A 72089-nucleotide genomic window follows, 5' to 3' on the forward strand; every position below is an offset into this window, starting at 1 on the left:
TGTTGGGAAAGTCTTTTTCTGAAAATTTCCCTTATGTTGCCAAAGATTTGGGGGTTTTTGATTAGTGATTGATTTCATAGGCACGCACGTTTCAAGTTGCAAGCTTCTTTTGATAGCTTCCTGTAAGGTTGAGGGTGAGAAAGCCTTAACCAAACCCTTAACAGAATCTTCTAAACCATCAAGAAAAAGATAAACGATCCTCTTTTCACTCATATCAGGTACCATAACAGCCACTTTTTGAAATTCTTCTACATACTCATTAACTGATTTGGTTTGCTTCAACTTTGACAATTCTTTAAAGTACTCTTCATCATCCTTGAGGTCAAATCTATCTATCACCCTTTGACTGAAATCTTCAAATGTAGTTACCTGATCGTGACCTTGAGTAGTCATTCCATGATACCACCAATCATAGGCTGCATCTTCCAAGTGTAGACTTGCAAATTGAATAGCATCACTCTCTTTCATGGGGTTGAGTGTGAAGAAAGTTTGTAATTTTTGTAGCCATGCTCTAGCTGAAATTTTATTTGTTCCATCAAAAGTAGGCGCTGTAAACTTGCTTATTTTATTTTTGAGCTCTCTTCCACTTGTGTCATGCTCCCTCCTATTCTCTTTCTTGGGCATCAAAGCGTTCATCATATCCACATATTCTTTAAAAGGAACTGAACTACGAAAGTCATCATCTAAGCCATTGTAAGTAGCTCTTAATGTAATCAAATTACCTGTAACCTCTTCCACTGGATTAATGGATGGATTTGGTACTGGTGGCTCATCTGCAGGCAAGAAAATAGATTTGGATGATTTAGATGGTGTGGATCTCCCATTTCTCGGCTCCTCTGAAGTGCTCCCTTTCTCATTAATAGATGCAATTCCTTGTAATTTTTCTGTCAATATTCGCAAAGCCTCTCTAGTTTCCGCCAAACCATCCACTGTTTGCTTCTGAGTATTTTGGATGTCTTGGAAGAATTTCTTTGCCATCTCATCTGGATCAGCCATACTTTTTTCTTCCTTGGATTTTGTACTTTTGCTTTCAACTGGGGGTTTGATCAAAATTTCTTTATTCTTTTCTCGCTGCAAATATCTTTTTTCTCTTTCACTTAGTTGCATGCAATCATAAAATATGACATGCAAGATCTGGGTAGTTATCAAAACTTGACATGCAAGATCTGGGTAGTTGTTAAAACTGACATGCAACTTCTACAAACCCTCAGGCTGGCAAGATCACGGCTCTGATACCACTGAAATGTCCCTTTACTAATTTTTTATGATATTTCCAGCCTCAAATCAGAACTTTAAAATCAAACAACCAATATTACAAAGATCTGTCAATTCTCCAATAAAACCCAAATCGGGTATGTCCAAATTAGTGCCAAAAAAAAACTTCACAACTTCACAAATTGTTAATAAATCTGAAAATGGACATTTTTACAGAACTTTCAGCAGCATAACAGCCTACAAAATGACATTTCCAGATTTGTACAACCCTTACACAACAGATCACAAATGTAGAGCAAAACTATGCTCAATCGGGCTCCCGAAATTAACACCAAAATGCCCGAAAACACCAAAAAACACTCATAAATTATCTCAGAAGTTTGATCACGACCCAATACATATATTCGGCTCTATTTTAACATCATAAAGTCTGAAATACAACAGCAAACCAAACTGATATGAAACACTCAACTGAAAACCCAAATTCAAACCAAAAACAATCCCCGAAAACACCCAAATCGGCACTATTCAGCACAAGGGCAAACTCTGTATGAGCATGCACATGGAATGGCTTCAAACTCCCATCCTTAGCCTTCCTGGAAACCTGCAAACTCCCGTTCTTGGGTCTCCTTCTCCACAGGTTTGGCAGCCTCTGAAGAACAACAAGAAAATTAGCAAGAATCAAGATGTAGAATGAGCCCAAAATGCCTCCAAACCCCTTTTAAAGAGGGCATAACCCTAACTCACGTCCAAGAGGGGTTAATAAAATATAATTTAATAATAATTTTTATTTATTAGTCCATTGGTTTCCAAAGATTAACCCCTTTTTCCGAAATTTCACCTTTTTGGAGCCTGCCTGCCTTAACAAAGTTTATTTTTTTTTAATTATTTGAATAGGGGACATGACAGATAATACCAAATAATCATAACTGAGCAAGATAAAAACCATGTAAAACTGAACTAGATATTTTAAAAAAGGGAGAAACAAGAGAAAATCTACTTTAGAGAATCAATGAAAAACTAAAACAGAGTTGACTAAACATCTTAGTGAATAATACAATCAATACTAAAGAAAAATAAGCAAGGAAAGGATTAAAGGACAGAAGCAAAAAAAGGAATAGAGGAGATCCTCACAGATGGGCTAGGATAAGGGTTTACGTCATGAAACCAAACCAAGCCCCCGATACCTGATAATTAACAGAGCCATGCCGATAATAGCCATTCTTGGTTTGAGTGACACATAATGCATCATTAACTTGCAGATGCAAATAACTTTCAACTAACATGGTACTAGGCAACATTCAATTGTATTGAAAGGAGCCCATTGAAAAGATAGAGCAGACATTTGAATATTACTGAATGAGTAGGGATCTCTTTTCGACAGGAAGAAAATATAATTAACAACCTTCATGCTTAAGGGTAGCTAGATAGGCTAAGATAAACCATACTAGCTAGATAAACCAAAGAGATACCTTCTAGGACATAATCGAAAACCAGAAAGCATTCTAAAGGGCAACCCTTAAGAAATTGATAAATATAAGTCAATACTCGAGAACTAAACATTAAATTGAACTCTAGAAGATAATGAATCCTTCACAATGTTATGATATCTCCTAAGCCTACTCCAAGTTAGTATCCAGGTCTTTAACCAAAGGATATTGACCTAATCAATATATGAACCAAAACAATAAAATTTATTGACATGAATCTTATAAGCTAAGGGTTTCAGACATGTAAGAGTAATCACAAATAGAAATCATGTGTACTGGCCTTACCAAGATGGATTCAATGGAACAAGTTAAATAACACCCATATTAAGAATAAATCCAGACCTAGAGTATTAAAAGCCAGTCTATTCACAACTCGAAAGGAACTATTATCAAGAGCAACCAAATTTAGGAACATCAAGGTACCAAATCCTAAACTAAAACATTAACCCTCAGAAGCCATAAATAGAATAGATCCATGATAATTGCCATATATTATATATAGAGTTGAAATGTTCACATATTCAAAAATAGGTGAGTCTTGGAGCTTAAAATAGAGTTATACGAAGACTATACTTATATATCACACTGGGTGCTAGAAATAGAGTGTTGAGAGTGTACTAACAAAACTGCTTTATTGGTATAAACTATAGAGCTCGAAGACAATAGAGTTAAACCTAAGCGACTATCATATTCCAGCTAGACCTCTGCTTTCCTTCCACAGGACCATGATCACATCTGTGATGTTGTTGAACTGCTCCACCTAGTAATTTGGAGGGAACTCAAACTCAAATTTCCTTTTGCTAGTTTTTTCTACATTTGGAGTGTAGAAGTCCAAATCATCCAAGTTTTTAAATGTCACCCTTGGCTAGATGTAAGCATTGAAGAGACTAAGATAATTGTTGAGCCAAATTACATTATCTTCAGCTATGATACCCCTCCAGTGAAGAAGAAAATATAGACTGGCCTCCATTTTAGGCCGTTCACGATAGAATGCTAAGTTCTCTTGAATGACCAGAGATTGGTGACAGGGGGTTGTGAATAAGTTCGGGTGACCTAGAGGAAGATTCATGTGTTTTTCAGGAAAGGGAATCCAGAATTTGTTGTCTATACTATATAATGCTTGTTCTAACCCCTTTCTCCAAGTGGGGACAAACAAATCACAACAAAGCCTTACTATGTTGTCCACTTGCACTTTGGCTCTAATCAAGCAGCCAATAAATGACCCAATGATATCACTATTTGTTCTCCATGTGTATTGATAGTCAAATACCCCCTCACCCAGAGCTTTGTTGATTGCAAACCGAGTCATATCATCTATCGGGTGAAGAATCTAGTTCCATCTTTCTAGCTTCATTGCCCCACAGAAGGCCATAGTTCGACTCTCTAAAGCATGAAAGAGTACAATATTGGACTCCATACTCAGCGATGATAGAAAGACACAAGAACCAGCTAATAACTCTTAGAAATAACACAAGGACACTTCTGGAGATAAGCAGATAAACTACAAACTCTAGTTCGTAAAAGTAGGTAAAGAAGTGATAATTAAATGCGGAGTACCAGCACTCATGATTTACCATGATGGGGGTATAATTACTCAAAACTCTGGGTGATTGCACATATGGAGCTGACGCAAAAATGATGAGAGAGATACCAAAGCCAAGCCACTTGAATAAGCAATCCTTATTTGATAAGCTGAAGATAGGCTAATATAAAAAGATGAAATAAAGGGCTAAGAAGGACGTGCGTGAAAAGCCCCAAAATAAATCACCACTCTAAAATTATTAATTAATTAGAAAAGGTATAAATAAATGAAAATTTGGAATTTTAAGGTGTAAGGGAGTAACCACTATTTAAAACCAAGGAGTTAATACCATCTGCTCCTGAATTTGCTAATTGATTACCTTCCCTATAGATATGACCAATCCTATATTCATCTAGCATGTCTATCAGGAATAATACCACTTCTAATTGGGAATTGAGGACCCAATTAGGAGTTGATCTTTTCCTAATTGCATTTACAATAATTTGAGAATCGCCTTCGATAAAGACTTTAGAAAGGTTGAGCTTATGACATAGCTTAATCCCTTGAGGGAGGGCCTCAAGTTCTGCTAAATTGTTAGAGGTAGGCTGAATCGACATTACTTTTTTAGCAATCCAAAGTCCATCCTCAATGTGAATAATGCATCCGATACTAGCTATACTCGAGTTACCCCGAGTGCTCCATCAAAATTCAGTTTGACCCAACTAGGAGGGGGTGGCTCCCATTGACAATTTTTCCTAGCCTCTCTATTGTCCTTAGAGTAGAAAAGAGGAGGGTTAATCAAGTTGGGCCAAAGTTTTTTCATGAGGCCATCCCAATTGGTGAATGAGCCTTCCTCTAAGCTAGACTTCCTTAAAAAAGAATTGATAGTTTCTACAATACAAGATTCAATTTTGGATATAAGGTTAGCAGGTTTGAGTTCTAGGTTGTGAAAAATACAACGATTTCTTTCCTTCCAGATTTCCTAGATTAGGATAGAAGGAGAAATGTTCCATAATTTACTATAGACACCATTGACCATATTAGAGGGCCAACCCAAAAGCAAATTAGTAAAGGATTTTGGGAAGGGGGAGGACCAATCCAACTTTTGCCCGAGCCACTCCCAACATCTTTGGGACTAAGGACAAAGATACAACAAATGATCCACGTTTTCTGTACTTTGTTGACAAAGAACACATCTATAGGGTCCTTGAATGCCAAGACTGTTTAATCTGTCCATAGACAGAATCCTATTTTGTATAGCAAGCCATAGAAAGAAACCCGCCTTCGGGAGGCAGGAGGGATCCCAACAGAGTTTAAGAGGGATATCCACAGATAGCATTCTATTAGCTTCTAAAATGGCCTTGTATCTATTTTTGACACTGTATTTCCCATCATTGGATGCAACCCATATTAAAATGTCTCTTTTGGTAGACTGCTTAGGTTCTCTATCTTCCAAAATCTTCTCAAAATAGTTAATTGACTCTTCATCAAAATCCAAGCCTCTAAGAGATTTCCATTTCCAAATAGGAGAGCCTTCTGAACCCGACATAATTTTATAATCCCTAACTTTTTTGCCCCGAAGTTTAGCTAGTCTATTTTTAATAGTCAGAGGAACTTTGTAGGAGGAAAGTGGAGGTTTACCATCCCAGGAATCTTCCCAGAATAGGGCCTCTTCCCCTAACCCAACATCCCAAGTTAGGAATTTATTGATCAAATTGCGACACTTAATCATAAAGTTCCAACATTCAGAACCTTTGGGAGGAGAGGTAATTTTGAAGATTGAAAGTGGGTCCTTTGCAATAAGGTATTTATTATAGAGGAGCTTAGCCCATTTACGGTTACTTTCATGGTATAGATGCCATATGAGTTTTGCTCCTAAGGCTTCATTTTGCCATTGTAAGTTTTTAATCCCTAAACCTCCTAATGCCTTGGGTTTACAAATGTTTTCCCACTTGATGAGAGCCAATTTATTGTCATTGTCTTGATCGTTCCAGAGAAAATTCCTCATTTTGGAATCAATTTTTTTTTAATTCTGCTTGGAAAGGGGAAGGCACGAGAGAGGGTAGATTGGGATGGCTGAAAGGATTGCATGAATCTTAGCACATTTCCCAGCCTTGGTGAGCCAACTATCCTTCCAAGAGCATAGCTTAGAATCCAATTTTTCTAGGGTGTTATCCCACACCTTCCCTGATCTTGAACCTTTCTCTGAGGTTATGGCCAAATATTTACATGGAAAGGTTCCTTTCTTGAAGCCCATAATCCTACAGATTTGTTGTTCCATGTCTGACATGGTGTTAATGAAAAAGATTTCAAACTTCAGAGCGTTAACCTTCTGTCCTAAGGCTTCCATATATGTATTAATAATGCTTTTCAGGGAACGAGCTTTAGAGATCGTACTCTTCCCTAGAAGAATAGTGTCATCAACAAACTGTTGATGGGTTATATTAGGCAAGTTTTTGGTAACCGTAATGCCCAATATTCTTTGATTGTTGTATGCATCTGTCACAGCTCTCCCAAATGCTTCTACCATGATGATGAAAAGAGAAGGGGAAAGAGGGTCCCCCTGCTGGATGCCTCTCGAAATCTCAAAAAATCCTTCTGGCATGCCGTTGACGAGAACTAAGATTTTAGGTGTCGATATAAATTTGTAAATTAGATTAATCCATTGGTGAGAGAATCCAAACGCTTCTAATGTCTTGCACAAAAACCTCCACTCCACCAATATCATACGCTTTTTGAATATCCAATTTCATGAGCATATAGGCTTCCTTATTGCAACATGTAGAGTGGATAGTCTCTTGAATGGTGATGATGCCATCAAGGCTGGATCTACCTAGCATGAAGCCTTCAGCCTATTTTCTATAACTTTGGAGAATATTTTATAGACTGTATTACATAAGGCTATCGGTCTATAATCACTTGGTGATGCAGGATCATACTTCTTTGGAATCAAAGTGAGAAAGGTGCACAAAAACCTCCAATCCACCATATCATATGCTTTTTGAATATCCAATTTCATGAGCATACAAGCTTCCTTATTGCAACATGTAGAGTGGATAGTCTCTTGAATGGTGATGATGCCTTCAAGGATGGATCTACCTGGCATGAAGCCTTCAACCTATTTGCTATAACTTTGGAGAATATTTTATAGATTGTATTACATAAGGCTATCGATCTATAATCACCTGGTGATTCAGGATCATACTTCTTTGGAATCAAAGTGAGAAGGAGTAATTGATTTCGGCAAGGATAGAACCTCCATTTTGGAGGCTTCGATGTCTTTCCAAAGGTCAAAACCTATAATATCCTAGCACTTTTGGAAGAAGAAAGCCTCAAATCTGTTTGTTTTGGAGATTTATCCGGGTTCATGTCGAAAACCACTTTCTTAACTTTATCTAAAGTGATAGGTCTATTTAGGTTTTTGTTATCTTCTTGAGTAACTACTTTAGGAATAACTTTCAACAAACTGGATTGTATAGTATAATTAAAACTATGCTGATTATTCAAGATATCCTGGAAAAAATTAACAAAGGTGTCTACTATTTCTCATGATTTTTTAGTAAAGTTACCTTGTTGATTTTTAATGCGCGTGATTTTGTTCTTAGCTCTATTATATAGGGTAGAGTTATGAATTTTTTTTGTGTTGCGATCTCCTTTAGCCAACCATCTTTCTCTCAATTTCTGCCTCCAGAAAATTTCTTCTTTGGAGAGAATAAATTCTTGCTTTGCTAACAGTTCCTTTTCGAGGTAATAGCTTCTATTATCCATACCCTTGCTGATAACTTCAGAGTTTAAATCTTTAAGTTGATTTTCTATATCCAGCTTTTCTTTGAATATGTTGTTAAATTGCTCCCTATTCCATGTAAGAATACGTTCCTTTAGCATCTTTAATTTATTAACGAAGACAAACATTTTCAAACCTACGCAGCTATCTTGGGCCCACCAAAGTTTAACATTGTTGAGAAAGTTTGGGTCAAGAAACCAAATCTTCTCACAATTGAAAGGGTTTCTAGCTGGTTTGAGGGGTTCAATGAATTCGAATCTTACAGGGAAATGATCAGATCTAGCAATGGGTATTATTGAAGATTGGACATTTAAATTGATAGTGTCTAATTCACCTTTTATCATGAATCTATCCAGTTTTTCTACGATGTAGGCAAAGTCCTTTCTCCTATTGTTCCACGTAAAGGTACCATAATTGGTAGGAATATCAATTATATTATGCAAAGTGCACCATTCTTTAAAGTCTCTGGATGCTTGTGTAAGCACTTGAGAGCCTCCTATCTTCTCATTAATATCTAAGATCGTGTTAAAGTCACCCCCTATTATAAAGAGTTCATTTTCTAGGCTATCCAAAAATTGACCAATTTCATACCAGACTAATTGTTTATCAGTGTTGTTAACTGGACCGTACATATTTGCAATAGTAAAATTAAGATATGATTTTAAACTTTGAACCTTACCACTAATCCAATTTTTTGAACAATTAAGATTTTAATATTGACCTTCCTTGGGTCCTAGAGGATACCCAAATCCCCAGAAGCCCCTAGGGATTCCTGAAAAGCAGAGCACCATACCCTAAACATCCTACTAAATTTAATTTAGTTTCTTGAATAAGAATGACATTAGAATTAAAATATTTGAGGTTATGTTTTAATAATCTCTTTTTGCTGGGGGCATTGAGGCCCCTAGCATTCCAAGTGGTGAGTTTCATACCTGAGCAGGAAGGCACTTCCCCTTCCCATTGTAAAAAAAATGATCTATCTTCTGCTGATCCTTACTGAGGCCCTCTGATTCTCTAAGTTCCTTTAGCGACTTCCTTCCTCTTTTACCTTTTGTCTTGCCACAACATGGGGACTTAGGCCCTTCTTGTGACATGTAAATACCAAGCTGTTCAATATTGACTTCTGCTGTCTGAACTATGTCAATTTTTCTTGCTAAACATTGCTTCTGATTTTTTGAGTTGCTCTTTGCAATAATCTGATTAGCTAGATTTGATTGTTTGGCGAATGTTGATGCCAAGTCTTCCATTTGAATGTTAAGTATATCTCTTCTAAGATCTTCACATGAGAAGTTCTCGCCTCCCAATTGAATAATCCTCTGAACAAGTTCCTCCTTCTAAGATACTGACGATTTATCAATATTGTCTAGACAAAAAACTTGGATGAAATCATCAGTAAGCTGATCATACTTTGCACTTTTAGCCTCTGTCATATCTATTTTAGCATTTGAGGGATCTGAAGGACATTCCTTGTTTAGAAACTCTTGAAGCTCAAGAATTGGTAGATCATCTTCTTGGGCTTTTCCTTTATTTACCTACTAGATCCTGTTGCTACAAGTGAAAGGTGAGCTACTGTTGACAACAGGAGTCTGCCAGAATTTGCTGAGCATTCCGGGTGGCTTCACCATATTGTCTATCATTGGAGGCAGAATCAGATGTGAATAATTGAGCTCCTTTTGACTTTCTTTTACATTGCTTGCCCTGCATGGGGTGAATAACATAAGGTTTTCCATCTCCTCTAGATGTCTTACTTGGTTATCCTCTGAGCATCCTGCTTGGTGAAGAGTAGGGACTTCTTCTAAGTAAGTCTCTTCATTTATTGGATTTTCATTGATTTTTGGTCTTTTTTCATAAGAAGTTTCTATAGCTCCCATACTTAATGTCTCCAAATCTTGAGTCATGTCTCCTTTATGGGTTATGTTAGAGGAAGCACCTATTATATCTCCCTTGGCATAACTTGTTATCTCATTCTGTTTCCTCTGTGCTAAGGGCCCCTCAATGGTATCAGATTCAGGGTCAATTCGTGAATGGATCTCCATAACTTCATTACCCTTTTCTTTATTATCCATCTCAAGTTCAGAATGAATAACTTCTAAAATTTTCTCTTGAACTGTATCTTTGTTTGCTTGATATGGTGTTGGACTGGATATCATCTCCATTCCTTCGAGTGCTCTATCTTGGTTGATCTATAGTTGCAGTATATTATTTTTGAGTTTCTTCCAACTAGTATCCTTACTATCCTTATTTGTTTCCTTATTCTTTTTCCCTTTATGTCTTTTATGGGTCTTGCCTCTTTCATCTGCTTTTGATTTGTCTTTGGAATCCATTACAATTACTGATTTAAGCCTTCCTTTTAAGCAATCTTTCGCTCCTTTATTATTCGTATCTTCAATACAAAGAGATTCTACTTGAGCTTGATTATCTTTATTCATAGAAGGGGATCTCTGCCCTCTGTGGTCCCAGATCCTTTGTTCTTCATTATTCTTAGCCAAGGAATTTACTTCTGAGATCTGAAGTGAAAGGAAGGATCTTGGGTCTAATTTTATGAACGTCATCGAATTTTAAGATATCAACAACTTTCCCTTTATAAGTATGGAAGTTAATATCATATGATGCCTTGTTAGTAATAACTTTCTTTTGAAATTTCACAGGATGATTAAAGCTAGTATTAATGAGAACTTTAACATTATTACAACAATAAAAAGATGCATCCATGCCTCTAATTTCACCTATAGTTGATCCTATGGAATTGATAATATCTACTTGAAATAACTCTGGACGGAAAGAAGGCATGATGAACCATGAGGGAATCATACATTCTACTTTACCTATATGAAAGTCATGCGTCCATTCTATGAATTTGACATAGCGACCCTTTAAAAAGCATTCAGAGATTGAAATGAACTCTCTTTTGACAGATTCTTCTTCACATTTTAGAAATAAAAATCCTATCCGAATAATGAGAAATACTTACTTGGTCCTCACAATAATCCTCCAACCATTTAGATAGAAGAGAGACATCATTCGAGGGGCCATTCTAGATTGCAAAAACTCCTCCCTTAAGGCATTCCTCCCATGTGTCCTCAACTGCTGAATCTGAAATTTTGATAGGCTTGTCAGTGATTTTAAGTGGAGACAAGCCCGAGGATATTTTAGGGATCGTTGGTGGAGAGTTTTTCCTGCAGTGTGGAGGGATATAAGAAAATGGGAATACTGGTTTAGATGAAGGCTTATCTATTTGGGGTGTTGCCGGGGGTGATTTACTTGAGGATCTGAGAAAATTAGGGTTAGTGTATTTGGTGAGATTGAAGATTCGAATTTGATTATCTAGGTGCTCGATGGTGAAAAAAGGGTTTAGTGAAGGGATTTTTGATGAGCTTGTGGGTACGGGAGGAGCGTCCGAAAAACCTTCCCTGCCAATGATACCATTTTGATAACGCTGATGCCCTTCCATTCGAAGTTGGTTGAAAGATTCGTTTGCGAGTTCATCAAATACCGCAAATCTATTAGCCGTTGCCACTGCAAATCTAGCATTGCTATTTTCTGGAGGGACCCTGTGGAATTGCCATTGATAAGTAGAAGCATATCTCTGTCTTCCATTATCAGCTACATTCTTGGGAAGCCTCTTCTTTTTCCTTTGCAGAAGTTTCTAGCTTGGATTTTTTGCGAGGTTGAAGTCGTTCGTCATGTTCGCATTGTAAGCAGAGCTCTAATTTGTTTAAATGTATATTTTTATGTTTAATATGTATTAAAAATTATTTATCTAAGTTATCTATTTTTTATTTTTTGTTATCTTATTTATAACTTTATATTTTTTTTGAAAGCAAAAATATTTTTCTCATTACTTAGACCAATCCAAAAAATAAAATAAAATACTTTTTAATAATGAAAAAGAAATATTAAAAATTATTTATTATATTACACTACAACAAATTTAATAGTCAATTTCTTCTAGTCTATTGACTTGGTCAAATTAAAAAAATGGAATTATACAGATCCAATCCAATATCTACCCTACCTAGAACAAGAACTCATAAAAAACAAATTAGTTGTTTGACTAGATCAAACAAATTAAAAATAATTAAATATTTGAGCCAAACACTTTGAGTCCATTTAACGTAAAAGAAGAAACGTGTATGCAGCCAATCAGAAGTGCAGGGACACAAGGCAGCCAATTGATCTAAAATACGTGTCACCCACGAACGGAGTTTATATAGCCTCCATCTTCAACCCAAAATTTGGCAGAAAATTCTGTCAAATCTGTTCGATAACAAAATTTCTTCAATTGTTTTGGCTATCAATCGTGACTCGGAACACCAAACTTCGTTCCATAGACAAAACTTCAAGAAAAATGGAGAAGGAAATGGGCGGATTGCAGCGCGTGTTATGGTTGCTGTTGTGTGTCGGTGGAATTTTCAGCGCTTACATCTACCAAGGCTTTTTACAGGAGACATTGTAAGTCAAACCCATTTCTTAAAAAGCTTGAGATAACACAACGTTCGATCTTTTAAATCTGTTCATATATCCACATTCTTACCTTTTTTACAACTTACAACTTACATTCTTACCTTTTAGAATGAGAGAGGTCTACGAAAGGGAAGTCTACCAGTCTAATACAACTTACTGGGTGTTTCAGGCCCATTCAAATTAATATGTAATACTGGATTGTTTGAGGGTTTCCGTAGTCAAGATGATAGTTTTATGCCTGAAGCGTTTCATCTCAAATGCACCTAGCTGATGTAGCATTTCCACAGACACTGAAATGCAAGTTCAGTATTTTTAAAAAAAAGTCCCTTCTTTTCTGCCTTATGCTCATTTTTATAGACCTAGGTCCCACTAATCCTCAATTGTGGCAAGCCATTCCACAGATGGCGGCAATTAACTAACAGTTAACATCCTCAAATATTGACACTTAACGATACTCCCTCAAAGTTGATGAAGGAGCATCCACACGAGATCCCGGTAACCCAAAGGATTGACGATTTGATTTCGGTTTTTGTTCTAGTTTTGTGTGTTTTCAGATTGTTACCTGTCTTTTCAAGAATTGCTTCACTTCTCATGTCTCGAGTCTCAATGATGTCAGGGCCTCTATCAGCTATTATGTCAAGCTGGACTCTTCAACAAATATGACACTGTATTAGTTTCATTTAGGCAAGAATAACTCACCCACTGTTCTTCAGAATCACCAAAATGAAATTTGTATGCAATTTACCTATATAGTGCATCTCCATTCATCAATTTGAAGGTTGCTTCATTGTTTAAAATATTCACACCATAATAAGAGCAATACTTCTTTCACTTTTTAATCTGACAAGTTACGCATACACAATGATTGAGGTGTTTTTATTGTGGTCAACGTCAAACTGATTGTCTGGGAAATTTGATGAAGGATTTGGCTCTTTCATGGTACCCTTCTTGTTTATTGGAGACTCATCAACACTGATAAGAGAGAATATGATGTGGCAGAAAGGTGTGTTCAGAATTTAATTGAATTGTTTAAACTTCTTTGCCATTTTTCTCCAAAGAATGTTGGTACAGACATCAACATTATTTACTTTCGCAAATGGGAAAGGTATTGCAGAGTCATAACTGATAAGTATCTTATTGCGAGGAGCAGTTTCCTGACAGGCTGTTGTTTCAATCTTGCATGCCCCTGACAATGCCTTAGCTGGGTGTCAATATTATTAATACCAACTGATTGGACATGGGAATTGAAGAGCACCGTTCCTTTTATGAGGCCATGGATTTTATTTGTTTGCAATGATAGTTGCTTAGATTAGTTGGCAGTCATTAAACCTGAAAAGCTAATCAGTGCTTCCTGCTATAACAGTTTTTTGCTGATGGCAGTCATTTTGACTCCAGACATGTGTTCATCCTTTTGCTGGGCCAGTCTTTCTCACAGGCTGTAACACTTCATTATGTAGCCGTACTGCATGCATTAGAAACTGAATGCTTCATTTAAAGACCTTAATATTCTTGCCGATGGTGGCCTAGAGGAGATCATCAATAAGAATTTTCCTGCAATCTTGTTAATCTTATCTATTTTAGGCTGTGAAACATAATTAGTTGATAGCACCCTGTTCTGGGCTAAGGCTGTTTTTAGGTCGGCTGGGACCTGCCCATATTTGAAAATGATATTCCTGGAAAAACAAACACATAAGTATGGGTATAGAGAAGCTTGGAGTGATTGGAAAAACAACAAATTTTTTAATTCCTTTGTGGAAGACTGAGAGATTAGAGGAAATAAAAGGATATAGTATTTGTAAGGCTATTGTACATGCGTACTGCCATCTACTGTCAGATTGAGAAGATTAGAAAAACTCTCTTTCAAGCCATCTGGAGAGGCTCGGATCTTGTCGACATTTTCCAGCCCCCGAGAAGGTGAGGGAGCAACCAGGGGTTTTGACAATATTAGAATGAGAGTGCTTATTAACCAAAATGGATTGAGAGGGTGAATTTTCTCTTTAGCAGAGGGCAGTCATGCCTTTTATGACCCTCATTCCTTTACAAATAACACGCATTGAGTCCTCCCATATATGCGATAGGGCAGTTAACAGGAGAGTTCTCAAATTTAAAGCATATAATTCTGGGGGCACTAAGTGGAGGATTAATAGAGATTAAAACCCTAACGTCTGAGTTGGGTATTAAAACATCAGACTGGTTGACTTTAAGGGCCTGACCAACTGCTCCAAGCATCTAAGGGATGAAATTCCATAGGTAAGGGGAGAGATTCTTGATGGCGATTCATCTTGGGCTGGACTGAGCGAGGATTTTACAGTTGGAGGCATCAAGTGACCAAGGGAGGGCTCAAAATATATAGTTCTGCACTTTTCAGAAGTGTCTTTCTACAACAGCTTTCTGAGAGTTAGGGTCATGATTAAAGAGAAGGAAGATGCCTTTTTGGATCATTCGACAATAAGAAAAGTGATAACACATTTTCTGCTCCCATACTTTTTGCAACCATTCATTAAAATAGAAGATCCTGGAGGAGGGTAACTAAGCAATATCTAAAGCAGCAAAAAAGATTGCACATCCTTGAAGCCTAGTCTTTGCATTGTCTAATGCTAGAGACATTTGCTTGTTAAGCTTAATTATGAATCTAGGGGAAGGCAGGCCTTTATGTCTATCTCTGCCATTTTTTGGTTTGGCTCCCTCTGCAACCTCCCGCTGGTTGAACTTGACATTTGTGGGAAGAACTTTGGTGCCTTGGACGGCTTGCTTGAAGGATTTAAGGGACTCTTCGTCCTTTTTTTCCTTCGCCAAGTCGATCTTTTCTCCATCCTTGACCCCTTTCGAGCAATTGAGCGCAAAGCACCACACAGAGGAAGAGGTGATTAGGGTTTGAGCAGAGATAGGCAATGGAACTTTAAGTTTTTGTTTCCATTATGTCGTGGAATCATAAGTTTTAATCCTAGAGAGCCTTGGCAAAGCCGATGCCCTTAATGGGGCTGGCAGAATTTAAATGCAACAGGTAGACTTTGTGTACAAAGTTGCAGAGCCTACCACTTGCACCCACAATACCTCAAAAGTTTTCACTTCTATTTGATGGATTAAATTCTCCCATAAAATTGTACCTTATCACTACATGGTAGAAAGCTAATTGTTATAGTTCTTTATTTCCCTTTTTAAACAATGAAAATACAATTTAATCCAAGGGAAAATGAAATGTATGTTCAAGTTCAAAATATTCTTTTTCTTCTAGTAAATCAATCTCACTTTACTTTAACCAAGAAGCTTAGTAATAAGGGAGCCACATGGTAGAAAGCTAATTTCGATACTTTTTTAATTCTCTTTTTAAACAATGAAAATACAATTTAATCCAAGGGAAATGAAATGCATGTTCAGTTTTAAAATATTCTTTTTGTTCTAGTAAATCAATTTCACCTCACTTTAACCTAGAAGCTTAGTACTAGGAGAGTAGAACTTATTTTTAAGGACATCAAATTTTCTCTAATTAGGAATTTGGATAGTTCTTGAGATGAAGTAAGGGATAGTAGAGGCAACACAATCGGTTTAGACTCTGAGTATGAATCTGAAGAGAATGATGGGGAGGAGGATGAACTTGGTTTTTTTTGAGAATCTGGGCATTTAGGTGAATAGAATGGTTGAACGAACGCTATCATCTTTAGCCAAACCAAAAATAAGGGAGAAAAAAAGAACGAGTGTGAGAACAACAAGGATGAAGTTGGAAATGCTAGATAATGTTGCAGACGAAACTAAACATCTGAGATTGGCAAAAGGCTATGCCTTTTCTCAACAACAATGAAGCTTCTATCATGGAATGTCAAGGGTTGCGATGATCGTGACAAGATTTGCTTGATCAAGTGGGGTTTGAATCATGTTAGACTAGATATGGTGTTTTTGTAGGAAAGTGAAATCAAGAATGAAGATGTAGAATCCTTTAAGTGAGCATTTTCAATATGGAAAGGAATGCTTGTCGAAGTAGAAGGTGCTTTGGGAGGGTTGGAGATTCTTTAGAATTAGGCCACTCTAGATGTGCAACTTATGGATCATGGAGGCAACTAGCAATTGATTGAGGTTAATTCTAAGCAGCTTTTTGCGAATTTCTTTGTTGTTAATGTGCATGACCCAAAGAGTCCAACCTTGAAGAAGGAAGTGTGGGAGAGTTTATCTACAATCCTTGCTTGAAGTGAGGGTAATTTTGTTCTATTGAGATGTGATTTAAAGCCATCTTTAATACCACCGAGAAGAAAGAAGGGCGGGGTTGGCAGGGGCAAAATCAGAGAGTCTTTGCAGATTTTATTGTTAATAATGGCTTGGCTGATTTGGAGATTCGTAATGGGGCTTTCTCTTGGACCAATCAGAGGTGCGGATGCCTTAATATTGGTGAGAAGTTCGATTGGTTTCTAGTTGTTGGGGATTGGGGAAAGATGGATTAGTTGTGTTATGCTGAGATTTTATTTTGATCAGGTTCAAATCATTTTGATATTTGCTTCAGGATTTAAAAGGATGCTTCTCTGGGTTGCACCCCCTTTAGGTTTGAAATGATGTGGTCACAAGTTGAGAATTTTATAGAAAGGATTGCTCGATGGTGGGAAGATCCTCATAGATTAGGTAATAAGGCCTTCATCTTATTTAAAAAACTTCAATTTCTTAAATAACAACTAAAAATTTGGAATAGGGAAAAGTTTAGGAACTTTTTTACTGAGAAACTCAAATTGGAGCACAGTAAAGTAATGGCTGATGGAATGGGGGAATAGCAATGTTTTAAGGAGAACTATCAAATAGATATCTTGAAGTATTAGCAAGGGAAGAGGCCTTTTGGAGGTAGAAATCTAGGGAGAGATGGTTAAAGGAGTGTGATAGGAATACAAAGTTCTTCCATAATTTGGTGAAGGTAAGAAGATCTCAAAATATGATCTTCTCAAGGAATGATATAGATGGTAACAACCTACAGGATGAGGAAGCCATTAATAGGTAGATAGTGAAATATTTCTCAAATATCTTTGCAGCTGATCTATTTGAGTATTTTGGATGTGATTCCCTTCATTATTTTTGATGTACAAAATGCTAGCTTAATAAGATTGTTAACTTCAGAGAGAGTTAGATGTGCTCTCTTCAATTTGGGTGGTGATAAGGCTCTAGGGCTAGACGGACTTGTGACCATTTTCTTTCGAAAACCCTGAAATATAGTAGGTAAGGTGATGTGGGAAGTGGTGGAGACACAAGGACTGGTGGGTTAATCTTGAAGGATCTTAATAATACTTTCCTAACCCTTATCCCCAAAAATGTTGAAAGACTATCCTTTGATGATTATAGACCAATTGCTTTATGCAATACTATTTACTAGGTGATCGCAAAAGTGATGACAAACAAACTCAAAGAAGTATTGAATTATGTGATTTCTTCAGAATAGAGTAGGTATGTGTTATATCCCAATTTTTGAACTAATTTAAAATATAGCCATTGAGGTTCACATGAAGTTAGTTGACAGTTAATGTGGTTATAATCCTGTGAAATGGTAAGATGGTTGGTCGTTATAATTTCAAAATGAAGATAACAAGCTAGTTGATCATTTGTCACAAATTCATGGAATTGAGAAGATGGTTAACCATTATGATTAAATAACTTTTTATGATAATATAATTTAACAACAGGGAAGTTCCTTGCAGGAAACATTCGAAGGGGTGGAAGCATTGTCAGAAAAGAATTAGGCACAAGAGCATCACCATCACTGGGCAGATGGGTTGAGGACCTAGTGACTTGGAATAGGATACATTTGTGGGACCCACATGAGCTATTTAAATAAATAAATTGAGAAACATAAATAATTGAGTTAAAATATAAAACATACCTCTAAGGATTTAATACGATCTTTCACCTTATTATTATATTAGATATATCTATATACTTACATATAGAAATGAGATGGCACCATTATATTATAATAATTTAATAAAGTGATGTCACCCCATTAATATTTATATGTACATATATAAATATAAGATTATAATAATAACATTTGAATTATTATAATATTCGAATTATAATCTTCTAACTTTTTTCTTTTCTTTTTCATATTCTTTGCTTTTAACCGATTAAAACACTTGGCATGATAAATTGGCAATAATCAAACTTTAATCTTTCCAACTTCTCTTCCAACCTTTTTATTTTATTTCCTTCTCTTTTTCCAATTGATTAAATGCTTGGAATTCGAATGGGCAAATAATCTTTTTGAAACTGATAGTAGCTGAGGAGTCATGGCTAGCTTTTAAAGGAAGTTGTGAACCAACCCATTCGGCGTCTCTCCTTTTTATTATTTGTTGCATCTCCATTTGCAAGCCGAGTTTGAATCTTTCTCAACCAAAAACATTCTTCCAAATTACCTTGTTCCTCCTTACTCTGTCGGCGATTGAAAACTGCATCAAGTTTCAACTAGTGGGTGAGCAATCAGCCAACAAGAGTTCTGGCCTAGGGACAAGAGGAGCCACGTCCAAGCCCAATCGCAGGTCATGAATAATATATACTTTCACATTTCATAATTCCTTCATTCTTTAAGAATATGTCCGATTGCAGTCGGCTATACCTGTTAGGGCTGAAAGAAATATAATATATGCTTCCGTATTCATTAGTTTCTTCTTTCTTTGTTTGCTGTCGGCTACATATTGTTAGAGTTGACAATAATGCAAAATATGTTTTCATATTCATAACTTCTTCCTTTCCTGATTTGAATGTCCAACTATAGCCGACTATGCATTATAGACTGAGATTATTTCACAACCATGGTATTGGTCTCTTACATTTATATAGAGTTTTTTGAAGATCTATATGATTAAATACCGTTTATGAATTCTAATGATAACTGTTGATACTTAAATGATTGTATGAATTGACAACAATAGCCATGCTATTATAATTTTCCAAACAAGACCAGAATACTTATAGATTCTCTAACACCTAGGATTCATTGGCAAAGATGCCATGAAATGGTGAAGAGGTGTAAATAATAACAGAATGCTCATAATCTTATAGACATTGAGGAATTCACTGGCAAAGAAACCATGAAATGGTGAAGAGATGAAATGAATCTGCAAGAACATAGAAAAGAAATCAGATATGATTAAGTTAATTGATTAAACAATAAATTCTGCAATCCTTAAGAATATCCTTTTCAAATCATAAATTGTGATAAGCTATAACATATATATTATTCATGAATTTGTTGAAAATCAGTAGACAAAGCCGATTGCTTTGGGATCCAAACAGCTAGGATTCACCGGCTATATAGCCATGGAAAGGGTGAAGAGGTGAGATGGAGTCTACAATGACTTATAAAATAAAAGTCAAGTATGATACATAAATTTAGAATAATATCATTTAATAGCTCATGCATGATCCTGCTAATGTAACTCCTGCTGTCGAGTCTAGTGGTGTGGTTAGATACCAGGATGCTTAGTAGATAACAGATGATCCAAGCCCAATTCTGGGTAGGGAGGGCCTTTCTCGTTGGAGATTGTGTGGGGAATAAGTTAAAGTCCGAGGTTGGGTGGTAAAGCCCCTGACAATGTTTCACCTTTCCCCAAGTTGTCGGACGTACAACAGACAAACACAAGCTATACATTCAATTGTTCTCGGAAACATGTATTGTTACTTTTATGATGTACATGCAAGATGAACGTAAGAATAATTGAGTTATATCGTTGTTATGGTTATTTTACATTTAGATGTGAGAGATAGATTTATTTGATGAATTGATATATCAAACTTTAATTTATATGAATCATAAATATGAGCATATCTTCTAATCTTGAGTTATTGCCACAGTTAAGCTATCGGAAGAAAAGGAATGATGTAGCGGTATCTGGAGTGCTAAATGATACAATGGTATCTGAAACCCTAATTGATATAGTGGTATCTGATGCCCCTAATTGATACAGTGGTAATCGATGCCCTAATTGATATGTTGGTTTGTGATGCCCTAATTTTTTATAGTGGTTTTTAATAGTAATTGTTCTATAATTTTGTTATAGTGGTATTTGTGGACTAATCTGGGTGATTGTAGAAGCCTTCTTACAATGATTTATTAGTTCAAATTTCATGGTATGTGGATTTTAATTTCTATGGTAAATTCATTGAGGGTGTTTTAAGTTCTTAGTTAAAATTTTTTGTCTAACTGATTTTAACAATAAATTTCATTCACATGAACATGACTGAAATAATTGTCTTCCTATGAAATTGAAGTAATAACTGTATTCTATGAGTATGTTCGTTGTTAATTAAGACCTGGGAAAATTGGATGTTATAGTATGCACCAAATAGATCTATTTATGAAGGGGTGATTGTGGCCCATGAGGCAATAAACTTAATAAGGACAACTAGAGCAAAGAGAATTATGATCAAGTTGGATATTAAAAAGGCTTATGATAATGTGAATAGGGATTTTTCAATAAAAGTGTTGGAAAGATTTGGATTTTGTGCTTATTGGGTAAAGTGGATAGATGGATTTATCAAGACCCCTAGACTCTTGGTGTTGATCAATGGCAACGCTCAAGGTTTTTTTGAAAGAACTAAAGGGAACAAGCAAGGAGACTTGATCTCACCTTTTCTTTTTTTTATCTTGGCAAAAGTGCTAGGGAGGATAATCACAAGTATGAGAATTAGCAAACAATAGAAAGGCTTCAAGGTGGCTGAAGGCAATGACCCTCTATCCTACTTGCAGTATGTTGATGGTCATCTAATGGTGGAAGCTAATGCATGGGAAGCAAGGATAGTCAGAGCAACAATTGATAGATACAATATTGCTTCAGGCCAACATGTTAATGGGGCAACTCAAAGGTTTTCTTCAATACAAATATTCAAATATGGAGGCAAGTATGCACGATCTTAGGGATGAGGATGGGCAAGTTGCCTAGTAAATATTTGGGCTTATAGAACTAATATATAGAAGTTCGATTTGAGTCGTGTGAAAAAGTTGGAGGGATGGAAAAGTAAGCGGTTGACTTCTATAGGTAGGATTCTAATCTTGTAGTTTGTAATCTTAGCTACTCCTATCTATTCTATGAGCTGTCTTAAAATTCCAAAAAAGTTAGTAAGATATCTTGAACAAAGGATGAGGAAATTCTTTTGGAATGGTGCAATTGAGGATGACAAGGTCTCTTTATTGGCATGATTAAAAATCCGTAAAACTAAAGCATGTGGAGGTGTAGGAATAAGGAATTGGTGGGTTATGAATTTAGCTCTGGAGCTAAATTGGTTTGGGATGTTTGGGGGCGTGAATCAAGATCTATTAAACTTTTATCCTTCAAAACAACTTTACTGTATTCACCATTGCTATCAGGATTTAACTGTGTGATTTTTGAGTCAAACTCATTGACCCATATTTCATGAGTAGTGATTCAACATGAATCCATCTCTCATGAGAATAAATCGAACACTTAGCACTCATTGGATCTAGGTGATGCTCAAAGGGGTGAAGTATCGGGACTTCCCAGGAGGTCACTCATCCCAGTACTACTCCAGCCTAAGCGCGCTTAACTATGGAGTTTCCTCCGTGGTTAAACCCAAAGCTTGCAACCCCATTTGCAAAACCTTCACCAAGTGTTGTGCCTTATGAACCATTTATTAGAAAGCCCCTTAAGCTCATGGATTGATAAGTAGGAGATAATTTCCACAGCTAGTCAAATTGTGATATTGCTATCAGGATTTATCTGTGTGATTTTTGAGTCAAACTCATTGACCCATATTTCATGAGTAGTGATTCAACATGAATCCATCTCTCATGAGAATAAATGGAACACTTAGCACTCATTGGATCTAGGTGATGCTCACAGGGGTGAAGCACCAAGACTTCCTGGGAGGTCACCCATCCCAGTACTACTCCAGCCTGAGCGCGCTTAACTACGGAGTTTCCTCCATGGTTAAACCCAAAGCTTGCAACCCCATTTGCAAAACCTTCACCAAGTGTTGTGCCTTATGAACCATTTATTAGAAAGCCCCTTAAGCTCATCAATTGATAAGTAGGAGATAATTAAATCCTGATAGCAATATCACAATTTGAGTAGCTGTGGAAATTATCTCCTACTTATATATTCACCATGTTAACCATCTCATATCTAGCTTATGTGTAACATAATTTGAAATATCAAATACTGAAATAATTCTAACTATCAATCACATCCATGAAATGTAAAAACATAACACAAAAGATTTTGGTAACCCAAAAACCCTCCAAGGTGAAGGTAAAACTGGGGTGGGGATGACACCCACAAATCTTCACTACTGCAATAACAAAATTAGCCCATTAGGACTACAAATTTGATCACTTCTGATGATCTACCCTGTGAAGGGTCTGCCTTGTTAAGAGCTATATAAGATTGTTAGGTTTACCTTGATTAAAGGATTTGACACTTACAATGAAGTAAGGACTTTGTTAGGAGATCTACAAAGGTCAGTTAAAACAACTATGTTAAGAGATTTACCCTGATTCAATCTGTCAAAACTGATTTAGTATCTGATCCTTCGGTCTGCACTTACAATTGTTGATTATAGATCTCCTCCTTCCAATCTCTGATCTGATATGTCTTTACTCTATCCTTATGTCTTTACTCTGTCCTTCACTACTTCATTATGTCGTTAACTTTGCTACTTTACAACATTCACATGTAGCCTCCAAAACCTAATTCCTTCGCACAATACTTTGCTTCTTTCACACACTTAGCATTATCATCCACTATATCGAACTAAGGTTTGGATTTGTCTATTTATTGAGCATTATCATCCACTATATCGAACTAAGGTTTGGATTTGTCTATTTATTGACATTTGTAGAGTCTTCTAGACGTTTCCCTTTTTGCCTCTCTATTTGATTGGTTGTCCTCCCTTCATAGGGATCGATGATCCACGTCAAAACATGTAACAACCATTACAACAACCTCTACGATCATTAAATGTCATGTACATGTTGGCTTGAAACAGTTTACCTCAAAGTTTGTACCATCTTAGACATTTTTGTTCACTCTGTGTTACTCGACACACTATCTCTGATGCTCGGTCGTAACTGTCCTTCCTACCATTGCTCGACCTTAACTTACTCGACTCCTGTATAACTTTATGTGCACTATTTGTTCGACATTCATTGAACTCGACTTGTATGGAAGTACTCAGTGACCAAAGACTTGCTTGTCTCTTATAGAGCTCGACTTATACATGATTATTTACAAGTCTTTACATGACTCGACCTATATAGATTAACTTGGTCGCAGTGATGACTGACTGACTCTGCCTTACATATGATTAAGTGTTTGACACTAATAGACAACAAAACTTAGAGAGACCAACAATATGATCATATCCTCAAAGGAAAAAAAAAGATTTTAATAAAATGCAAACTTGTGGCAGGGTAGAAAATTCTAGAATTTAAAATTCTCGTAGCTGATAGGGTAGAAAGTTCCAGAAATAAGAATTCTCGTAGTCGGGAGGGTAGAAACTTTTAGAATCCTCGTCAGTCGAGAATAAAATGATCTCTAGAAGGATAGAAAATAAGACAAGCACAAATACATTATTATTAATTTTTGTTATATTATTTATAACTTTATATTTTTTTGAAAGCAAAAATATTTTTCTCATTACTTATGCCAATCCAAAAAAAAAAAAATACTTTTTTAATAATGGAAAATAAATATTAAAAATTATTTATTATAGTAGACTACAACAAATTTAATAGTCAATTTCTACTAGATTGTTCACTTGGTCAATTTAAAAAAATGGAATTAAACAGATCCAATCCAATATCTACCCTACCTACAACAAGAACTCATAAAAAACAAATTAGTTGTTTGACTAGATCAAACAAATTTAAAATAATTAAATATTTTAGCCAAACACATTGAGTCCATTTAACGCATAGTTACACCGCCTTGGGAGACAGGGGGATGGGGGGACAAGTTTTCGAGACGGGGGGACAGAGGGGCCTTGATTTGGGGATGGTGAGGGGACAGCAGGGGGATGGCGGCGGGGGACGGGGGGGTGGCGGAGGGAGCAGGGGTGTATATACTATACATATGATACTTAAAATGCTAGTTATGAAAAGATGCACTACAATTATACAATATAAGATACACAGATGTAAAAAACTTAAACATTGAACATTGCACTAAAGTTTTCAACTAGAACGTCATGATTCATGATCAAATAAGTTATAACAAACAAACAATGAACATTGAACATTGAACATCAGAAAATAATAAATATTAGTCTATATATTAGTGTTCAGATCAATAGTATGAGTATCTAGATTCTACTATCTAATAGTAATCAATGATCATATGAATCATGACTCATGACATAAAGATGATTACAATAAGTATCATGTACCATGAATCATGATATCAAAATAAGTATATAATGCAAACAAAAACTACAAGTCTTCAAGAGTCCAAATCAAAATGCCAAATCAATGATCAATGATCATCCCCTGGAGTTTGAAACTCATCGCCACTGGAACTATCAGTCTCTCCAAAATCAAGAGCTGAAAAGTGAACACCAACTAGCCCTGTGGCTAGATCTAAAGCATCCTCCTCATCAATCTGCGATGGCTCCTTAGGCTCTACATCCCATCGTGATGCTGGGCTTTCCTTGTACACAGTTGTGGTGCGGTCATTGATACGCAACACACTGTGTATAGCCACTAACTTGATACGCAACACACTGTGTACAGCCACTAGCTTCTCTGCTCTTTGAGAGGTAAGTCTATTCCTCTTAAGAGAGTGGATGAAGCTATATGTAGACCAATTCCTCTCAGAAGCTGAGGAACTAGAAACCTGAGATGAAAAATAATTGGCCAATGTAAGACTCGGGAATTAGAAGTTGAACAATGATCATTAAACAATGAATAATGAAAAGTTAAAAGTTGAGGAACTAAGTACTTGGGACAGCAAATGAATAGCTAGTGTGGTGGTTGTAGATTTTGGTCCATAAGTTGACCACCACAAAATGAGATCCTCTTGTGCCATAGTCTTGATATCTGCCTTTGCCGCTTGTTTGTAACCCCTAAGAGTAGCAAATTTGGTCCACTCAATGTGAACCTTAGCTGCTGTCTCAGGGTCATACATCCTATCTATGCACTTGAAGAACCCTTCCTTCACCTAAAAAAATTTAAAAAGTACAAATTATTAGCAAATAGAAGAATCAAGATACTAGTAATGTAAATGATTTTAATTTATTAAATGATAAGAATCTAAGTCTTAAAGTGTTATATAATATAAATCACCTCATCATCGTGAAGTGGTGTAACTCTACCAAGCCTAGTCATGTACCACCTCGGATTCAATGCATATGCAGCCATGTGTAAGGGTGTGTTAAGTTTGTCCCATCCACGCTGAATAATAGGCCGAATGTGATCATTGTAGAAGGCTAATGTCGGGTCCTTCTCTCGCACAACTGCCCTCATCTACCCAAGCATAGAATCAAGGCACTCATACACCTCTCCAAGTGTGGGTGCATCCCCATCTCCATACCTGATCACCTCAAAGACTAGCCTAATAATAGAGACCATGTATTTTGCATCGCTCCAAAATACATCACTCTTAACTATATCCTTCACCCTCATCCCCTGCTCTAACCTGGAACCATCCCACCTATTCCATTCATTCATCATAACCATTAGTTGCAGTGGCTCCTACAACTCAAACATTTTCTCCAAGAGAATGAAATAGGATGCATATTGTGTCTCAACTGGCTTCAGGAGTCCTTGTTGGCGAAGCTCCTAAATAGTGCATGTGAGGTGTGGTGGTTGCAGATATACATTTGCACATCTCTAGCATCACTCACCACTCCCTTTATCCAACTAATCTTCCCCATGTCCTTTAGAGCATTGTTCATAGCATGCACACAACAAGGAGTCCACCAAATATGTCGATATGTGGCCTCAATAAGCCTCCCTGCGGCTCTGGACGCATGAGCTGCATTTGTCACTACTTGGACCACATTTTGTGGCCCAATCTCCTCAATGGCTTCCCGAAGAATCTGAAACTGAAAATCAGCATCTTTTCGATGACCTGAGTAATCAACCGCCCTAAGAAAGAATGGGCCCTCTATACATGTGACTATGACATTGATGAGTGGACGGTGTCTAATGTCCGTCCACCCATCCATGACAATGCTGCACCCCGATTCCTCCCAAACAACCCTCATGGTCTCCATGGACTCACTAATCTTGGCATACTCATCATCCAAGATTTTAGTCCTCAATTTGTGCTCACCTGGTGGCACATATGATGGTAATCCTGCCTTCGCTACTTTCTGAAATGCCTCCTTAAAATAAGGAGACCGAGCAATGTGAAGTGGAATGCCATTGGCAAATAACATTCTCCCAATGCATGCATCTAACTTCTCTTTCGTCTGGGCTGCAAACAATTTTGCTAAGGGTTGTTGTCACTAGATTGTGCCTTGCATTTCCCCTTGCTCGTCTCAGTTGCTGCTACACCTATAGAGCTATAAGTAGAGGAAGGTGCGGAGGCTGCCCCTAGCAATGAAGTAGATGAAGCTCTATGCTGTGGTCTAGAAGAAGACATGCGTTGGTGTTGTTGCCCCTGTATTTGTTGCTCATGCACCTCTTGTATAGTCTGAATCTGTTGCCTACCAACCAAAGTAGTAGGCATTGGAAGGCCCAAGTCCTCTGGAACTCCTTAAAGCTTGTTGAATTCAATTCTAATCTTCAAGTTTTTGGATTAAGCCAAAAACTTACATGGTTGGACACCTTTACCTGTCCAAAAGAGGAAGTGTACATTCACTCTAGTGATGCTACCATACCAATCTTCACCACAAATATTGCATCTCCACTTTCTTGTGCCACCTATTCCTTGTCCGCTTGTTATTCTAGTGGCAAATTGTTTGAAAGGAGATTTTGGATCAAACTTACCCCTAGCCCACTGTGCTGAAGCTAGGGAGGGGCAATCAGTAGATGGAGTACCAGATAGTATAAAACCAGTACCCATGGAAGTGGAACTAGTTTGGGCCCCTAACCGGAATCGCAATGTCACTCTCATGGTCACCCCTCTCAACAGTGTCATCATCATCCTCAGCCCCAACCTCAGGCTCAGGCTCATATTCTGATTCACTGCCACTATCTGAATGAAATTCCATCTCATCATCACTATGAGTATTCATTGTGACACTGCATTTCACAAAATGAAAAAACAAAAATTAATAAAGCTCAATTAAAAAACTGTAAAACTAAAACATCAAGAATCTTAATCTATTATTGAAATTTATAATTTATAAACGATAATCATAACCATAACAAAATGAAACAAGTTAGAAACAAAGAACAAAAAATTGAAATAGGCAAGGCTTATTGTTTATTAATAATAATATAAATAAATAAATTTTAATTTAAAAAAGAAGAAGTATAAAACGAAAATTGACTTCCAATGGTTCCGTAGGATTTGGGCCTTTCTGAGCTGATTTCAGTATGTAAGAAATTTTAACTTTTTTTGTTATTTCTTACATACTGAAATCAGCTTAGAAAAGCCCAAATCCTACGGAACCATTGGAAGTCAATTTTCGTTTTATACTTTTATATTTTTATTTTAAAATATATTATTGATTTCCCCCAAATATAGTTCAAAGAGAGTAGAAGTCGTCGATTTAAACAATCGAAAATAGATATTTCAAAGAGTCCAGAGATAATAGAGGCTGTTTAAACAAACAAAAACATGCATTTCAAAATCATACAAATACGTTAGAAACCCTACCTTTTGCTTTAAAAACTCCAACAAGATTTGGTAAACCCGGAACCACCCTCCTCTTCTTCTTCTTGCTCCTAGGCTCTCCGTTTTCACTTGCAAACACTTTCTTCACTCTTGCACAAACCCTTATCTCAGCTCTTCACTATTCTTCTTCTTGCTGTTGCAAACAATGAGAAATGCAAATGTGAATCAAAATGAAGAATAGAAGGGTTTTAAACAAAGGAGGAGGAATGGATGGGCCCCACAATCCAATACAATAAATAAGAAACATTAAAACATTTTAAAAATGAGTTCAACTATTTTTATTTTTTATATCTTTTTTGCTTGCCGCAAGAGACGTCCAGGCGTCCCCCCACAATGAAGGAGACTCCTTGGCATCCCCCCGCGCCCGTCTCGGAGACGTCTCGCCATCTTCGGTGGTGGTGGCGCTTTGAGTGGCGCCGTCCGAAACGCCGAGACGCCGTCCCCCCGTCCCGAGGATGTCCTCGTCTTCGAGACGGCCCAAATTTTGGCGGGCGACACATCCCCGTGTTACACTGATTTAACGTCAAAAAGCCTCGAAGAAATGTGTATGCAGCCAATCAGAAGTACAGGGACACAAAGTAGCCAATGGATCTAAAACACGTGTCACCCACGAACGGAGTTTATATAAAAATGCGAACCTCCATCTTGAAGCCAAAATTTGGCCAAAAATTCTGCCAAATCAGTTTGATAACAAAATTTCTTCAATTGTTTTGGCTAGCAATCGTGACTCGGAACACCAAACTTCGTTCCATAGACAAAACTTGAAGAAAAATGAAGAAGGAAATGGGCGGATTGCAGCGCGTGTTATGGTTGCTGTTGTGTGTCAGTGGAATTTTTAGCGCTTACATCTACCAAGGCTTTTTACAGGAGACATTGTAAGTCAAACACATTTCTTAAAAAGCTTGAGATAACACAACGTTCGATCTTTTAAATCTGTTCATAAATCCACATTCTTACCTTTTATACATACACCATACTTAATGTTTCTGAAATGCACGTGATTTTATGAGTTTGTTTGAATTTTGTTTTTGGAGTGTTTAATGGGATGCATTATATTTTTTAGACTCATCTGTCAAATTCACCCTAGATTAGGCTGTGGTATCTCGCCGATTTTATTTTATCAAGAAGCAATTCATCCCACTGTTTGTAATTCAAAGAATCTATTAATTCTGTTGGAATTTGAAGAATCTATTAATTCTTTGTGGAACTTATATGCAATCAAATATTGGAGTTGTTCAGTTTCCGGACTTGAAGCATGTGATGTTGTATGTACATGTGGCACATTGTTTATTGACTTGTTAGGAGTTTTGGGGCCTGACATTGTCCACCTGGTTTAATTAAAAGTCTCTTGATTTTCCTGGATTCCTTTCAGCAGCTTCAGCAAAGAAAAAATTTGTTCATATACACTCTTTTCCCATGTTATTATTTTTAGCTAGCTTATTGTAAACCATCTTGCTAATTATACGGCTGTGAGATTTTTGGGGTTTAACTACATCTGGAATTGGGGTGATTCGGCCTCTCGGTTTAGGTATTATCTTGGACCATTGTCATCACAAGTGGTGTGTTCCTCTGCTCGATAGTCAGTACACAACCGAGCTTGGAACTCATTTGTGCGAATAAATGGGGGTTAGACAGTAAGTGTTTGTGTCCTGAGTCTGACCATGTCTATAAATATCAACATTGTTTGTCAAGTTATTGCCATATCCTAAGGGGATTCGTCATGGAATAGTAAATATGTTTTCCGTTGCATTTTACATATCTTATCGATATCGTATTGCTTACTGATTTATTTTGGCCAAGTATCTGTCAATTGTAAGCAGTACTTTTGCTTTCCATTTTCTTTTAATTTTTGCTACGAGTCACGTGATTTTGATCTTAGAGAATGAGAGAGGTCTACGAAAGGGAAGTCTACCAGTCTAATACAACTTACTGGGTGTTTCAGGCCCATTCAAATTAAATTATTAATATGTAATACTGGATTGTTTGAGGGTTTCCATAGTCAAGATGATAGTTTTATGCCTGAAGCGTTTCATCTCAAATGCACCTAGCTGATGTAGCATTTCCACAGACACTGAAATGCAAGTTCAGTATTTTTAAAAAAAAGTCCCTTCTTTTCTGCCTTATGCTCATTTTTATAGACCTAGGTCCCACTAATCCTCAATTGTGGCAAGTCATTCCACAGATGGTGGCAATTAACTAACAGTTAACATCCTCAAACATTGACACTTAACGATACTCCCTCAAAATTGATGGAGGAGCATCCACACGAGATCCCAGTAACCCAAAGGATTGACGATTTGATTTCGGTTTTTGTTCTAGTTTTGTGTGTTTTCAGATTGTTACCTGTCTTTTCAAGAATTGCTTCACTTCTCATGTCTTGAGTCTCAATGATGTCAGGGCCTCTATCAGCTATTATGTCAAGCTGGACTCTTCAATAAATATCACACTGTATTAGTTTCATTTAGGCAAGAATAACTCACCCACTGTTCTTTAGAATCACCAAAATGAAATTCGTATGCTATTTACCTATATAGTGCATCTCCATTCATCAATTTGAAGGTTGCTTCATTGTTTAAAATATTCACACCATAATAAGAGCAATACTTCTTTCACTTTTTAATCTGACAAGTTATGCATACACAATGATTGAGGTGTTTTTATTGTGGTCAACGTCAAACTGATTGTCTGGGAAATTTGATGAGGGATTTGGCTCTTTCATGGTACCCTTCTTGTTTATTGGAGACTCATCAACATTGATAAGAGAGAATATGATGTGGCAGAAAGGTGTGTTCAGAAATTAATTGAATTGTTCAAACTTCTTTGCCATTTTTCTCCAAAGAATGTTGGTACAGACATCAACATTATTTACTTTCGCAAATGGGAAAGGTATTGCAGAGTCATAACTGATAAGTATCTTATTGCGAGGAGCAGTTTCCTGACAGGCTGTTGTTTCAATCTTGCATGCCCCTGACAATGCCTTAGCTGGGTGTCAATATTATTAATACCAACTGATTGGACATGGGAATTGAAGAGCACCGTTCCTTTTATGAGGTCATGGATTTTATTTGTTTGCAATGATAGTTTCTTAGATTAGTTGGCAGTCATCAAACCAGAAGAGCTAATCAGTGCTTCCTGCTATAACAGTTTTTTGCTGATGGCAGTCATGTTTTGACTACAGACATGTGTTCATCCTTTTGCTGGGCCAGTCTTTCTCACAGGCTGTAACACTTCATTATCTAGCCATCACATAACGCTCTGAAGGAAAATTTTTGGTGGATGGCCAAGTGATCAAGGAAGGATTATTTTATCTAAAGTGTGGCATATTAGTCTTTATACTATGGGAAATTTGGAAGGAGCACGTTTGGAGGATCTTTCAATATAGGGCATAAGCTTTGGCAAGGACTAAAGATCGAATTAATCTATTAGTTGAAGAAGTGACAAGTGCTACAATTGCACACCTGAACTTGGTTATTCCCTATACTATGATGGATAAAGTAATTCAGCCTGAATGGCTAAACCTTCAAATAAAGTTTGGGAATCGACCAACTCCAAATGGTTCAAAAGATGGAAATAGGAAAATGGTTGAATAAAAGGTTCCTGAGAATGGGTAGCTTAAACTTAATTTTGATGGGGCTGCTTGAAGTAATCTAAGCCCATTGGGACCTGGGGTCAATGCAAGAGATTCACTTGGAAACATGACTGCCTTCGCCGTGCAAAAACTCAAAGAAGGGACAAACAACACAGAGGAAAAAACTGTGTTAATGACTCCTAAACTAGGAAGCTAAATGCACAGAAATTGCAGATGAAGGTGATTCACAGATAATTGTGTAGGCCATGCAGAAAGGTGAAACTCAAGCTTGGCACTTGTAAGGGATAATCACTTTTATTTTGTAGGAGCTTAATTTATTTAGGGATTTTAAAATAAGCCATGTGAGAAGAATATGTAATATGAAAGCTGATTTTTTGTCAAATTGGGCTTTATCCTTTGAGAATGAGGAGGAAATAATAATAGGGGACTTATAGTCACTAAATTTGGAAGTGTAAATTAGTATCCTCTTTAACCTATGGCTTATGTGCCCATTTATTATCCCCAAAATTGGTCACAACAAAAGATGGTGTTAGGTGATTTTTTTGTGCAGTTTGATTAGGATGGCTAAGGATAGCCTTTACTTTTCTTACCCTTCTTGCGGTGGCCAAGTATTGAAAGCTAAGCATGCGGAAAGACAAACTGAGTAATGATGACATGCAACATAGGATGGATTGATGATAAAAGAAAATCTTTCATGGGCGTTACTTTTAAAGGTGGTTAACATAATCAAGACATTATGCACAATTCAGGCCTCATGTGATCCATCGATTATGTGTGTGAAGGCAAGTTTGTAGGAGGTAGTGCCTTTTATACGGGATGAGTTGAATGTGATAATCATTTAGTGTGATCATCTTCTTTGATAAGAGATAAACAACTCTACGAATGCTTAAAAGCATAATATCGACATTGGAGTTAATGTGTAGAAAGAGTGCAATTTAGGAGAGATTTGGTGAGAGTATGGTGTAGAAGGGTTTGTAAATGGAGGCAACATTCTCAATAGATACTAGTAGGCAACGAAAGCACTGCAAGGGCCTAGTTAGTACCGAAAGAATGATGGGTTTGTTAGATATAGAGGAAAGGTTGTTATTCATATGATGCTTGCAGTTTTAGGAAGCCAATCCCAGGAAAGGAAGAAAAATGGTGGGTGGTGAATTTAGATGTTATTTTGATGATTATTGCATGTTGTTTGGAGATCGGTAAGAAAATTGTAATGGTAAAAAGGATTATGAGATGTCTATTTGATGATGATTTGTTGTTGGAGTTGGACTTTATTTTGTAATGAGCTATTACTAGTGTAGAGTCAAACTTTTTAGAATGCCTTGAAGATGAGGGGACTTGAGTATTCAACTTGGTGCCTTTTGTTCACTAGTGGGATAAGGTGGACAAAGGCACTTATAGGGTAGAAATTGCAAAAGCACTGGAAAGGATCATGCATACAATAATGGAAAATGAAGTGGTCACAATGCAAGTGGAGAGGTTTTCTAGTGTTCCAATTCCTAGGAAGGAGTGAACAAGAAAGGGTAAAAAGTACAATCATAATCTCTAGACTGAATAAGCGGTGTGTTCTTAGGAGTTTTTGCGATTTTGCATAGATATTTTTGAATTTTTTAGAGTGTTTCTGGTTTCTGAGGATGTGTTTGAAGCCAAGGTGAATCCCCTCTGTATGTCAGAATCGGGCTGTTGATGGTTCATTTTGGTTTGTGACTAGAGAGCATGGAGTGGAAAAGAGTTTTTTATTGGTTCGCGGAAAGGTCAAGACATGTTTTGGTAAGCATGAAATGAATGAATGACCAAAAGACTTCAGTTAGGGATGACAATTTGGTAACTTGAATGTGGTTGAAATGCCTTGGCAGGTTTGCATGTTGAAGATTACAAAAGGCATTATGAATCCTTTTAGTGAATATGTATGCACTTAATACATTATAGGTGTCTTTATTATTATATGCATAAATAGGTTGTTAGAAATGAATGATAGAGCTATAGTTAGGGGGATCTGGGTATGCTTGGTGTAATTGCCCTTTGGAGAAGTCTTTGAAATGATTGCAAATATGATGTAGATATGATGTAAAGTTCTTTTTATATTACTAAAATTATAATATTATTGATCAAATTTTTTTAATTTATTTTTTGATTATGTCCATTGTCAAATGCCATATGCAATAGGAAAAGCAATACAGTTAAAATACAAACTTTTTGAAGGCATGAGGGAATTTATGAGTAATTTATTATATTTTTTAATTCCATATTTATACATAGAGCAGTTAGAGATAGTAAAAATTTCTAATCCAACATTAAAACATAGTACTTCTAAGTGGTGTGTGCAAACCACTAGATCATCCAAGCCACCATTGCCAAGGAGCTAAACTCCTCTACTTCAACAACACTCCTGCCTTTATCCCGCAAAACCTCAGATACACTTGAGGCGACATCAGTAGGATAGTAACTATCAAATGCATCATATTTCAACATGTATGCATGTAAGATTAGGTGATAATCATGAAAATGCTATATCCTAACATGTTACATCATCATTATCAGTGGCGACATCATCATATAGCATGTTCATACCATCATCATAACATGTGTTCGACATAAGATAATCAAAAGTTGAAAGTATCATCTAGCAAAATATCATTTAATATATCTATATCTAATAAGCATAATGACTAAAAACATAGTGGCACAAGTCTAAACTCATCCAACAAGGTCAAATGTCTCATGGGAGTCCTATGTAGCAAGAGTCGACTAGGTCAAGTTGTGACACGTTGACATTATATTTGATAAATAGACATCGATTGGAAAACTGGAAATGATGAATTCTTCCTGAATTTGGTTTTCCATTAGAAAACAAAGCTACATGATCTATGATTTCAATTGGTTACCACGAAGCATCCTATAACACTGCTATGTGTACTGGTGTTACCCTCATCTTTAGCCCAACAATTTTTTTCTATGTTGCAGTGGGGATTCCATCTAGTGAATTAAATAAATTCAACAGGGTTTCTCAAGACACTCACAGTTCATCAAGTGGATAAGTTAATGTTCAGGTTTTCAGTTCATCTCGCATAGATGCCTATTCAATGAGTGATGCAAATTTCATGTTTGGGTTTCGAATTCATCTTGCATAGGCGCCCATTCAATTAGAGATGCAAATTTCCAATTTTGAGCTAGCTTTTCTTTCTTGGCTGCTACTGCTGCTCTTTCTTCTACCAAGCACCTGCCAGTAGAAAATGGTTGGCCCCAATTTATTCCACCATTATCATTCGTGACTTCAATATGAGGCTAAGGCCTTTGTTGAAAAGCTGAAGATTGTTTATCTTCAGACTCAAAGGAAGCAACATGTGTAACCTGCCATGGTGCTGTGGCACAAAATGTATCATATTGATTCCAAATTGGGTTTTTGGAATGGTGTCTACCACCATCACATTTTGCTCTGCAACTCCACCATTACGATTATGTCTTTGTTTTTGTTGAGTGTTTCATTGATCATCTTCACGAACATCATCTGCCGGTTCAGCAATATGAAGAGTTCCATTCCCTACATAGTATTTTGCATTTAAAGGAATTTCTTTATTGCTACAATATTTATCTAAATGATTTCTCGTTTCTTCATTGTTGTAAGGCTTACCCTTGACATTCATCATATCCTTCTTATCAGATTCATCATTTGAAGAAATTTTTATTTTAATTTTCCTAAACTCTTCCTTCCTCAAAGCACTTGCAAAATTTCTACAAGAAAGTGACTTGCAGTAATCCAGTACTTCTGACTGATTGTAGTGAGGTGTTCAATTTTCCTGGTGAATATGAGGATTGTCTTTGTGCACAGAGCAATGGATTGGTCCAGGCATCTGGATACTCTGAATGAGGAGATTGATGAGCTGTAGATCCCCATCCTTCAAGGATGTCGTCAAGTTGAAGAATTCCAATTCTCTATCCTTGTGTCACAAGCCACTTCTCCTGTTTCTCCCGGTGATGGATTACTGATACCTGACCTTATTTCTTTTTAACCTTTTTTGCAGGTTGACAAATTGACAGCTTGATACCATTGTAATAAGCGCTACTAGATGCACAAATAACAAATATAAAATGTTCCAATAATACTAATTATATATCTTTTTATATTTTTTTTGCTAACAATATACATCCAAAGGGACTCCTACTCTTATACAACTTATTGGGTCCTCTAGAGGTTTTCTGTTGCCAAGATGATAAACTCGCCTGATTTGTCTCTAATGTGCCCAACTTCTGTAGTAATTCCATAAACACTGAAAGTAGAGCGGGATGTTCATTAACAAGTGACTTCTCTTTTGCCTTAGCTCATTTCTATAGATGCAACTCCTAATGATCTTCAGTCATGGCTAATTGGCAACCAGTTTCCTCAAACATGTCCAGATAACTGAACAGCACTTCCTCAAACATGCAGTCCATAGTCATGGGCAATCAATCAGAAATTGTTGGCAGTCAACTGGTCAATCCACCTTTTAATAAATGGAATTCACTGGTAGGCACTCGATTTTCAGCCATTGCACAATTTGAAAACAAAAAAAAATTTGGTTGCTCTTCAATTGGAGGACACTAGACTCAGCCACCTTATTTTTAAAATGCAGCATACGTTTCTAACTAAAAACTGAATGTCTACCAGCTAATCTAATTGCTAATCCTACACTGACAGCTCATTGAATATCAATAAATAACCTTGAATTGAGAAGGGGACATGACAGTGATCAAGTGACCTTTTACCCAGACACAGGAAGTATGAATTTTGAACCTGTTCCATGATTACTTGTATGGGTTTTTGTGGCTTTTTATTGCCTTGAAAATAAAGACTTTTAAATGTAAAATTGTATGTCGGAACTTCCATTCCTTGATGAATCTAATCAAGCACTAATTTTTTTGGTTCTGGTCTTGAGAAAGTAAATCTTAGTTTTTCTGTCTCAACAGGTCAACTAAGCGTTTTGGTCCTGATGGGAAAAGATTTGAGCACCTAGCATTTCTGAACTTTGCGCAGAATGTTATCTGTTTAATTTGGTCATATATAAGTAAGTTTTGCATTCTGCATGAATTATGCAGTCTTTCCTTTTAAACTCAGCTTGTAAGTTATGTACGTGGGCTTGCTTTACATCAAAGATAGGGATCTTAAAGATATTGATTAAGGCACTAATAAGGATTTTTAATTTTTTGAACCTGTTTCCCTTGACAACAGTGATAAAACTTTGGTCCACAAAAAATAGTGGGACAGCTCCATTGTTGAAATATTGGAGCCCCTGTATCTCTAACACCATTGGACCTGCATTGGGTCTTCAAGCTTTGAAGTACATCAGCTACCCTGCTCAGGTATGTGAGAGCGCTCAAGATCCTTAAATAGATCATCTATTGTTGTCATGCTAGAAATAAGGTCTTATGCATTTTCCGTGCAAACCAGTTTTAATTTTGAGATTTCATTTTTCTGTGCTGGATGCATTATAAGAGAGTAGCTTGAAGCTACACAGGAAGATCTAGAAGGCTTACTATCATAAACCATGAACAATCTAACCTCCGAACCAAAATCAGAGAAAAACAGATTTACTAGAGCAACTTATTGACTTATTTTGTTCATGATTTAGATATCAAATATCTGTTCTTTGGGACCACTTACAGAAGTCACAAGTTTTATGTTCAACTTGTCACATTTAAAATGATAAAAAGGAGAATTCTCCCACTTGATTTTAAGTTTCCTACTGAAGCTCCATTTCTGTTCAATGTTTCATTCTTGTGTTTCTCTATGAATTGAAGACTTAGTAGTGTCTCTTTTGTGTTGCACAGATTAGCACTTGCCATTATATTTTCTGGACAAGCATGGAAAAGTTGATAAATCCTATTGTCACAATCCTGTTGTATGTTGATTGCTTGGCCACTGATTGGCACCGTTTTCTGTGGCTAACCATTTATTGAAGTGGCCGATAGTGATCACTAGCTTAGAAATCTAAACCCGAGTTTGTAATCTTTCCTTTATAGTAGGCATAATTTGTGCTTTGGATGATCCATACAGGAATGGAAAATATGCACAAAAACTGGCATTTGAGGAATCAGGTTAAGCATACTACATAAAACAGGTTTTGGACAATGGTTATCCATGGATCTTCTGAGGTAACCATGTAATATATTTAATCAGCCACTTTCTAAAACTCAGCTCTAGGCTTAGAAAAGTTGTTTAAGTATACACAAATTTGCCATAGATTATGCCAAAGTTTCAATATATACAGAAGTTGCTTTGGATGATCCATACAGGAATGGAAAATATGCACAAAAACTGGCATTTGAGAAATCAGGTTAAGCATACTGCATAAAACAGGTTTTGGACAATGGTTATCCGTGGATCTTCTGAGGTAACCGTGTAATATATTTTATCAGCCACTTTCTAAAACTCAGCTCTAGGCTTAGAAAAGTTGTTTAAGTATACGCAAATTTGCCATAGATTATGCCAAAGTTTCAATATATACAGAAGTTGCTTTGTTTAAGTGAGGAATGTGATTTAGGGTCCAAAGGTACATCCCACTCTTATTACTACCAATTTCATATGTGCTAATCATTTAACAGCCTAAGTAAAATACAGATTATAATCATATAAAATGAAGATAGAAATTCTTGTAGGTAAAAGCCTCACAGAAAAGTATGAAGCCCAAGAGTCATACAGTTAATGAAATGTTTGAAATGATCAAACAGAACTAATGTTTGAAAATATTAAAATTTTTAACAAAGAGAGATATTACTGACAAGATAATTACCTAAGTAGGGAGGTTTGTGTCTAAAGCATTGTATTATAATGTCTGTTTAGGTGAAAAATGGAAGAGGGTAAGATAAGACCCAGGCCTCCAATTTTCACTCTAAAGCATCAAAATATGTGGGGGAGGAAGGAGAATTTCTAAGCACAATCCCTTTTTGAATTTGAATTAGATTAGCAAGACCCAAATAGAGGAAGGGATGTCAATTCTGAACCAAATTGTGAAAAGGAATACAATGCAAGGAAAGGCTCTTTGTCCCGTGTGTGATATGTGAATGTGATTATGCAATCGAACTAATTGACAAAGTAAGATATATAATGTAAATCTAAGTGCTAAATAAATGCAATTAGCCCAATTAAGATGTGCAATTATGTTAAAACTGAAAATTGAAATGAATGATAGAGTAGCCACCTTGAATGTGTAAGGTAAGTGACTTTTTGCTTCAAAAAATGCAGATCTGGGCCTGATTTTGATGCATAAAATTGAAAACCCAGAAAAACCTTGTAGTGGTTTTTCCTGCTGAGGCTCTGGGAATAGGTAGACCTGGAGGAAAAGTGTTCAGACGCCGTTCCACGAAGTCATTGTGTTCCTGGGACTCTGTAACCAGGTTGACCTAACTTTTTCCAAAAGGTCTTGGGGCGTTGTTTCCAGATCTGCAACCACAATTTCGTTAACATATTCTTGTGCACAGTAGATTCAAATTTTTGTTTTATGTTTGATGAGGACTTGCCTTGGTCAAGCCCTAGATTGAGGAATCCAATTTGAAATTGAAATGTAAATGTAATGGAAATTCTAACACGTAGTAGGATCAAATATATCAAATGAAAGATACAATTACCTTTGTAGATGGAATTGTATTTGATATGCAGTCAAGTATATAAATGTAATAGCCTTGACTCAAAGAACTCAAAAGGAAATCAAAGAAGATAAAAACCTCATGAATAAGAATGTATTTGACATGCCATGATGAATGATAGAAGAACTTGAGTGATTTGAAATGATAGATCTCCTCTTTAGAAGCCAAAGTCCACTACCACTTTAAAGAAAGAAGCTTGATGCAAAGAGGAAATGCTTGAAAATGCTTGATACCTTGCATGTGCTTGGTTGCTTATGGATTCATGGATTGTAAAAATGGAGATCCTGAGCCTCCTTTTATATTAGTTTTTGGTTGGGAGAACAAAGCAGGCTGACCTGGGAGAAAAATGAATTAATTGGGGACCCTGAGGCACTTCGGGCCTGTGACCCCAAATCATTGAGGAAGAGGTTCAACCTCTTCTTGGAACAGGACGACCTCTTCCTGGAATAGGATGGCCAGGTTGACTATTTCTTGCTTTTATCTGTAAGGACGACATCTTCTTGGAAATAGTCAAGATGGAAGTACACTGATGGGAAAATATTCAACAATATGTTTTTCACTGCCACCACTTTACCAGCTGTTTTGTGCAATCTTTTTTGATTGCCGGTATCAGAGATTGAATTGTGGCCCGTGGCTAAATAGCAGAAGATTTGCACCAGAAGTGACAGTTTACTGAATTAATTAATTAATTTATAAATCACATGACAGTTGTTATGTGATTTATAAATTAATTAATTAATTCAGGAAACTGTCACGTCTGGTGCAAATCCTCTGCTAGATAGACATCTCCTTGAATTGTGTGTTTGTACATTGAAAAATCTGAAGATTACAAAAGGAAAACAAAATCCGAGAAATAAATAGCATTGAAATTACAACAACAAAAAAAATTGGTTATTAAGTGAGAATAAAATGGGAATATATAGGTATTCAAGAAAGGTATAGTACTAGAAAGAATGACATAATTTTATAGTTATTTTGCGTACATCGTGAGTTTTGTAATAATCATATGTTTGTACATTGAAAAATCTGAATATTACAAAAGGAAAACAAAATCCGATGAATAAAGAGCATTGGGAATACAACAAAGACGTGAAAGAAATTGGTTATTAAGTGAAATACAAAATGGCTATATACAGGTATTGAAGAAAGGTATAGTACCAGAAAGAATGCCATAATTTATAATTATATTGCGTACATGGTGAGGTTTGTAATATTTTTTATATTTATATTCAATTTTGTTTCTTTATATTAAAATGTGATACTTATTATTTATTTTTTGATTGGTAAACAGCCGAAGCCTAGATTAATTATTATTTGTTTGAATTAATTATTATTATATGTTAAGCGAAGGTAGATTCGAACCCAAGACCCCCCACAAGAGGCTCGCAAGTTACCGTTGCATTGTAGGCTTTTGCCTATTAAAATGTGATATTTATAAAGAAACTAATGATGAAAATAAGAACACACATACCTATTCAAAGTTTTATTGATTAATATAAAAATTTGATAATAATAACACTTCATAAATTAAGCAATTCTATTAATTTCAACTAAATAATACTTTTATATTTTTCAGCTGTTAAAATTGAGGTTCTTCACAAATAGCTGCCATCCTTTGAGTGGTGAAACAACCTAAAACATAAGACCAAAGAATGTAGTCTGCTCTTCAATTTACACATGGCTTTAATCATTTATCTAGGTTTATTCCATCTGGTTGTCCATAACTTTGCTCAACAATAAAATATCGTTCAAATACATATAAGAAAAATATTAAAGTGTAGAAAAATAAAGGAAAAAAATCTATCACAATATCATATAATACAACTCATTGTAATTGTATATTGCTTAACAAATAGTAATTATAGTGAAAGGTGCAAAATAAACTATAGATTTTTTAAATTACTATTTTTAATCTTAATTTTAAGTTAACAATTAAACTTTCACTTAACTTTTAATTTAATTCATATAATATTACTATTATTATGGATGTGTTAGCATTTATTAATTTAACAATTTTGTTTCATTTTTTTAGATTATAGGTATTGTCTTTTTGACTCTATATTAGATAATATTTCGATTAGCATATTAACATCTTGACCCTACTTTTTGAATTATAAAACCTATTGATTTTCAAAGATAAGTTGATGTCATTGTAAATTTATTGTCATGATCTCCAAATGTTTTCATTAAAAAATCTGAAGGCACCTAAAATCAGTTTTTCAATTTTTGTATCCATTCATGCATATGAGATCTTGATAGGGGATGGTCTATGATAATATAGTTTTTGTTTGCACTACTCTCATAGATTATTCCACCTAAAGCTTTCTTCATCCTATTATATTATGTCTTTGACTGTATAGTCATTGGTCTTTTGATGCTAGGAATATCCATAGATAAGTCACAAGGTTTGAATTCGAATTTGAGTTCATTGATCATAAATTCAAATCAAATTTGGTAAGGGTACAAATTTGAGAAAAATAACAGACATTAAATTTAAGTTAAATATATTTATGTATTTTTAAATATTAGTATTATATCCATAAAATTGTCAATAGTTTAACATTGCTAAATAATTTAAACTAAATAACTTGATATCATTGTAAAATAAAATAATATTATATTAAATATCATAAAATTCAGATGAAGTTCGAAAAGGGTAAAAATTCACTGAAAGTTGAATCTCATAGATGAAATTTAACATATCCCGTGGCTAAGATCTATAGTATCTTTTTGTTTGATTCTGAATATTCCCAAATGTCACCTCTCTTCTATTGCTCTTTCTACTTTGCCTCCATAAATATTATCTATTTATTCTCCAATCTCTATTGCTTGCTTACCTTCTCATTCTTTTGCAAGTCTAAAACTTGTCAAGAACTTGCAAGTCAGATTGGATTGACAAACTGCTTGAAATCAGGTAGGCGAGTTTCTATTTAGTACTTGTTTAGCTGAGTTTTTTTGTTGATTCTTTGGTGAGTTATCATAACCTGTGCTAGAAACTGGGCAACCAACAATTTTTTTCCAAATTTGTTTTTTTTTTTTTTGCCACGATTTGAACAATTTTTAAACAGTTCTTGTAGCTATATGCATTCTCAACATTCTTTTATTATTGCATGTTGTTTTATTTTATGGGTTCAACTTTAAATATATTTTAATATGGTGAGTTTTACCAAGTCCTGAGACTAGTTTTATGTTTTGGGTTGTTGCCATCTTCTATTCTAGCTTCTTCCTGACCTTTATTTTCCGAATTGTTCTTTTCCGAAAGGTTAATATTAATTATATTCTTCCTTGTGCCCTTGTCTATACCTTTTCTTCATTTTCTCCCAGTTTATGACAAGTGATATCAATGCTAATTTTTTTAAAGCTTGTACTGATTTTTAATGAATCCTTTTGCACACTGATCCAATAGCTCCTAATTCTCTGACTAAGCATTACCAAGTGCTGTATCAAAGTATCCATACAAATGGCATATGAGTGTTTGCGAAAAATATATTTGTCCATGGTGAGCTTTGAATGGAAAACAATGTTCTCACTTTATAAATGCCTTTCCTTGATAATTTTTATAATGTACATGCACCTCCTTGATAATTTTTGCAGTGTTTTGGCCATGCCAATGTTGATGAAGTCTTATTTGGTGCTTGGTTTAATACATCCTTGACCCTGCATTGTTGAATCTTCCTTAGAAGAAAACAACAATTTGAAGATTAGAAACTTTTCATTATATTTTTTGCCCTAGGGTTTGTCCTCTTTTGTCTTCCACATCTCCTCCTACTTGTGCTTCTCTCTAGTTTGTTATAGCTCAACCCTTTTTTGAATTTATTAGCTGTGTTTGTTCTAATTTCCACTAGCTCATTGTACGTTTGTTTACCAACTCACTTTTTTAGATCACTTGATATCCCTCTTTGTTCTACTTTTCACTAGCTCATTGTATGTTTGTTCATCAACTCAAGTTTCTGCGAATCTGCGAAGTACATATAAGTTTTCTCAATTTTTACATTGCCTGCAAAGTCCTCTTTAGCTACTTATCAACTCAATTTGCTTTTATTCATGATGAACTTTATTGCTAAGCTTCAATCACCGATTAATAGCTTCTCTCATAAGGCAATATATTAAAATGTATTTAATCAAGAAATATGTTGATAGTTGTTATGTGGGCAAGTACATTGAAAAGTTCCTTAATAATGCAAAGAATGAAGTTTAGGTGGCTTTCTGGGATTGCAAGATACAAATAATTTCTTTAGGAATGACACTACAAATAAAATTGCACTTATGCTATCCACATCATTAATATTGCTACGTCTTTGGCTTCTCAATACCTCCAAGAGTTTTGAGTCCTAGTATTTGGAAAATATATAAAAACATAAATTTCTATTTGCTATGTGTTCCTTGAGAGTGTTCCTTTGCAAACTTAGCGGTTTATTTGGAAATTCAAGAAAACAACCCTTTTGAAGTCCACCTAAATTTTGATTGTGATCAATTGTTAAAGTAACTTAATGTATTTTTCCTAATGCTACAATAGTTAACTTCATTTTGATACTTGTGCTATAGGAACAACCTTTTGTTAAGTTACATTTTTTTTTTGAGATTTTGTTAAAATATATTATATTTCATATACAACAAACATACCTTCTTCCACTCTTCTTAGACCACCACTTGTAAAACAACATTTTAGAAACCAAGTATTCATTATATGTCAGTTTTACTAGGTATTATCATAAATCACATTCACACAAGTGTATGATAGGACAATGTGCCTCATCTCTAGGCAGGTGATTCACAAAAACATTACTAGAAAGATAAAACCCAAAAACCCAAACTTGCTACTTTATGCTACTACCTTCATCAATTACTCAAACTTATCCAAAACTTGTTGTCCATTATATGTGTTGCATGCAACCCAAGTCAGCTACTCGGTAACCGTCATAATAATATAATGTTCTAGTTGTTGTTTAACATTTTAACCCCTATATCTCAATTCACAATGTAGCATCTTTTTAAACTAGAACTTAATTGTAGTTGGATTTACTTTTGAGCGCCATTTGCCTCTTTTAGTCATTTCTATATCTCTCCCCTCCTCCCTCCCTCTCCCCTCTCATCCCTCTCTCTCTACTTTTATGCTACCTGCTTCTCCCTTTTCTGTTTGATCTCTCCCCTCTCCTCCCTCCCTCTCTGCTTTTATGCCACGTGCTTCTCTCTCTTTTGATTGATCTTTTGAGTGGTCCATTTCATTTTAGCTGTCACAGACAATTTATTACCTTGAAATTATCTATTAAATGCCCAAAAAAAAATCTTAGAAGAATCTAGCAGTACTCTCATTGTTTGACATTACTTTCAAAACCAATCTTCAGTCTGGAGAGATTTCAAACTTGCTACCCTGATGCTTTTCTCCATGTTTTGAATGTTGTTATGATGTTGCAGGTTTTGGCCAAATCCTCAAAAATGATTCCAGGTATGCTTTTTATCTTTTGATCTTGTTGTAATTTTGCAAATTTGAAGAGATTGTGTAAAGAATGATAATAGGTTATTACGTTTATTTTCATCTGGAAGAATTCTTTGCATTGAAAAAATAAATGATCTGCCAACCTATTTTTACTCAAACAAGAAGTATGTGAGCAGTCACATTCTAAAAAAAAATAGCAAATGACTAACCAAAGGACTGCTTTGCATTTCAGTGATGCTGGTGGGAGCACTATTTTATGGCATCAAGTATACTGTACCAGAATACATTTGCACCTTTCTTGTTGCTAGTGGTGTATCTCTTTTTGCTCTATCCAAGGTATCATATATTTTGAATATTTTATAAGGTTGCATGTTGTTTGCCTGCACCCACTCAAACATTTCTTGAGAGGCCTCTTTTGTTGTAGACTAGTTCAAAGGTTGTAAATAAACTTGCCCACCCAAATGCACCATTGGGTTATGGGCTATGTCTCGTCAATCTCTTCTTGGATGGATATACAAATTCTACTCAGGATAACATTAAGAAAAGGTGATTCTCTCCCCATGTTCATTACAATGTAGGAGTGGAATCTCTCTGAGAAAATCCATTGAAATTCTCAATATTATGTTTATTTACAGGTATCCCAAAACTAGTGGATGGGACATCATGCTAGGGATGAATTTTTGGGGCTCTATCTACTCCTTCATATACATGTTTTTACTACCAGGTGGCGGTGGGTTCGAAGCAGTCCAGTTTTGCCAACAGCATCCTGAAGCTGCATGGGATATACTATGGTTTTGTGTTTGTGGGGCAATCGGGCAAAATTTCATTTTTACAACTATAAGTCTCTTTGGGTCTTTGGCAAATACTACCATAACCACTGTGCGCAAGTTTTTTAGCATTCTCGTCTCATCATTATTTAGTGGCAACCCACTATCAAATACACAATGGGTCAGTGTATTTATGGTATTTGGCGGTTTGACATATCAAATCTACTTGAAATGGAAACGAACATATTCAAAAGCCAAATCAATCTAAGGATGAAATTGAGGTTTACTAACTGAATAGTGCAGACATAATATCTTCTTTCCATGTCTAACTACCAAATACCATAAACACAGGCAAAATACCTAAATAGTGTAGGCGAAATATCTTCTTTTGCTATGGGATTATGTGAGGCCTCGCCTCGACCCATCGTAGCATAGTTGATGCTTATTATTTTGATACTTATGACTCGATATGTCGAGACACTATCGGATACATTGAACATATTATGTTATGTTATTTCATGTTGTGTGATGTATTACTTTCAGATATTTGGTTTAGTTATTTAACGCTTTATGAACATGTGTACTAAAGTAAGTAAATGCAAAATTAACACTTTGATTATGAAATTGTAATGATTGAGAATATGAGTAGAACATGATAACACAATTGAATTACCTGAAAGATGAATGTTTTAATTTATGAGTTTTTCCTTTATATGCTATATACATATATGCATGTGATTTTCTGGAGCTATTGATGTGTGCAATGAGTGTGTAGGGTATTTTAGCCGAGAAACCTAATGGAGAAATGAAACTAAACCCTATGTGCCATTTGTGGAAACTTCTTGTTCGTATTTTATTCGTATCATGAGATGTATGAATGTATTGTTCTGTATTCAGTAAATGTTAATGTTTGTAACAGTATTTTTATAGTGTCGCTTGACACTCATGAATTGTATGTGCATTCCAACATGCTAGTTAGGGTGAGCTGAGTAACCCTTGGATCTAAGTCGGACTAAGTTAGTGACCTTTTTCGCTAATCTATTTTTAATTGAGTTTAGTTACCCTAATCCGGATTAGCGTTTAATCTGCATTTTGAAGTTGTTAGATAGTCCTAAATTTTTCCTAGCATTTGTTTGGTCCCAAATCAATTCCTAAGGCCTTAAATCATGAAATCTTAATATCCAAGGGGTATGGGTATGGGTTGGGGGCATTTTCCACCCCCCTAGCCCCTTTTGTTGACTTTTGAGGTCACTCAAAAAGTCCATTTTTGCTTTAGTGCGAAAATAGAATGTTTTCACCATGGGTTGAATGACCCTAACCCCACCTTGAGGTTAGCCTTAGGTTTAGTTGAGTCAGAAACCTCTAGATCTTTAGGCAAGTGGGGGGGAGTTATTGGATTTTGGGAGAGGTAAGTTTTGATCTTATTTAGAGGCATTTTTGAGGAGGTTTGGGTTGTTCACCCAACCTCTAGTTTTAGAGGGATTTTTCAAAATTGAAGAAGGAGAGGAAAGCTAGCTCTTCTCAAACTTGATCTTTGCCATAACCTATTTTTTTGAAGGTAGGAATACTTTACCTCATTTTGGTTGTATGTAGTGCTTCATGTTTCAGTTTTATTACTTATGTATGTTTGTATGTGTGATGACTATTTTGGGAGGGTTTGGAAACAATTTTTCTTCAATGTTTTTCCTTTGTGTTTGTTTTGAATTTCGAAGTTTTCTTTCATGGGTGTTTGGCATTACTCACCCTCGGATAGGGCAGAAGTGGCCATTTTTGGGGAAAGGTCTTCAATTAGACTCCAACAGTTTAGAGTCTCTTCTCAGGACCAGAAGAGGGAGAGAGGGTAGGGTCTTATGGGCCCCTACCTGTCAGCACAAACCACGTATGAGTTTTGGCATGTAAGAATGGAAGAATGAGAGTTCTTGAGTTATAGACCTGATTGGGCACTTGTTTTGGTATTGTGTCTGACATCTCCTATTGGAAAAATCCACCTTCCCCTTAGTTTGATTCAATGTTGAATCCTATTGTGAAAACCTAGTATGGAAATGAATGTCTGATTTTGTTCCTTGTTATGTTTGTTTGTCACTTGGCTAGTTTTCGTTTCCTCCACAATCTTAGCGATGCATTGCAGAAAATGAAAGGGATCCCTTGTTAAGGGCCATGATGGAAATGTTTATTGATTGTTGAAATTCAATTATGTTCGGGATTAGAATCCTGTGTAGAAATGTATTTTTAAACTTTTGTTGTAGGGCAATGATGTCGAATTTTTTTACTGGTTCTTTCCCGACGGAGCTTTGAATCAGGTGGTCAATAAAATAATGATTGAATAATATTCTTGCATTGGAGTCATTTAGTATTTCAGTTTTCCTTTGCATATGCTTACTTCAAATTTGATGTGATGATGATTCACCTTATTGTGACAATTATACAGTTTGAAATTTCATCCACCAGATTTATGTTATTTGGATAAAATAATGGTGTATAAGTAAGCAATTTAGATTCAAATCTTGTCAAGAAAATTCCAAGTTACATGAATATAGATCTAATCTCGCTCATTCATATTTGTTCAAATGGAAATTAATCCTACACTATTGTACCCACAATGCATTATAATCCTATGTTTCAAATCTAATGGGAAAATAAAATTTATTCATGATAATGTTCCCCTTGGTCTAATAGAGATGATGTTATTAATTCAATACTTCAAAAAAAAGATAATATAGGTCTCAAAAATATCCCCCTTGGCAAATTCTATTATTAGCAATTCTAACACTTAGAAAAAAAAAATTGCCCCCAAAGAGTAAAAAGTCTCTGGATTTTGTATGGCAAATGTTTTTTTCTCTTGTAGCAACAGAGAATATTCTCTGTGGATCCTTTTTATTTTTAAAATTTAAATAAAAAAAGAAAATACTTTTAATATCCTAAATATCCTAAATTTTCTAACTACTTTACTTTATAACATAACTCCTATCCTACCTTATCCCTAAGCTAACCACTTAACTTTTCAATATTACTACCCTCCATCTTACCTAGGCATGGTCAAGACTCTATTTAAATCTGCAAATAGTCTATTCTCCCACGTGACCATTATTCACTTGTGTCAGTAGTACTTGCATATTAGGGGGGGGCGGAAGGTTCTAGGTCGGCATTAATGCCAAGTTGATAACAAAGTTTAAAAAAAATAATAATAAAGACTTCCTCCATGCTTTTGGAGCGCCCACTTAGAGGGCCTATCTTGCGCAGGAAAGGGGGGGGGCACACCTGCCTTATGGTATGCTTGTCAACGCTTAGGGCAATGTGCAGGAGGTGGGGAAGATTTGACTAGAGTCATGTGGTTAGAAGATTTGTCAAGGGGTAAGTTCGTTTAGGTTTTTTTTTAGTTAGCAAATTAGTGTATTGAAGATGGATTTAAATTATGTTAGTACTTTTTAGATTGTGCTATTAAGTTTGTTAAAAATATATAGTTTAATATATGTTATTTAGGATTAGTTTTAGTTAGTATTTTAAATTTATATTTAAATATAGTTTAGTTTAGTTTTGTAAATGTTAGTTTAGTATTAAAGTTAGCTTAGTTTAAAAGATAGTGTAGTTTTAATTAGAAGTGTTTAGATTTTAGATTAATCTAGAAATTAGTTTATAATTAAGTAGCAATTTTAATTAGTATATTCAAAGTTTCAAGTATACTTAGTGTTAGCTATTATCTTGTTTTATTAAGTTAGCACTAATCGAGTAGTTTGTTTGCAAATTGTTAAATTTAGATTTAAATTAAATAAAGTTTTAGCCAATAAGTTTGTTATGTTTAAAACAAGTTTATTAGTATATGTTAGACTAATAAGAATATGTTAATTTGTTTGTTTGATCATTTAATCAAATATAAAGTATATTTATGTGTATGTTAGATGTGGCATTTATATAATAGCTTTATTTATTTTTATATTTCAAAATCATTAGACCCGCATTCATTTGAATTGTTATTCAAATAATTTTAATATATTGTTGTAATATTAATGTAATAACGAATCAAATGTCAATATCAATTTAATAACGAGAATATAAATTTAACGATTTATTCCTTCTCATGATTATAAACTTAAGATGAATGTAGTGAACCTATACTATAACTGTGAAACAAACCTATCAAACTTATTGAATTTAATTATTACACCTTTAAAAAAAAATTTGGTGTGTTTTTGCCCTTGTATTTTTGGGCACGACCGATTATTTGGAATCATCTCCTAAAAAGAAGAATGCCAGCTTAGGAATGTCTTTTGCCACTTGTTAAATCTTTGAATTTTAGATTTTAAGATGAAAAAGAGTTTTGAGAAAAAATAATTTTATAACTTATTTATAATGTCACCATCCTTAAATGTTGGAGCTAAAATTTTCAGCTTGAATATATGACATAATTTATGGAACCACTAGCTTAAAAAAATTTCCTAAAAAATAGGAAGCAGCTTCCACTAGATTTTATAGGAAGCCCCCTTCGATGAGACCCCAACCTAATTGCATCGGAGGAGTTTTCTATTGAATCTTGAGATGAACAACTTGATGGAGAAGATCGATGGTTTAAAATGCTTCTTATGTCTTTCAAGACTATTGAAATCATCTCCAAGTTCATTATTAAGTTTACCGTTTAGGGTTCATGTATCAATTTGGTTTGATATTTTGTTACTGACAAAGTTGCAAACCCATAATATTTTATACTAGTGGTTGCACTGGATGAGGTGCAATGGTGTAGCCCATAGTGATGTATATGGACCTGTTTATGAGGAATATAAGATTGTGAAATGCTATTTGTACTTAATAGTAATTGTCTTTAAGAGTTAAATACTTTTTACCTCCAACAAATTTATAAATACAAAATGGAATGATATACAATATAGGACCAATATTTACCATATCATTATTTCTAAAAGTGACATTTACATTTTCAAGCAAGCAACAACATTGGGGTGAAGTATTTTAAAATTTGAGCAATTATAAGGCATTTTAGTTTTAAATAAGCAATCTAGATACTTTATATGACGTGTCACTATTTTATGCTTCTTGTGATTAGTATCCATTAGGTCATGTCCAAACCAATATGACAAACATCTTTTAGGCCTAACCAATTCACAACTTTTATTTTGGACTGTTTTCCATATGTTTTGCATAGATGTGCATGGATGTCATGTGGTCGTGGAAGCAAGCCAAGCTTTAAACATCCCACAATTTAAAAAAATTAATGGCATTTTCATAGATATTATAAAATGCAAATTATTTAAACTATTTTAATGAATTGAAATAACAAAATAACACTTCTTTTGAGAGTCACAAGGACATTTATAACAACCATGGTATCATCTAAACATGAATATTATTTCATCTCAATTTATATTTATTCAAGAAAAGGAATAACAAATTTAACTACTTCTTAATCTAATGAAAGAGAAAATCACCATCTATAATACATAATTTAAATGTGGAATATATAAAAGTAAAATATCTGAAATGTAAATATTTTGAATGTAGATCTTATCCTTGAGTTGTGCAAGCCTTGGCTTCTGAAAGAGAGAAGCAACAATGTCAAGGGCTTAACCTCCCAACTATGGACCCTTAAGCATCCCCACCCAATCTCTATTGAGAAAGACCCTCCTTACCCTGGGATTAGACTTGAGACACCATTGTCCAACTGCTGAGCATCATGGTGTTAGTGTCCCCTGATAGTCAACTAGGCTTAGGATACCTTTCATACACCTATCTGTCAATTGCTAGCAACCCCGACTTATAGTGATCACAACAAGCAACATGCCACTAACCTACCTTGACCAAGGATTTGTGCGGACACTATTTACCCAATCACCCACCTCGTATTTTGACAACAAGATTTATACAATGGACTACCATGAGCTAACTCGGTTTTAAAACATCTTTTATTACCTGCTTATTTGTTATTGATTAATCCTTCTCTTATCTTGTAAAGATAACTTGTGTTTCAATGGTTATCAATTCACACCCTTCATCTCAACCATGGCGGTCTTCCTTCATAAATTTATGGGGTGATTGCATAAGTATTGTATAATCACAACAATTACATTTTGCCCAATGTGGGCCTATGACATTACTAAAGATTCATAATTCTTGCAATTTATTCTCAACTTATAATGGTGATGTCTATTATCTCAAGAGTATATAGAAGATACCTCTGTATAAGCTCACAATTTTGGTTATTACTTCACTGAAGCATAGTTATAAAAAGAAATTGAACAAATGTAGTATCATAGTTTTGCTTGATTTAGAGCATTTTATAGTCCTTATACAAATGAATTACATTTTAGATCATTTCAATTCAATGCTCTATCAATATTGGCATTGCCTTCTAATTCTAGAATAAAACTATGAGCCTCATTATATTAAATTTAAAAGCATAAATTAAGCAAAAATATTTCCATGACCTAGTTGTATTGTCGCTACTTGAAATGCTTGGTTAGTCTTAAACAATGTTTGTGAAACAAGACCAAGCTACTAATTGTAGAGCAAATAGTGTTGCAACTAACTCCAGAAGTCTGGTGTAGAAGGTTCGACACCATATATCAAAATGGATAAGAGACACTTGATTAAGGTGAAAGAACTATCCAGACAATAAGTGTAGTGAGCCTTACCAATAGGCCACTAAAAAACCCTAAATTTAATACACTGCTGAAAGTATATTGCTGAATTAAGAAATTGTTCTACTTAAATAACTGATGTAAAATAGTGCCAATGTATTCATCCAATGATCACCAAAATGTTTTTACATATGATATGCAATTTTCAGCACTGAAACATTACAATAGGGCACATTACAGACAAATCCTAACTGTTTGAATCCAACTAAGAACTTGTTACAACTACAAACTGAAATGAAGAACCTGGATTGATCAAGTGCTAGAGACTGAATGCTGAAGATGATATGATGAAAGTGCAACTCCAGTTGAAACTCCAAACCAACAATTAAGCACAAGTGAAAGGACTAAAATATCCTTCCCACAGCTGCAATAATTCAGGTGATCTTTCACACCCTCAAGATTGCGTACCAATTGAGAGTTTTCATTCTCAATGGCCAATTGTGACTACTTGCAAAAACCTTAGGCTCCACAATGCACATCAACAAATATCAATAATAAATCTCGATGATAGGCAATGAGCCCTCAATGCCTATTTATTCTTTTTTTCTCGATAGGTCGGCCTCCTTTTTAATTTTTTCGCCGCTTCTTCCAGCAACCTCTAGAAGATTGTTTTATTTAATGACTTTATAAAATATATCACTTTATTAAGTTAATTAAATATAAAGTTATCTTGTAATATATATTTTTTATTGATAACTTTATAAATAATTAACTCCTCCAAAAGTAGGGACATTACAGGTCCGCCCCTCCTAAAATTGCTTGGCCTCAAGCAATCTTAATGCTAGATGCTACAAAATCACTTCTCCCTCCCAAGTAACATCTTCAACAGGTAAATCTTTCCACTTAACCAGATACTCTCTGATTACTCTTTTGCGAAGTTGCTTCTCTCTACTACCCAGAATGGATTTTGGCACTAAGATCAGTTTCCCCTCATCATCCAAGGGAGGTAATATTGCAGAAGGCATCACATTTTGACCCAATTCCTTTTTGAGGCGTGATACATGAAACACATTGTGCACTATACTATCTGTGGGAAGCTCCAACTCATAAGCCACCTCACCAACTTGCCTGATGATCCTAAATGGTCCATAATAGCGTGGCTTGAGTTTCTCTGCACCACTCTTCTTGAGAGTGGACTGCTTATATGGCTGCAACATGAGGTAAACCATATCATTTACCTCAAAACTACGCTCAGTCCTCTTCTTGTTTGCATACTGCTTTTGTTGGTTCTGAGCTCTAGCAATGTTGTCTCTGAGAGTAGCAACTATATCCTTACTTTCTTGTAATAGTTCACTTGCACGAGGTACTCAATTGTCTCCCAACAACAAATCTAAGAAACTAGGTGCCTCATAACCGTAAAGTGTCATGAAGGTGTCATTTGTATAGTCATATGATATGTAGTATTGTAACAATACTCACAGAGATATATCCATCTGACCCAAGCTTGCTGTTGATCTGCCACATAATTCCTCAAATACCCTTCCACCCATTTGTTTACAATCTCCATTTGACCATCGTTCTCTGGGTGATAACTGGTGCTAGGTGTAAGCTCAGAGCCACACAACCGAAATATCTCCTGCCAAAAGTGACTCATGAAGCGGCTGTCCTTGTCACTCACAATGCTCTGAGGCAAACTATGTAATCTAAAAACCTCCCTAAAGAAGACCTCTACCACCTGAGTTGCTGAGTATGTAGTAGCGATAGGGAAGAAGTGAGCATATTTTGTTAGCCTATCCACCACCATATAAATACAATCATGCCCCTGGGCCCTAGGAAAGCCTGTGATAAAATCCATAGAGATGCACTCCCACTTCTTGTTAGGAATAGGAAGTGGTTGTAGGAGTCCTGCTAGATAAGTGTGCTCTTGTTTGTTTTGCTGGAAAACTTGACATTCACGCACATACTGCAAAACATCAGCCTTAAGTCCCTTCCAAGTGAACCGCTCTCGTACTAACCTATAAGTCTTGAAATACCCAAGATGGCCTACTGTAGGTGAATTATGGAATGCTCTCAAAATCAACTGCTTCACTTTTGATCCCGGGACTAAGTAAATCTTGTTCTTGTAAATGATCAAATCATCTACGAGAGTGTACCTAGTGTCGATCACTTTTCCCTCCACTATATCAGAGGTCCATGTGTCTCTGGCATATTCTACTACAATCAAGTATCACTAGTCCTTTAATATTTGAATCATAGAAGTGAGGTGTGGCCTACGGGATAAAGCATTTGCAAAAATATTCTGTGTCCCCTTAACATAGGTGATATCAAAATCATTGGCCTATAAGTTAGTCACCCACTTCTGCTGATGATCATTCAGGTTTCGTTGTTCCAAAAAGTGCCTTAAACTATTATGATTAGTTTTATACAAAATTTGCTGCCCACAAGATACTATTTGAATTTGGCCAAGGCATGCATGATGGACAACATCTCCTTATCATATATGCTGAATGATCTCTCAGGCCCTCTTGGTTTCCTACTCTCATAAGCTATAGGATGCTTGTCTTGCATGAGTACAACACCAACTCCCTCTCCAGAAGCATCACATTGAAGCTCAAATGGCTTCGTGAAATCATGCAATGCTAATATTGGGCATGTAGTCATTATTTCCTTGAACCACATAAAATAGTCTTATGCCTCCTGAGTCCACACAAATTCCCCTTTCTTCAGCAAATCTGTCATGGGTGCTGCATGTCGTGAGTAGCCATTGACAAACCTGCGATAGAATCCACATAGACCAAGGAACCCCCTTAACTATGTAAGGTTCTCTGGTGGTGGCCAATCAACAATAGCGCAAATCTTTTCAGGATCCATTCACACTCCTGCACTAATGATGTGTCCAAGATACAATAGTTCTGTCATCCCCAAATCACATTTGGACTCCTTGGCATACAAGGACTCCCTTTGTAAAATGCTCAATACTGTCTCCAAGTGCTCTAAATGTTCCTGCCATGTCCTGCTATAGATCAAAATATCATCGAAGAATACCAACACAAATTTCCTCAACTGATGGTGGAAGACCTTGTTCATAGTGGACTGAAAAGTGGCAGGTGCATTAGTCAAACCAAAAGGCATGACTACAAACTCGAAATGCCCACAATGACATATAAAAATAGTTTTTTCAATATCCTAATCTTGAACTCTGATATGGTAATAGCTTGATCTCAAATCAATTTTTGTGAAAAAACAAGCCCCATGCAATTCGTCTATCAGCTCATCGATGTGTGGGATGGGATACCTGTTCTTTATAGTTCTCTTATTCAACACCCTATAATCAATACACATCCGTAGAGTACCATCCTTTTTTACCAAAACAATAGAAGATGCAAAAGGTGGCTTACTTGGTTGGATGTGTCCCATAGCTAGCAACTCCTTGATGGTCCTCTCAATCTCATCCTTGAGTCATTTTGGGTGCCGGTATGGTGTGATCATGACAGGCTTAGCACCTTCCTCTAGCTCGATAATGTGCTCAATACCTCTGTCTGGTGGCTTGCTTGGTGGAATCTCATTGAATACCTTCTCATACTTGATTCTCAATTTCTAAATATCTGGATGATAGTCAGTCTTATGTTGCTCCTCCTAGGTAGGCATCAAGGTGCATATTGTAGCCCACTCTAAATTATTATTCTTGGCTAATCTCTCCAACTGCCTAAATGAGATAGTCCTGACATCACCATTACGGATAGCCTTCAACACATGAGTCTTTCCATCCACCACAAATCCTATCTCCATATCCTCCAATCTCAAGGTAACCTCCTTCAAAGAATGTAGCCACTGCATCCCAAGTACTATGTCCATGTCACCCATGTTGACCACATGATAGTCTACCTTAAACTCATAGTTGTTCAGGCGCAAAGGTGGATCTCGCACCATCCTATCACAATGAAGAGTATATCCATCAGCTACCTTGACTCTCTATCCCTCAAACTCCTCAGTAATGAGTCCATGCCTCTCCACAAATCGTGCATCAATGAAATTATGCGTGGCACCTATATCCAACAGAGTAATAACCTTCTATCTTGCCAAGACTCCCCGAAATCTAAAAGATCCCTCTCTTTGAATACTAGATAGACGTGCCTCCTATAAATGTAGCTCTGGAGCCTCTTTTTTCTTAGCACTATCTACCTCTTGTTCACCCTCTGCCTCATCAGGATACTCATCATGGTACTCTGAGATGTTTGAATCTAAACCTTCGTAATAAGTCGACATCACCCGGTTAGCCTTCCCCTTAGGCCTCATAGGACAATCATGACCAAACTCATAGGGACCTTTGCAAAAGAAGCATAGCTTCTTCCTACATAGGTCATTAAGTGTTTCCTTATCCCAAGGTGCAGCTGGCTTGCCTTTTGAGTCACTAACCTTCTCTTTACCCTTGCTGAATTCCCCTTTGTTATCTCTAAATGATGAAGAACCCTTTGAACTAAATCGTTTTGCTGGAGCTTCAAGTTCCATATTGTGGGCTTTCTTCATGGCTTCCTGTAATGTAGGAGGATCAAAGGCCTTTACCCACCCCTTGAGTGGTTCAGTTAATCCCTCTGTGAATAAAATGACTAGCCTCCTTTCTGAAATGTCAGGCACCATCACTGCAAGCTTTTGGAAGTCATTGATAAATTGTTCTAAGCCTCCTGACTGTCTCAACTGGGCTAACTCCCAGAAATAAATTCCAAGATTTTTTTTATCAAACCTTTCTATCAATCTATCCACAAACTCATGATAAGTGGTTACCTAATTGTGTTGCAATGTGATCATGCCATGTGTCCACCAATCATGTGCTGCCCCATCTAAGTGTAAAGTGGCATACTTGAGTGCTTTAAATTCGGTCATAGTCTTCAGAGATAGGAAAGTGTCCACCTTATGAATCCAAGCACGAGTAGTCATTTTTCCACTGCCATCAAATGTGGGTAATACCAACTTGTTGGTGACCTGTTACAACTCACTGTGTTTATCTACCTGCTTCTGCCTGGCAGCTCTGTAGTTCAAGTACCTGTCAAATGTCCATCCATCCTGTACATATCCTGGTAATGAATCCCACTCATTCCTCGCTTGTCGGAGGTCATCTACAATATCTGTTACCATAGCATCAGGTGTGTGTGCTGGAGTTTCTTCCTTGAATGTAGGACGTGTGGGTTTGTCAGCTATTCCAGATCGTGTCCTATGTTGTGATCTTGCTATGCTCCTATCATCCTGGTCATTATTATGATTATTTCTCCTATTTTCCCCAATCAAATGTTGCATCATAACCATCATTGCCTATGTACTTGCCTCTATTGACTGTAGAAGCCTCTCCTGATGCTGTAAAGTCTCATCATCATGCATAGTTCTGGGTGGGCTTTGAGAATGTCTCTCAGCCATATTCTCAGTTATGTTGGTTCTTTTGTAAACTAAATTGGCTGCATAAACCCTATCAAGCTGGTAGGAAACTGCTCTGATACCACTATAGTGACCCTTACCAACAGGCCACTAAAAAACCCTAAATTTAATACACTGCTGAAAGTATATTGCTGAATTAAGAAATTGTTCTACTTAAATAACTGATGTAAAATAGTGCCAATGTATTCATCCAATGATCACCAAAATGTTTTTACATATGATATGCAATTTTCAGCATTGAAACGTTACAACATGGCACATTACAGACAAACCCTAACTGTCTGAATCAAACTAAGAACTTGTTACAACTACAGACTGAAATGAAGAACCTGGATTGATCAAGTACTAGAGGCTGAATGCTGGAGATGATATGATGAAAGTGCAATTCCAGTTGAAACTCCAAACCAGCAATTAAGCACAAGTGAAAGGACTGAAATATCCTTCCCACAACTGCAATAATTCAGGTGATCTTTCACACCCTCAAAATTGCTTACCAATTGGGAGTTTTCGTTCTCAATGGCCAATTGTGACTACTTGCAGAAACCCTAGGCTCCACAACGCACATCAACAAATATCAATAATAAATCTCGATGATAGGCAATGAGCCCTCAATGCCTATTTATTCTTTTTTTCTCGATAGGTTGACCTCCTTTTAAATTTTTTCTTTGCTTCTTCCAGCAACCTCTAGAAGATTGTTTTATTTAATGACTTTATAAAATATATCACTTTATTAAGTTAATTAAATATAAAATTATCTTGTAATTTTTAAAATTTATTGATAACTTTATAAATAATTAACTCCTCCAAAAACAGGGACATTACAAGAAGGTAACAACTAGTATGTGACTACAAGAAAATGTATATGATTTATAGAGAATATGTGAAGTAATGACTAAAGAAATAATGCAAGCCATATGAGATGGCTAAAAAACTTTGCCATGATTTACGTACTTAATATGAGCCATCAAATGAATGAATCTTTGCCTTCTTGGTTGCATGCCCAGTTACTGCAAGAAGTGTAAAGGTAGTGGGGAGTTACAATACAAAAGCCATCCACACATATATGTGGCAATATTATTGAAATGGCCATAAGATATTATAAGGCCCGATGAAATTTATAAAAAATAAGGAAACTATGGCCAAGGCGTACAAAATAACTCAAAATAATGTCTCAATATAATAACATTGCGTTATGTCACCTATACTTGTGCATGTACGTACATACATATATACATATACATGTGATAATCCAACAACATATCAAGGTATACACCTTATATTAAGTGGGCATATATGTACCTCTCATTCATATTTACTCATACATACATGTATACTTGCAAAAGAGAAGTGCCCACAATAATAACATATTTCTCGATATAAATCATAGTTACTATAACAAGTTATCATTTTATAGAATATCGTAACAACAATTTGTTAGCATGATTGACATGTTGCATTTATGACTATGTTTGTCATTGACGTCAACATAGTATTGTTTTTGTAAAGATTGACAAAGTAGCAAAAAGAGAACGAGGTCATACGAACTATGTATTGATGATAAGGGCAAGCGTAGTTGATGACATCTTCTACATTGTGTCCTGATGTCATGGACAAGTGCACGTGTAGAGAGTCGAAGACATGCAAGAGTTATTTAAGAACTGCAGAGGACAATGTGTAGACAAAGTATTTGAGAAGTAGTTTATGATGTTTGGATTGTATCTCTTAACAAGGATAGAATCGTAATAAGAGAAGTTAGACAATGACGGTAGACAACCTGATGATGATGTCAATGAGTGTGTGAGGTTCAAGGTCGCACATGTGAGAAGTTGTACTTATTGTGAGTCAACAATGTTTTGTAATTGTGAAAAGAAATAATAAATTGTAATATCTTAATGAGGTTCTATTAATTGGGAAGCCTCAAGGCCGACTTAGAGAATTATTTTGATGACATGGTATAAAAGGAAAGTTTTTTTTTTTTTTTTTGTGATGAAGTGTGTAATGAATCCAAGTGATGTGGATTTGTGAATTGTGCAAGTGATATGCAAAGTTGGTAAATGTGTGTAAGTGATCAAAGGGATCATTGTGATGCAAGTTTGAAGATCTGGTATTGAGATCTAAAGAGGTTTTTGTCTGGTCAAGACGACATAAAAGGAGTTCAAGTTATTCTACATTATATTATTCTAAAAGGAATAATGCACAGACCAGTTGGACAGAGAGTTTGATGGTCTTGCCCCTGAAGTTATTTGGATAGTGCTCCATTTGCCTTCTACAACTCCAGATAGGGTTGGAATCTCCTAATAGGGATTCAAAGTTTCCTAAAAGAGACTGATATGTGCTGAATGTATTTCATTGGCTCCTTATTGAGTCCATCCTCTTACAAGGAACTTTTATATTAGTACATCATCTTGTGGGTACCATCCCTACTAGGTGTAGACACCTAAATTTGATTACACCACTTTGGTAATCTAATTTAGCCATCTCTAAAAGAATCATTAATTAAATTCTTATTTAATTAATCCTTTGCCATTCCTAGCTGATTAATTTAATTAATCATCTATAGTCCTAATTGATAAATCAAATAAACCTATTATTTATCAATTAAATCTTATTCTTCTATCTAATTCCAAAAATCTTCATTTATTAAATAAATCTATTTGATAAATAAAATCCTCAAATCCAAAAACCCCTAACCTATCCCTAATCCTCCATTTAGCCTAATCCACCCCATCCACCCATACTAAACTAGCTTAGCCACTAACTCACCCACCCTCATTAATGCCATCCACTTGCACATCTCTAACATCCCTAATCTAATCCTAAACCCAAGCCTAATCCACCCCCTAATGTTGTCACATTCCCTAAACAAGTTTAAGACTTTCCTAAACCAAACCAAAGTCTCCCCTCAAAAACCCCAACCACCAAGTCATGAGTGCTCTTACAAACCATAAAAAACTCTTACAAGCCCACTCATGACTCTTACATCCATCTTCCACACTCTTCCCTCTTCCACACTCATTCCTCTTACATCTCTCTTACATACTCAACCCCACTCATCATGCCTTTAACCAACCCTTTACCCTACCCTCTCATACTCATCCTCCTTGTGACAAGTGTCACCTTCCCATTGGTGCTAAACAAGCACAACCCATGTGCTCCCCTTTGAGTGCATCTTAGCCCTCCTTAACCATCTCCCCATCCTTGCATCTAAGCCCTCCATCCCTCTACCCCTTGGCCTATAAATTGAATCCCCTCCCAAGCCATTCAAAAACAATCTTTGAGCTAAAGTTACCATGCTATTTTGAGAACCAAAGCCATCAATCTTACCCTTATAATGCCAAATTGAGAGCTCACAAAGCTACCAATTTGTCATTACCCACCTCCATTGAAGTCATTTTGAAGCTATGTTGAGCACACATACACTGAATTCAATCAAATAGACAAAGCTAATCAACAAGAGGGCCCTTCATTGGGAGAGTCCCACTTAACGGCTCACATTCCCATTTGAAGGCTCATCTTAGTCTTGCTTTATATGTTATTGTTAATTTAGTGTGTGAGTATTTTCATGTTTGTTAATGTTCTTAGCACACTAACTTTTCACGTAAACATTTTGGCATGCTCGGTGAATTAATAGTGAAGATAGATTGTGCCTTAGATTTGTGAAAATGTTTTCAGGGAGAGAATCTGGGTTGGTCTATATTTTCTTCACGCTGTTCCATTTTTAAGCTATGAGCTATTTCTTTTTGCAAACAAAAAAAAAAGAATTCCGCACGGGTTTTATTTGTCGCTGTTATATTCTCTTTTTGTTTCATTGCTTCCTTTTAAAAGAGCATCTTTAATATGAACTTCATTTGTTATCAGAGCAAGTTGTTGTCTTGTTGTTGTTTTGGGGACAGCTAAAAGATTTCAGCCAACAGCTGTGTGTTTGTCTTAACAATTTTCTTGCAGGAAAGCATCAGGTTTTTATACGCAGGGAAAGCCACTGCCAATTAACAAAACAACTGTGCGCAAGTGTTTTGTGCTGTCGATTTCCCTCTGCAGTAATTTTTGTCTTCACTTTGCATAGGTGAACGCATTATCTTTGCTTTTAGTTCTTCATTGTTCCTTGTCTTCATGATTGCAGAGAGGAGCTTCCTTAGATACTTTGTCCATTGCTTAGGCGGTAGACTGCTATATCATAATTCAAGCATTATGCCAACTTCATGTTACTCTACAAGGCTTTTATAACTGTACGCTAGCAGGCAGTCTGACAACCAACTTAACATCTTGTAGCCTACGTCCAATGTTCTCATTTAGCACGTTAACTTCTGCGTCGCTTGATCAAATAACCTCCGAATGATCTTCCTTTCATGCATGCAATTGTACCTCTCCACTGAATGGATGTAACTCTCTATGCTTTGGCCTGTCAAGGCGGCGTATAAACTGTGACTTGATTTTTAAAAAAGAAGAAAAAGAAAAAAAAAAGAGTATAAATCAAAATTTGACTTTTAGTGGTTCCGTAGGATTTAGACCATTTAAAACATTTTTATGCATAGGAAAAACAACAAAAAAAGTTAATTTTTTTTTTCCCCATAGTTAAGCTCTCATTTTTGAAGATTTTGGCTAACTAACTAAATTGCTTTTTTTTGTCTCATTGCAAGTTGGAGCACATATGAAACCACTAACCATGTTTCTTGCAGGTTCTCATGTTGCTAAAAAATGAATTTGAATGTTTAACCATTTGTCTTTGAATGCATGTTGCTAAAAAATGAACTTGAATGGTTAAACACATTTTCCATTGAATGAATGTTGCTCAAAACACACTCTTGAATGCCATGGATTAAAATCAATTTTTCTTGGAATGCATGCTTAAAACAACAAATCCAATCTTGAATGTCAAAGATCAATTAACCATTGCAATATCAAACACTTCATTTGGAGCTTCTAAAATTGAACAAAACAAATCTCTTTTTCACATGCAACTTAGGTAAAGTTTGATTTTTGGACAATTAAGGAACTTTGTTAAGTTAAATAAAAATTTGCAAAAATCAATTTGAGTAGTTCCTTGGACTCACCTCTTTTCTAATCACCCATCAATTCAACCATTGGTTGCAATCTCAATGCCATTTATGGGGATGGGTCTACTTGAAAAAGGTGTTAAATGTTCCACAATCTAACTAACTCACTTGGTCTTTGAACGTTTGCTTTAACTTTATCAAAATTCTTAAATGACAAAAAATTTAGATTAAATCGATCACATTTCAAGTTTGGGCACTAAAATTGAACAACTGACGTGGAGAGTCTCCGGGCGCGCGCTTGAAATCAAATCTCACACACTTTTATTTTGGGCTTAAAACAAACTCACACTCAATCTTGAATGCCTTAAAGAAAATTAATCGATACTTGACATGGAGGGCCTTCGGGCGCGTGCATTTACTATTGTTGACCCTAACTCTTTTTATTGTTTGCATTCTTCGATCGATTTACTTTTGTTGGTGCTTCAAGTTGGAATTGAACATTGTCTCTTAAACATGAGTGCTTGCAAAGTCTAGATTAGCACACATAAGAGTCAGTTGGTAAAAGAACAAGCGTGTCTTTTAGCCCAAGGTCATCCAAGTCTTCTCTCCCCTTTTCGTCTTTCGAGGCCATCTTGGGTGCATAAGATTAGGATCCAAAACCTTGTTTCTTTTTAGGAGGTTGCTTGGGGATTTCATCACCCCTTGGACGACCTCAACTCTAACGTTCCGACGGAGTATAAGAATCGGGAGGTGAATCGAAAGACACCTCTCTTGGGATCAAGATTTTGTCACTCGGGCTAAGCCTCAAGGAACTTTATACCCTTGAGAAGTGAAAGAGGAGAAGTGGGTTACCGCTCCTCTCGGCTATGTGACATCTTTTTGGTCTCATCTATGGATTTGGGCCTCACGTACCTTGCGTATATCGAGGACTCCCTAGCTAAACCAACTGTCAGCCTTGCAGACAACCATCTAGGATGTTAATGTGTTTGGAGTGACTGATCGAAACATTTTTAGAACATACACACTCCTCGACGCGAGTATCACATTCTGAGAACCACAAACTTCTATCTGAGTGTTCCTATCTATTGCTTGTTTTTATTTTACTTGTTGAATGAATGTTTTCCAAACTTGGTCAATCCTAGCTTAGGGCACACTTAGCGTAGTCACTACCTATTTTAGAAGCTGAACGAGTCGAAGCAAAACAACTGAGATCTCCCAAAGCCAAGCAAATTTAAGAATTTATGTCGAAACAACCCAAACCCAAATAGAAGTTTCACAAAGTCAAAATCAAGCCATCTCTGGCATACCAAGAAGCTTCAGCCAAGAGAAAAGAAATAACACCAAGCCCACGAATTGCCAAACTCCACAAAGCAGAGGACAAAGCTACCGACGAAGCACTTCAAGAGTTCTGGTTAGAGTGCACCATCAAATTTAGCCAACGTCCAGGAGTTAATCCTGCTTATGCCTTACCAACTAGGCATGATTTGTATGATTAGACACCCTTGTTTCTCCACATATTCTTGGATAAGCTTCACTTTAGAGTCATCTTTGTAGAAAAGCCAACCATCTTAGGTTATCCCCGTAAGCATTATTAGCTCATCCATCTCATTTAGAATCAAACCATCTAGCCAACAATCCAAAATCTTCACATCCAAGCCTTCAAAATTTGTTGTCACCTTGCCAAAAGTTTTGCCATTCCTAAAATCTTCCAAATCCACCAATCTCACCAAGGTTATCCCTTTGACAGAGCTTTGTCTAGGGTAATCTAGCTTTGTCACTTGTTATCCCTCATCACCTCGAGCTAAAGGTTGGGATCCACAAGTGGTCAATCTCATGTTCTTCCTAAAGGATCATCAGTCTATCCCTAAGTTGACACAATCACCACCAACCTTGCACATAGGAAAGCAGACCTTTTGTGTTTTGGCAACATATCTTTGAGGTTAGAATCCCCAACCCAATCCTCCTTAGGTTTTTTCATATAGCTTTGCCTCAACCTAGGAAATCATTTGCATAGAAAAGCCTTCCCCCCTTTTGCATCCACCAACATTTGTTGCATCTCATCCCTAGGAGCATTTTTCATGCCACCCATCACTCGCTTAGCCAAGAAAAAAGAAACAATGGAGCCCTATCATTTGGATCGAACAACATCACCCCCCTTGAGCACTCAGCCATCCTTTAGCCCAGAGAAAGCTATGCCATCACCTACTGACATTGAAGCTTTCATGAACCAACCAGGAAATGCAGTATTGGTAAACGCCATTATAGACAAGAACAAAGAGACAATCATGGCTAATTTTCGAAGGGACAATGTAGGAACCTTTGACTTTTGAAGACCCCCTCCATTATCAAATCCATCTCACCCATTGTTTGGGCAGCTTCCACCACCCATAGGCTCTTATGATCCAAATTATCCTCAATATATGCCAAAAGAAGAGCCTCCAGCCAATCCATATGATCCAACAGACCCAAACATACCATCATCCACCCAAGTTGAAATCTCCATGCCGCAAGCCAACCCAACCACCACCACTCCATCCTTGGTTCATACCTCTCTGCTCCAAACCCCCTTTACCCAAAACACCTCACCATTCACCCCCTTCACTATTGCTGCTGCCGCTCCCCAACCCAGCCTTCCAAATCCACCCATCTCCCAAATCAGTGCTAGCATCTTTGGCCAACATACAACAGAGATGCCACCCATGGGGCCAAGTAATCAACCTTTCATCACCCCCAGCTTGTTCACCACAGCCCAAAGCACAATCCCATCATTTCCATTAGGTCTTGGGAGCTCAATACCATCAGCCACAAATCCACAAGCTACTACCCTCACTCCACAAAGTTATCAAATCCCACAAGCTACTGCCAATTTTTTGCCAAGCTCGCAAATGACCCCAGCTCCTGCCACCACTTTACCAAGCTTCCAAATCCAGCCACAAAGCTATCAAACCCCATCAGTTCCATTCCCAAGCTTTTAATTCCCACCACCTCCAGCACCAACTAATCCATTACTCCCTGTTACCAACTACTTTTCAATGCCACTCCTGGGAGGTAATCCACCACCCCAGCCAACCACCAATTATTTGCAGATACCATCCCAAATGGGGGCACAACCCACATATATTGGTCAAACCCCACAAGCCCCCCGATCCTTTCCCCAAGCCTCACAACCATCTTATACCTTACCCCCACAAAGCAATCCATTTATCCCAGAGCCAGCTTATGTTCCTCAATCCCAACCTCAAATCCCATATCAACAACAAGCCTCACAGCACATGCAGCAATATGCGCCACCTCCCTCTCAGCAACCCGTCATCCACCATGCAGCTGCCCAAACAATGTACAATCCCTATCAGCAAATCCCTTACAGCCATCCATATTCAGTGGCCCCATCTAGCGCATACCTACCTCAAGGCACTCCTACATTGGGGGCACCCCAGCCATCACCTATCAATTCAGAATGGGAGCAAATGAAGATAGCTCTGAAAGCCATCCAAGAAGGGAATGATCCGAAGACATTCAAGTTTGAAAATGTGTCCTTACCCTTTTGACAAAGCCATTACCATGACACCATTTCCCAAACACTTTGAGGTACCCAAATTTGACAAATTCAGAGGAAAAGGAGACCCTGTCACACATATCAAAGAATTTTACATGCACTGCTAGGACGTGGCATACAATGATGTCTTCCTCTTGCGCCTTTTTCCCAAAAGCTTGGCTGGACCAGCTCTTGAATGGTTTTACAGAATCCCCTATGGCACAATTAAAAAATTTTCTGAATTATCTGAGGCATTCGTAGCCCAATATGCCCATCTTGTTGAAATAGAGCTATCAATAGTTGATCTTGTCCACACCAAGCAAAAAGGTGGAGAAAGCCTTGCCAAATACCTATAAAGATGGCAAACCCTTACCACCCGCATATCCTGCACCTTGCCAGAATGCCATGTGGTGAAAATGTTTATTGATAATGGCCATCCCAGTTTGGCTCACCACATGACCATGAACTGTCTGCAGACCTATAAGGATATCAAAGAGAAAGGAATGATCCTTGAGCAAGGACTCATTAAAGATGGTGTGGTCAAGATTTACAAAGAGGCCAACCAAAATCAATCACATTCCAATGACAAGTCTAGGTATTGGAACAAAAACAAGCATGTTGCAACAAATGGGGTTACTGACACCAAACATGTGAATATTGTTGGTCCTTCTCAAAACCAGTCTAACCCACCATATCAAACAAACAACCAACAAGCTATCAATTACCAACAAAAGAATAACCAAAGCTATCAAAACCACAATACAAGACCCAACTTTCAATGGTCTAACAATCAAGCTAATGCCATCAATGTAGCTGCAGGGCAAAAACCCAGATTCCAACCTACACCTAGAAACTATACGCCCCTTGGTGAGCCATTGGAAGTCATTTTTGAGAAATTGGCTAAGGAAAACCTCATCAAATTTCCTCCTACCCAGCAAATTGATCTAAGCCAATCCAAAGCTGCATGGTACAAAGACAACGAGTATTGCAAGCTCCATAGGGTAAATGGTCACACCATCCTCAAATGCATGAAACTGAAAGATTATGTGCAGGACCTCATTGATCGAAAAGAAATCACTGTTGGTGCCCAAACCTCTCCCAATGCAGGCTTACAGATTTATCAAAATGCTTTTCCTCCACACAACAACCAAAATCCTGGAAAATCACCTATCCAAAACAACACCAACAACTGCCAGCCAAACCAACAGCATGGGAAGAACAATGACTACACTTCATCCTATATAGACTATGGTAGCCTTATAGGTTGTATATCTGAGAAAGAGTCTTCTATCAATGTTATCAATATCCGAGGACCAGACAATGAGTGTGCATTCACCACTCGAAGAGCGTGATTTAACATTGTAGGCCCACCAGTTTCATCAGCACCATCAGCTCCATCAAAAAGCCGGTACAATATCTTAGAACACCATGGGAACATGCCTGCCCAAATCTCCATTTTAGACCTTCTCCGCACTAGTCCTGTGTACAAAGACATCCTTGACAGTGCTCTCATAGAATCTCGTGTCCCTTCTGATATCAATGCTACTGATTTTCGTAATCTTGTTGGAAACCTTTCATCCTCATGTGCCCTATCTTTCAAACCCACCGACATACCTGCGGTTGAGCCAGATCACACCCTTCCGCTTCGCATAGCCATCATGGTATCCAATTTTGCCATGAAAAGAGTAATGATAGATAATGGATCAGCCTTGAACATTTGCACCCTAAAATTCATAAAACAAGCTGGGTATACCGAGGCAAATATGATCAGTGAGGTTATCACCATCAAAGCTTATGACAACTTGGAAAGAACCACAGAAGGGACTATTTTGCTACCAATCAAGGTTGGGCCGGTCATCCAAGAAACAATTTGCCATGTTGTTGATCTAAACCTACCATTTAACATCCTCCTCGGCTGCCCATGGATTCATGCCATGAAAGCCGTTCCATCCACGTACCATCAGTGCATCAAATTTTCACATCAGGGCACTGAGGTGACCATCCATGCCGATCCAGAACCCTTTGCTTACTGGAATGCGGTTGAAGCTTCATATACAAACCATTTCCCTGGAATAGACATCGACACAGCCATTGCCAGCTCATCCCACACTTGTAATGATGCAGAAACCATCCTCGCCTCCACCCTATCTACCATAAAGATCAACAACAAAGGCTGCAGAGAGTATAGTCTATTAGATGCATTTGCTGTCGGAGCAATCCCACTTGATCCACATACCCATGGCCGGCCGACATATCACAAAGCTAAGGAGATTCCACCTCCTCAATACAACAGTTTGGCCCAACAATCTTTGTATCCTCAAAAACCCCTCTTCATGAGGAGCTCACTCCAGATATCAACAATTGGTTACATAAGGATGCACCTCCAAGAAATCAAGCACGCCTTGATCACTTCAGCTAGAAGTATCTCCAAGAACATAGGCTCATCATTGAAAAATGGAACTATCAAGGTGGTGGACTAGGACTAGAAGAAAAGGGCATGCAATGTCCCATCGAAACACATAAGTCAGAAACGAAGTCAGGTCTTGGCTTTGGCATACCCACAACTGGGGGCACCAACGAGAACGGTCACGCTTTTTCGAACATCCACCGTGACCTTGTCGAAATCAAAGACATTCCTGAGGAAGTTGAAAAGAGATCCTACGACGATATCCCAGACCAAATCTTCTTAGGAGACTCTGTTCTCCGAGAACTATCCATCCATCTCATTGACCTACCACTTGCTCATCCACAACTCATAGATTGGGACCAACCAAGCATCATACACATTGATGAGTTCATATCAGAGGAAGTGCTTCTAAGATTCATGGGAGCTGAAACACCTCACAAGTAGACAAAGCCAGATTCTGCCTATATCTATAAGCTAGATCCCAAGGGGTGTTTTGGAGAAAACCCCCAACCTAGTTTCGATACACCCAAAACTGGAACTAAGGTGAAACCAGGACTAGCTAAGGCAGTGAAGAGAACCCCTCAACAAGAAAATCTAGAGCCACAAGCAGAACATGAGGATTTAGTATTGCCTCCTCAAGATAATCGACCAGAGGTGTCATCTATTCCAATAGAGGATACTAGAGAAGTCAACATCGGTTCTTCAAAGATCCCTAGACTTGTTCACATTACTGCATCCCTATCACAAGACCAAGCTGATCTCCTCTTTGAGGTCTTAAGAGAGAACATTGGCCGATTTGCATGGTCATATCAAGACATGCCAGGGTTGGATCCAAAGCTTGTAGTTCACCATCTTGCAGTCGATCCAAAGATCAAGCCCGTCAGACAAAAGCTTAGAAAAATGCACCCCAAGGTGGCATTACTGGTCAAAGCTGAATTAGAAAAAATGTTAGCTGCTAAGGTTATCCGACCTATCGACTACTCAGAGTGGATCTCCAACATGGTCCCTGTCATTAAGCCTTCCGGTGACATCAGAGTCTGCACTGATTTCAGAGATCTTAACAAAGCTTTTCCAAAGGATGATTTTCCCTTGCCCAACATAGATATGATTGTAGATCTTACAGCTGGACATGAAATTCTGTCCCTTATGGATGAATTTTTCGGGTATAATCAGATCAAGATTGCAGAAGAGGATCAGCATAAGAAAAAATTCACTACCCCTTGGGGAACCTTTTGCTACACCATGATGCCTTTTGGCCTAAAGAATGCTGGGGCTACCTATCAAAGAGCTATGACAACCATTTTCCATGATCTTATCCATAGCATTTTGGAAGATTATGTGGACGATATCCTAGTCAAATCTCACACCTTCATGGATCATCTCGCTGACTTGGAGAAAGTCTTTGATAGGTTAGCGCAATATCATCTCATGCTAAATCCTAAGAAGTGTGTCTTTGGGGTCACATCTGGCAAGCTTCTAGGCTTCATAGTTTCTAAACGAGGTATAGAGATCGACCCCAAAAAGGTCAAGGCTATCTTAGACATGCCTCCTCCCCAGACACTGCGACAGCTTCGCTCTCTTCAGGGAGAGCTTTAATCTGTCTGACGCTTCATCTCCCAACTTGTAGATAAGTGTACACCATTTTCACATTTACTAAAGAAGGATGAGAACTTCAAGTGGGATCCTTTATGTCAGCGCAGCTTCGATCAGCTCAAGTAGTACCTAGCCAATCCCCATATCTTGGTCCCACCAGTTCCTGGTCATCCCTTGATCTTGTACATATCAGCAACACCTGCTCTAGGGGCGCTTCTAGCACAACATGATGATTATAGAAGAGAAAGAGCCATCTACTATATCAGTAGAACCCTAGTTGGTTATGAGCTCAATTATACTCCTATGGAAAAAGCTTGTTTGGCAGTTGTTTTCTCAACTCAAAAGCTTCGCCACTACATGCTAAGTCATACCATCCAACTAGTCTCCAAGATTGATCCTCTCAAGTATATGCTCTCTAGAACAACACTCACAGGTCGGCTAGCAAAGTGGGTTATGCTACTAAGTGAGTTTGACATCCAGTATGTGGATAGAAAGGCAATCAAAGGGCAAGCTATAGCAGATCACCTAGCTGATGCACCTCTAGTCGATGCATATCCTTTGCTCACAGAATTCCCAAACGAGCATATCTGCCTAATTGAAGAACAACCCCCATGGAAGCTTTATTTTGATGGCTCATACACATCTGATGGATCAGGGGCAGGAATATTATTAGTTACACCTCAGGAAGATTATATTCCAAAAGCCTTCAAGCTACAATTCCCTAGCACCAACAATATAGCAGAATATGAAGCTCTTGTAGCAGGATTAAAGATAGCTGCAGAATGGAATATCACTGAGTTAGAAATCTTTGGCGATTCTCAGCTCATCATCAAACAAGTCTTAAATGAATATCAAACCAAAGATGATAAGCTATTACCCTACAAAGAGCTAGTTGATCAGTTGACCCAGCATTTTACAAAGCTTCAGTTTACACAAGTGCCACGAATGCAGAACAAGACAGCAGATGCCATGGCCACTATCTGCTTGCTCTTGGAAATTCTCCAAGAAGCTACGCAGTATGAGTTTTTAGTCAAGTAGCTCCTCACACCCACCTATGCGAATGAGGATTCAAATCGTGTTTGTATCTTGGTTGGTCCCCAATCCCCTTGGTACCATGAAATTCACGCTTACCTTAACGATGGTATCATATCCCCTCACCTCACACACACCCAATGCCAGAACCTTATTCGAAAATCATCCCGCTATGTCATCATAGCCAATACCCTATATTGTCGAGGTTATCACGATACCCTCTCTCGATGTTTAGATGAAAATGAGGCCATGATGGCATTAAAAGAAGTACATTTCAAACTTTGTGGTGCCCACACGAGTGGTATTGTCCTAGCATGAAAAATCCTTAGAGTAGGCTACTATTGGCCTACCATTGAAGAAGACTCCTATGACTTTGTCAGAAAGTGTCTCCCATGTCAGCAGCATGCAAATCTTGTGCATGCTCCAGCACAGGATCTACAGCCTATTGTACCACCTTGGCCTTTTGCTTGTTGGGGCCTTGATCTAGTTGGAACTATCACACCTCTCTCATCTGATGGACATAAATGGATAATAACAGCTACAGACTATTTCACTAAGTGGGTGGAAGCAATCCCCCTAGTCTCAGCTACAGGAGTTCAGGTCTCCAAGTTCATCTTGTACCACATTGTTTGCCGCTTCGGCATCCCATCCACCATCTTCACTGACCACGGAGGTAACTTTGAAAATCTCAACATGGAAGAATTATGCACTTCCCTCCGCATCCATCACCGCTTTTCTAGCCCATATTTCCCACAAGGTAACGGCCAGGCAGAGGCAACTAATAAAACCCTCCTCAAAATCCTAAAGAAAGTTGTCAATGATTCCGGCCGTGATTGGAACCTTCAAATAAATCTGGCTCTATGGGCCT

General features: G+C 36.8%; 1 protein-coding gene across 2 annotated transcripts; it reads left to right on the forward strand.

Moving 5' to 3' along the window:
* The first annotated feature begins 12155 nt into the window (after positions 1-12155).
* LOC149531929 (UDP-galactose/UDP-glucose transporter 3-like) lies at positions 12156-46191 on the forward strand. 2 transcript variants are annotated; one of them, XM_089809186.1, is made up of 7 exons: positions 12156-12463; positions 36770-36867; positions 37032-37162; positions 44861-44891; positions 45115-45218; positions 45307-45428; positions 45518-46191. In XM_089809186.1, the coding sequence occupies exons 1-7, from the start codon at positions 12360-12362 to the stop codon at positions 45915-45917; spliced, it is 990 nt and encodes a 329-aa protein (XP_089665312.1). In that variant the 5' UTR covers positions 12156-12359; the 3' UTR covers positions 45918-46191. The 2 variants fall into 2 exon arrangements, with proteins under 2 accessions (XP_089665312.1, XP_089665311.1); XM_089809185.1 differs by lacking the exon at positions 12156-12463 and adding an exon at positions 28911-29114.
* The last annotated feature ends 25898 nt before the right edge of the window (positions 46192-72089 follow it).

The sequence above is a fragment of the Cupressus sempervirens genome, chromosome 11 (genome assembly GCF_028749045.1).
Source record: "Cupressus sempervirens isolate cs-2001-9-10 chromosome 11, ASM2874904v1, whole genome shotgun sequence".
NCBI classification, from domain to species: domain Eukaryota; kingdom Viridiplantae; phylum Streptophyta; class Pinopsida; order Cupressales; family Cupressaceae; genus Cupressus; species Cupressus sempervirens.

Excerpts from the sequence above, each read along its gene's own strand:
- LOC149531929 (XM_089809186.1), top strand. The coding sequence starts at position 12,360 with ATGGAGAAGGAAATGGGCGGATTGCAGCGCGTGTTATGGTTGCTGTTG. Across the intron at positions 12,464-36,769 it reads GGCTTTTTACAGGAGACATT|GTCAACTAAGCGTTTTGGTC; the intron begins GTAAGTCAAACC and ends CTGTCTCAACAG. Across the intron at positions 37,163-44,860 it reads ACATCAGCTACCCTGCTCAG|GTTTTGGCCAAATCCTCAAA; the intron begins GTATGTGAGAGC and ends ATGATGTTGCAG.